Below are 60948 nucleotides of genomic sequence, written 5' to 3' on the forward strand. Positions count from 1 at the left end.
ACTATTAGCAAAAATCCTTCTCCTAGCCGTTCTTTGTCTTCCAAGCTTTCGTGTCGTATCCTCTCAGTTTTCTCGTTGACCTAGGTATCGAGATAATCATAACCACGTCTTAGTCTTTCCACCTCTTTATTTTCCTTCTCAAGAGCCTCTTGGTTTTCGACAAATTTGACATACATTTCTTGAGCTTCCTTTTTCACCTCTCTGAGCTCGTCCACCACTTTGGCTTCTCGGTCCGTTACACTGCAAAAAATTTGCAGAATTGGCAAGGATATGATTTGTATGTCGTCTCTTAGACACTCTTTGTAACCCTTGTCATATCCAACATTGAATCGATCTGGGGCGATGGTGTTTTCATCCAATCGCTTAGCACCTTTCCACTCTTTCAGCATCTCCGAAGCTTCGGGTACTCTATCGTCCCCAATATCATACACATAGGTGCCATAAAATGCATCTCCAGGTATAGTCTGCATCCTTCGAAACTGCCGCATGACTCAAAAAGGCGCACAAGGGCGAATTCCCCGAATACCTATTAAAGGAAGCACAAGTTGTCTCCGACTCTTTATGATGACCTCTTTTGAGATGAAGCGATCTAGCATCCATTGAATATCGTCTTCTCTTATTTATGAGAAAATCTGAGCCCATATTCCTCTAGTTCTCCTATTGTCCATATTTGCCCAATATAGCATATCATTTAAATCTCTGAGGGTGTTCTTATGATCGAGGGTGTGTAACTTCTGAGTCCCAGCTCCCTTTTTCCAGATTGCTTAAAATCCACCACTGAAGAAGTAGATTTCAACCTTGGGAATAGCAGTGTCCCTCTCTACATTCTCCCAGGGCTCGGTACATATTAAACAAGATAACCGGAGTGATGCAGTAGTACCTCACTTGTCCTTGATTCATGTACCCCTTGAATAGAGTGCATGAAAGCATTAAAACTCGAGTGTTGATGCTCAAACTCGGGCCATGTGGGAAGACCATTGTTCCCAACAATACTATGGTAAATGCTAGCGGACGAATTTCGTTCCATTCCCTATAGGAAACCCTGAACTCTTGATTGTATTAGCGAAGTGACTTGCATGCCCAAATCTGACATAAAGGTCACTGAAAAGTATGTGGGAATCTAGACACCAGTAGATAAAAATTTTCCCTAATCCGAGCTAGTTTGCAATATCTTCCACGGAAGGTTTGTTAGGGATGAAAATGTCTTCTTGACTTCTTGCCTTTTTTTTCTATCCCAGTACCTACTATGTCTATGCATTCTCTGATCTCCTCCATAGTCTGGGTAATTTCCACGGTCAAATTGAAATACCATTCTTTGGTTATCCCAAAAGTTGGTGAGCACCTCAAGCAGTTCCGGCCAGCCGTTCATGTTGATCAACTCCATCAATGCACGCACATATTTGTTAAGGGTCCTCCTATGATCCCCGTCGAGATCATTAAATCACATTGTGAGTTGGGGTGGAGCTGTTATGACCATGTCAAACTTTGGGAAACGATCCATATCTACAAAATGAAAACTAGTTTGGCTTACCCATCCCCAAATTGGTTTTCACACGTACATCATTCAAATGTCACATAAAATGATGTGTCGTGAGGTTGGAGACCTTGGACATAATTTTGGAGGTTTTCTACTAAATGGACATAATACGCCTTGGGAATTAAGAAGTCTTAGGCTAATTCTTAATTTTTGTTTTGGTTTCACTCTAGCTTAGGCTTTCTAGGATAGTTTTTAGGTCGATAGTTACCTGATTCAGACAAACATCGGCGTGAAGCTACCAAACAACGTAGGATGACCGCATTCCAACTATTTGTTTGATACTTCCAAATGAATTTCTGTGTATTTCTGAAGAGATCCGTGGAAAGCCACGTAACTTTCGTTTTCCTAATAAATCTATTTGCCGTTTGGCGGAAATATGCCATGAAATGCAACAATTGCAAAACAAGTAAGCAATTATTACAAATATCCAAATAAAGTTAATTTTAAGGTTAGAATCCTCCTACTCCCCAGCGGAGTCGCCATTTCGATTTAATTTAAGCAAACAAAAATTATTTGTTTTAAGAATTTTTGACCTCTTGAGAGTCGCCACTTAATTTTTAAGAACAATCAAGATAACTTGTTTTCAAAAGACTTAATAGAAAAATTATTTGAAAATATTTAGATGGATTCGGGGATTCCTATTAATGCCTTATGAAGGTTTTGAAAGCACCTAAGACGTTCTGATTAATATGGCTTTTCGGCAACTAACTTAATTTCGCTAAAACTTAAAATTGCGATAAAGATATTTTTAGAGTTGTTTGAAAATTAATGTTTAACTTTTACCTAAGTGAAACACCTAACTTGAAGAAATTATTTTGAAAACTACTTAAACTTGATTTACTTTAAGATTGTTAAAATGAGATAGTGTTTGCGGGGTATTGGAAGTTTCTTAAGTTAAAACTAACTAACAAATGCAAGCAAATAAACAAGACATAAGAGAGAGGGGGGAGAGATTTGGGTCCAAATCCGGGTTCTGTTCCCCTTGACCGGTATTTGAACTCACCTGTTTTGGGTTTTTGACCCATTTCCTTTATGGATTTCGACCCACTTTGTACCTGTCCTAAACTAAATAAATAATTACACAAAATAAATACAATAAAATAAAAGACGACAAGGGCTTAGACCCAAAATAACTTAATACAAAATCTCAAAAAAAATAAAACTTGGGTCATCGTGGCCCAATCTCTTTACTTCTTCCACTTCGACTTCAGTGGACTTCAAGATCTACTCGTCTATTCTTATGGACAACCAACTCGAGAGGAAGAATTGAGACTTTACGGCTCTTTTCAAAAACAGAACAATAAGTTCATGATGAACTCGGACCAAGTTCATATGCGACAAAGAATAAAATAAAAATTAATAGACAATAAATAAAATCTTTGATAACATCGATACACGAAAATTTACCGATAACCAAATGATAAAATGCGTTGGAACATAATTTACAAATAAAATGGATATGGCAGTAACTTGAGTTTAAAAAAATTCAAATAGATAAAAAGAAAAACTAGCAGTAGACCATAATTATCGGATATTCACACCATTAAACTTTATTATAACAAATAGATAAATGGATGAAATGAGCAACTAGAAAGAATGCATAAAACCATAATAGATCTTCAAGCTATAAGTCAAAATATGAGGTGAATAGCAAGTTCATAAAGTTATATATAATGACAACAAGAAGGTCATGTTTTACCTGAATTTCCACTTTTAAATCTACTAGAAAGATGCAATAGAAAAAAAATTACATGGTCAAAGCACCATGTTATTTTTTAAGAAACTAAAACTAACAAGTCATCAAAAATTAGACTAGGAATAAACTTTAAATATGTTTTTCAAACAAAAAATAGATGAGAAATACTCCAACTAGCACAGGTATTTTGTAAAGAAAATAAAGGAGAGCCAAGTAACTTTTTTTATTAAAAAATCTAAAAGAAACTCTCATGTATGAGAAACATATAGTACTTATAGGACAACAACAAACAATGCTTAAAAGATGGTAATCACACTACGAATCATCAAATTTAAACTAATTGCAGGGTAACATAATGAACAGAACACTTATACACTTAAAGAGATGGATGGTATGCTTGGACTTACAAGAATACAATAAAATAAAATAAAAAACATTGTGTAGTAAATGGGGATAATCTTAAACAAAGAACCAACACATTGATTAATTTTGAGGTTCTTCCTCATACTCTTGTTTCTTGAAGATTGACAAATTCTAAATCACATACTTAAACTAAAAGAAAAAAAAAAGGAAAAGAAAGATCAAGGCAACTATATTGCATCCAACAAAATAACACAACTACATTAGTTTAAGTTCAAAAACACAAACAAAAAACTAAAGCAGAATACTAAATGCTTAAATAAAACCGTAAGATGAAACTCCGCACTTTATCGAGGATATATTCACAACTCACAAATCAGATTTGTGATATTCGAGCATGAAAATAAAAGTAAGCAGTGATAGACGACACAATTTGAATAAATAACAAGGAGATCCACTAAGAAAGCAAAGTAGAATCATCAGCTAAGGTAACAAATACAACAAATATGCTAAAAGGCATACTATAAAGAGTTTTAGCTATACTAGAGTAAAACAATAGTCGAGATTTCAGCAAGAACAGAGAATTCAATTATACAATGAACCATTATACATAAAAAGTTATAAATTAGGAACATATAAATAGAGAGCTTAAAACAGCTAGAGCAAACAACAAAATCGAGGAAGGAAATTACCTCTTTTCAGGCAGCGTATTGAGACGAGAGAGAGTTTAAATACGACTTCTACCACCAACATAGAGTTTCGAGAGCTTTAGTTAAATGTTCGAATAAACTTCAAATACAAAACCCCTTCAAGAATTTCAAACTAAATGAGTATTCAAACTTTCTTAACGTAGACCTCAATTTCAGTTTCTTTCTCCTTGTACTTTCAATATTTTCTCTGATTTCTGCCTAAAAAATTTCCAACTCAAAATTTCAACTCCCCCCAAAAAAATCTCTTTTTAGAAAAATCCCCTTTAACCCTATATATGCTAAAAAAAAACTAGGGTTTTTTAGAGGGGGAAGGGATGGGTCGAGGGTAAAAAGAAATCCAAGTCCCCTTTAAAAATTCAAAAAAAAACCCCAAGGACAAAGGGGTCAACTGGGTTTCTCGTATGAGATTCAACCAAAATCCCGCAATATCTGGAAAAGGAAAAGAGTGCTGGATGATTTAGATCAAAGCTACCGTCCTACTCGCGCTATGTGTCTCGATTTCACAGAGGCAAGGACGAAAAATGGCAGGCACAGACGCCTGTTGCGAGGAGGACAAAGGAGAATGTAGACGTTGGGGTTCCTTACATCTATCGTTGTCGCGTTTCGTGAACTCGCACTGTGTGAAGCGTAGCGGAGTGCGTAGGGGTCTGGGGTGGCCTTCACGCGTGCTACCATAAGTTGTCATTTGTCTGAAAATGTAGACGTTGGAACGTCGTTTACTGGGAAGTGTTGGATTTTTTATGTGTGTAAAAAGAAGGTGGGTCTCATTAAAAAGGTGTGGGCTGATTGATGGGCTAAAATTAGTTGGGTTGTTGCAAAATGGTTTTGGGTCGATTTGGGAAATAAATGTTTGACATTGGGATGAAATATATAAAAAGAAAAGAGGGCCCAATTTATTTTAAATAGTTTCAAATTCAGGATTTTGAGTCAATGGCTTGGCCAATAATAAAATTTAAAATTCGACCAAAAGGAGTTTATTAGCAAATTCAATATCGATTAATAAACGAGATTCATAATTAACAAGATAAGCTAAATTATATTAATCATAACTAAAGACTCAAAACTATGCGCTACTAATTTAAGTGAAATTTAATTTATTAAAGTAAGTAAAACCAAAATCCTTTTGAGATGATTTTTGAAGATTTATTAAAAAAACTAATTATATACATAAAATTATAAGCATATATGTTACTTAAACAAGATAAAGTAGTAAATTTAACTATACTAAGGATCTGAACTACAAGTCATTAACACTAACTTCAAAAAGTGCTAAATAAAACTAAAAACTTTTTGCGACGATTTTTGAATATTTCATAAAATAAACTAATTGTAAAAAATATATAAAAATATTCATCACTTCCAAAACTATAAAATTCAACAAAAATTACTTGAAAATCATTTTAATCTTATAAAGTCGACTATTTTAACTCGTTAGAAAATTAAGAAACTCGAAAATTATTGTTATCGGAAAGGGTCAAAATTTGGGTGTCAACAGTGTGAAGAATGCAACCTTGTGCTAAATTGGGAAAAATGTCACTTCATGGTGAAAGAGGGTATTGTATTAGGCCATCGCATCTCAGAGAAGGGTATAGAGGTTGATCAAGCTAAAGCCGAGGTGATAGAGAGGCTTCCTCCACCCATCTCTGTAAAAGGTGTGAGGAGTTTCCTTGGGCATGCAGGTTTCTACCGGAGGTTCATCAAGGATTTTTCAAAAAATTGCACATCCTTTGTGCAAGTTACTTGAGAAAGAATGTAAATTTTATTTTGATGAATCCTGTCTGAAAGCATTTGGAGAGTTAAAGGGAAGTTGGTGTCTGCGCCCATTATTATTTCTCCATGTTGGAGCAACCCATTCAAGGTTATGTATGATGCTAAGGGGGTTGCTCTTGGTGTAGTATTGCGACAAATTAGGGATAAAATCCTTCACCCCATTTATTATGCCAGTAAGGCCCTTAATAAAGCTCAGAAGAATTATATTGTGACTAAACAAGAGCTACTTGCGATGGTATTTGCCTTCAAAAGAATTCCGCTCCTATTTGCTTGGCACCAAAGTTATAGTGCATACTGATCATTTTGCCTTAAGATATTAAGTGGCAAAGAAGGATGCGAAACTCAATTTGATTAGATGGGTGTTACTGTTGCAAGAGTTCGACTTTGAAGTGATACACAGAAAAGGAACCGAAAATCAAGTTGTTGATCACTTCTCCAGATTAGAGGATGAATCTATGCGAGAATTAGGTGAAAAGGCTGAAATTGATGATACTTTCCCTAATCATCATGTATTGGCCGCGTCTCAAGATTTGATTCCATGGTTAGCCAATTTAGCAAATTACTTAGCTAGTGATATCGTCCCATCGAACTTGTCCTTTAATCAAAGGAAAAAGTTCATGAATAAAGTGAAAAGGTTCTTTTGGGATGAGGCATATTTATATAATAGTTGTGCCTGATTATTCGTCGGTGTGTGCCGGAAGTTGAGATGTTGAGTATTTTAGAGGCATGTCACTCCTCGCCTGTGGGTGGGCATCATAGTGGTATCCGGACTGCCCTTAAAATCTTGCAATGTGGCTACTATTGGCCAAGCATCCACCGAGATGCTCATGAGTTCGCCAATGCATGTGATACATGTCAAAGAGATAGAGGTATTTCTCGAAGGCAAGATCTCTCTTTAAATCTCATTCTTGTAATTGAGTTGTTTGATGTGTGGGGCATTGACTTTATGGGCCCTTTTGTGGGTTCTCATGGGATGAAGTATATTCTTGTGGCGGTTGATTATATGTTAAAATAGGTGGAGGCCATAGCACTTGCAAATAATAAAGGAAAGAGTGTCACCGCGTTCTTGAAAAAGAACATATTTTCCAGATTTGGCATCCCAAGGGTCGTTATTGGTGATGGGTGATCCCACTTTTGCAACAAGTTGTTCAAAGGGTTATTGGAGAAATATAGGGTTCGCCACAATGTGGTCACTCCTTAACATCCTCAGACTAGTGGAAAAGTTGAGGTGTCAAACAGAGAAATTAAGCAGATTCTGGCGAAAATGGTGAATGTGAGTAGAACGGGTTGGTCAAGAGGCTTGATGATGCTCTTTGGGTCAACCGAACAGCATACAAAACTCCCATAGGTATGTATCCATACCAACTTGTATATGGGAAGGCTTGTCACTTTCCGGTTGAGTTAGAGCATAAGGTCATGTGGGAAATGAAAAAAATGAAGATGGATTGGAATGAAGCAGCGGAGCAGAGCTTGAATGGGTTAAATGATCTTGATGAGTTTATCTTGAAGGCATATGAAAGTTCATCCCTCTTCAAAGATAGGATGAAGAAGTACCATGACCAAAAGATTGAGAAGCTCGACTTTGTGGTTGGGAATTTAGTGCTTTTGTTCAACTCTAGGTTGCGCTTGTTTTCAGGCAAACTCAAGTCTAAATGGACTGGCACACTCTTGATCACTCAAGTATTTCCTAATGGTAAGGTTGAGTTGGAGAACAAGGAGGTTGTAAGGTTCAAGGTGAACGGACAAAAAATCAAAATTTACCTAGGGCATGCGGAAAATATGTGAATGAAGTGGTTGAGGCACACCATCTTGATGAACTCTGAGTAATCAAGAGTCGTGCGTTGTGCCGCGAAGTTAAATTAAGTGTTGATTGGGATGCAACCCAATATGTATTTTCTAGCCAACAATAGATTTTTCTTGATTTTCTAGGAATAGTGCATTAGTTCGATTTTTTACTTAACATTATGTATGCATTTTCTTTAACTTTCTTTTAGAAGTGTTTGCTAGAGAGTATACCAGAGTCCGTGTTTAAACAGTATCCAGAAAACACAAAAAGATTAGCTTATTGGGTGTTCAATGTGCAGGAACCAAATCACCAGAAATCTGCAGAAATTTGGTCTGGTGCACTGATCAACGGACCAACCAATGAACCATCATCTCATCAACGGATCGTCGATGGCATCCGTGGATCCCAGATATTATTTCTAATTTTTCCTAAGTTAGGGCACAATCGACGGAACAGTTGACGGGGAATCGTTAGTTCCCCAAACCCAATTACCCGACCTGACCCGACCAGCTATATATTGAATTTTTAAACTTTTATGTTATCCCACCCTTTCATATCCCCTTCCAAACTATTTCCTTCCCCATTTTCCTTCAACTCCTCCACTCACTCACCCATTTAATCCCCCTCAAACACTCTGATTTCCTTCTTCCCCAAATCCCCATCAATCCCAAAAGATTTTCTCTACCAAACTCCCATCTGCTTCTGTCTACATTCCGATCGGTGTTCAAAGTTTGGCTCGGTGTGGTTTCATATACAAATTCATCTCCCCATTAACTCCCCTACAGTACACAGGTATGTCATTCTGCTCTGCTCAATGAATTCTCGTTCATTTAGATGCTAAATTGATGTAATATACATGTGGGTCTTGACTTTGGGACAAAATTGTATACTTGAAATGTTAAAACTGAGTTCCTAGTCCCTTAGAATAATGGAAAATGAATGGGTTGGAGGTTTATTGTCGAAATGTACTATTTTTTGAGTGTTGTTGTTTCCAACTTAAGGTTTGAAGGTCCTTTAGAATCTTGGTTTGAAATTGCGATAATACATGCCCTCGGAATGACGAAATGGTTTGTTAAATATTAGATGAACTTAATGCATCTTAGTTTGCTTGAACATTGTTCTTTGGGGTACCAACCATGGCTTACAAAAAATCAGTCTGACCAACAATACGAGACCCCATCTACGGACCGTCGATGGGGTCCGTCGATAGCCGCTCCCCATATTTGCCTAACTCTGGAATGACGGATGTGGTTTATGGTCTGTCGGTTGATAGACGGGCCATCCTGCATGTACGTCGTCATTAACAGAACCCTGTTTGCTAAGGGTTCCTAGATTTTAGTCTATGTGTCTCCCTACGAGGGTGGTCGATGGTCCATCATTTAAATGACGAACCGTTCTGCAGGTCCGTCGTCTCGAATAAAACCTTTAATCCTACAATTTTCAAAATATTCGCTAAGTGTTCAACGACGGACCCCACCAACGAACCGTCATTCCATCGAACGGACCGTCTGTAGTGCCCGTCGGTCAAGTTCTGCAGTTCTGCACTACACTGTGTTATGTGTTTTCAATTTTGGTCTTGCTTCTCCTGGGTGTGTCAGATGTTTCCACTGAAGCTAATAACTATCTTTTATAGGTACCAATGGCCCCTAAGCAAGACTTAGTCTACTCCAGAGGACGTTCCAAGTCCGTTGCCCCCCTCACACCGGATGGTGATAGGCTCAAACGATAATCAGGACCCATAATACGTTCCACCAGGAACCTGTACACCTACACGTGCTGCTATGAACACCCGGGAACGCCCAAGAAGATGGCGTCCGGCGTAGTCACTATCTCCCCGTCTGATGAGGAGCCCATACTGACCGACACACGTCTGGGTCTGTTGCAGATTCTGAGAAAGCGACTGGCTTCGAGGAGGCTCCCTGGCCTGAGGGAGCATCTGGCTTTGAGGAGGCTTCTAGGTCTAAGTAAACATCATCTTCACATGGTGCCACTTATCCTTTTGCACCGGTCCACTCTGCCTCGTCTGATGAGGCTGACAGTTCAGATTCTACTCCACCACCCCTGACCGACGTCCTTGCACCAGTTGTTACATCAGCCCAACTGGTGGTGCGTCGAAAGCCGATACTAGGTATACCGGGACGCAAAGCTGCTCAACGATAAGAGGGTCATGACTCGGACTCTTATAGTTGAGTGGTGAGTTCTTACAGGGAGTCTTCACATTGTCCCTGATGTACATGCTCTCTTTACCCGCCATCGCTGAAAGTGGATGGCCAGGAGCGTTGGATGCTACAACGATGAGGTGGTGCGAGAATTCTACGCATCTTATGTAGAGACTATCCGGTCTTTCCTTTATAGGCGGTCTAATCCCGCTAAACAGGCACCATTTGATCATTTTCTAGTTCGTGCCCGCAGGGTAGACATCATCTTACCTACTATTCACCGGTACTTATACGATGCTGACACAGTTGCTACCAGAGAGCTCCTTACCCCCGAGTTTTACTATCGGTGGAAGCTAATTAAGGAGGCCCATTTCAGCATAATCTGGGGCTGAGAGGGACCATCAAGAGGTGGATAGCCCAGCATACTTCTGTGGATGGTGAGGGTGCAGATTGGGTGTTGGATACTAGAGGGGTCATCAAGAAGGCCAACCTTACATTCACGGCCAAATTTATCTAGTTATTGGTCCGTCACTGCTTATCCCCCACTGCTACTAACAACATTGTTACATGGGATAGGGCAGTATTAGTAGTTGCTTTGGTTGTTGGGTTCGACGTGGACATTCCAAGACTATTGTTGGCAGTCTTTCATGAGAGGGACTTTAAGGCCACCACCATGTACCCTTTCCCCTGCTTGATTTTCGAGTTGTGTAGGCTTGTTGTAGTTCCCATATGGCATATTGACGTTCTCAGGACTCCTACTATGACAGTTGATATAGGTCTCATCTGGGATGAGTCAAATGAGGCGGATCCCCATAGAGGGCCCAGAGTAGAGGTGCAGCCTCTAGGTGAGAACTTGGCGGACACGGTAGAGCAAGCCCAAGATGATAATCAGAGTACATCAGAGCCTATCGGCACCACCCCGATTGAGTCTATCCCGGATACTAGCACAGCCTTGAGTTCCTCCCGCTCCACTACATCTGCAACACTAGTCCCGATTGCTAGGATCCCGAAGTTAGAGGCCTATATGGACACACTTCTGCACCATATCCAGCCTTGGATGCAGAAGTCCATTATTGAGGTGTAGAAGAGGATTGATAAGAAGATTGACCAATAGACTGAGCGGCAGAAGATGGCAGTCCATCAGCACCTTGATGCCTTCGAGTTGAGAATTCTCGCTTGGCCAGCCCCGACTATTGACTTGATGACTCTCCAGGTTGCTTGGCGGGTCTGGGGGCTGACATGAATGCCAACCTGGATGTGCAGGTAGATGAGTCTGAGGCCATAGTTACAGAGCCTACTGAGGATACGGTGCTTGTTTCACTGTTCAAAACCACCACTACACCACCACCGCCACCACGTGAGCAAACTAAGAAGCATCGGTCCAGAGAGGGTGATGAGGCTCGTGCTAGGAAGAGAGAGCGTACTAAGTTGGAGACTGCAAGGAGAGCCTCCTTGATGTATGAGGAGGCCCGGCAGATGAGGGCTCATGAGTTGGCTGCTGGGGCTTCTAGCTCTAGGATTGTTGATGTTGAGAGAAAAACTACTGATGGTGATGCTATTGCTGCTGACACTACTGTTGGTGTCCCTACGCCTGAGGGAGCGGGTTCCGAGAAACAAAACCCGCCAGCTTATTAATCGTCGGCGTTATGCGCCTAAGGTTTGCTTTACCTACCACCTTGTTTTATATTTCCTATCCATTGAGGACAATTGCTTGCTTTTTCGTTGGGGTGGAGTAAAGTGAGTGTTAGGTTGAACTCTAAGTAGCTCAACTCATGATCCTCTCTTGGGGTTTCCTTGCCTGTTTTCTTTTCCCCCAACGGACTGATTATTCTATTGTTGAACCGGCATGTTATTACCTTCTAAAAAGTATGTGTGAAATCTGAAGCATGATGGCTAAAATACAATGATATCCCGTCTAAAATAAATGTTTGCATGATTAGGAATAGTGAATATTGAATGTGTTGGCTCTAAGCATGGCATAGAGATACACCATTGCATGACCCTCATCTAACGCTCGAACTAGGTGTCTGATAATCTGGTAGGATAATGAGGTGTTAAGTGAGTGTGACAAAAGTTGAATAGTCCACCGTTTGTACCTAGCTAGAACTTGCCTGGTTAGTCCTGCAAAAAGTAACCTGTGCTAGACAATCAGGTAAGGATCATAGGCCCTTGTTCAACATAGTAAATATTTAGTCTAAATCAAAGAAAACCTAATGAAATTAATCCTTTTTAATCCAAATAATTTGAGCTTATAAGGGACCTTTCTTTTCTACCCCAACTCATCTTTTCTGGGTACAATGTATTGGCCCATGTCCCTCCTTGGACATGTGCACCTCAGCTTATGCCAAAAGCATAAGTTGAGGGTGGATAATAAGGAAATAGAGCTCGTCCTGGACCTCACCCAACCTTGGATATTGTGTACTTTGACTCATGGCAAAGCCATGAGTTGAGGGTGGCCATTATAAAGAATGTCCTGGAAAGCGGGGTTGAAAGAATTATTGAAAGAACAAAAGAAAAATGGATCAATCAAAGCTGAAATCAAGTGAAAAATTTGAAAATGAAAGAAAGGTCATTTGCACAAAAGGAAAAAGACAGGATAAAAGCAAGGCAAAAGATAAGAAGATGAAGATTAGGGCATATAAACAATGAAAAGGTAAGACGCTTAGCAGTTATGACAAGGAGAGTAACAAGTCACTAAAATGCATCCAAATGTACCCTACCTGGACCTGAGCCTACTTTACAAGACAAGAATGTCCTATCGTGATCCTGAGAGTCTAATACGGTGAACTTAAAGCTATGGTGACAAGTATCAACTAGGTGTGAATTGGTTCTAAGAGAGAGTGTTGAAAAGTATTCCTTATACTCAAATTGAAATCATAGTATGAAAAAGGAGGATGTTGTTTTTAAAGTGAGGACACTAGTTGCAATATTCGAAAGTTGGTACCTTGGTAAGGATAAAAGAGGAGAAGTGTCGGTGCGTAGTATGTCTGTATCATGATCTAATCCAGATAATGAGCCTAAGAGTGATAGCATGCATAAAAACAATGAAAGTAATCAGAATTGATAGCTAGATGATTGTGAAAGCTTCAAAGAAGATACTGTTGTACAAAGGTGTTCTAGTGAGTCATAGTGGTCGCTTGAGGACAAACAACGAATTTAAGTTTAGGGTGTTGATGTACCGTGGTTTTACGGTGCTTCCAATGCTTTTTCCTTTAGTTTGGTGTGTGTCGAAGGCCTTTTTTAGTAGTTTTAATGTGTTTTTCTCTATGTTTGCATGAAAACTGTCCAGAATGAAAACGCTGAAAATTGTGCTAAAATCTACAAAAGTGATAACCTACGGAGCCATCGACGATCCGTCGACCCTGTGACGGTCCATAGGTGATTATCGTTGACTGAAGGTACAAGCAGCTAAAATCAAATCGGGGAAATCTGACAAAATGTGGGGATACGCAAGGAGCGACGATCTGTCGATCCATTGACTGACCGTCATGGCTAACCATTGATGGTAACAGAAAGTAGTCCCACTACCTGGCTTGAAGAAACCACTAAGAATGGAGGAACGGAGGCCATCGACGGACCGTAGGTCCACTGACGGACCGCGTTTTTGGTTCGTCGATGGTAACAATAAGTGTTGAAAAGTGGAAGTTGAAAAAGATTGAAGTATGGATCGATGAAAGTTGTCGATGGTCCGTCATTCCATCGACGGACCGTCAGTAGGTTCCGTCAACGGCAGGCGCGTTTTGGACATATTTTTTTCCTTAAATAGAACTCCTTTTTATTTTAGGACTTTATTGTTATAAATAGGACTAAAAACCTCGTTTTGCGGGTTAGACTCTTTATTATTTTTTTTCTGATTTGTGTTATTGGAGGTTAAACTTTGGTTTTTGGGAAACACTTTAATTTTCTGGAATCATTTCTTTCAATATTTTAGTGGATTTAAGTGATATTTCTGGGTTTTGTTCAAACTTGTTAAAGTAAGCACATGATTTCTTGTTTAACAATTATGAAGTGTGTAATTCTTAGCATGGGTAACTAAATCCACAAGTTGTGGGAACCATGGGTAATTAACAAGATAAAACTAGCTAAATAACAATTCTAGAATAGGGTCTTGTATATATTGATAATTCTTTAGTTTAGAAGTCTTTTTAGCGAGTGCACACGTTAGAACCTGCCCTATTTCTACTTGCCGGACCAAGGAGGTAGTTGATAGGAAAAGACATAGATTTAGTATACACTATCTAATAGGCTAGTTTCAATTGGTATAAAGTGGTAATTTTGCCATACATTGAATATGATGCTTAATATGAGGTGATGGTAAGGTTTAGTAAAGTAGACACACGTAGTCGGACCAAGGTACAGAGTGAAATTCTCTAGTTGCTGAACCAAGGAATTAGGGATACATAACTTATCACTTTGCTTGCAAGATACTAGGAAAGGATTGTTTTAGCTAGGATTACCGCGTTATGAACCTATGGGGAACACTTACACCCTAGTTTCTCTTATCACTTGATAAACACTGAAGTTATAAACTTGCTATTTGTCTTACTTAGAAATAATTAAACATTTTTGTTACACAAAACCACCCATTCAATTAATTGTTTTCGGAAAGGACTTTACTAAATAAACGTAATCATAGATTGAAGTTAAGTCTAAACCATTTTCTTCGTGGGATCGACCCCAACCTAACAATTGGGTTCTTTACTTGATACGACCGCTTATACTTCTTTAGGGAAGTATAATTTGAGTGTGTCATCAGACTTGAGGTGTTGGCCTAATTTGGAGCGTACAATAAAGTTGAAATATTTCTGAAACTATGACGAAGAATTTTCTTGTGATTGTGAGGGTATAACTGTTATTCTTTGTATTATCTCGACATTGTATGTGAACAAAATACGAGGGAGTTGCTAGCCAAGGCAGATGAACAGTTCCAAACAGAATGTACTTTCTTATAGGTCTGAGATTAGAATCATATTCATATAAATATCAAGGCTAACATGCAGGCAAATGTTTTGCTAGGAAAATCAAGTTTTTACTACCAAACCACGTTGAAAATCATGATCAAGGCAGCCCAGATTCGGGCTGGAGTTGGCCAAAGTGTGTTAATTGTCCAACTGCTACTTACATAACCAGAACAAACTACTATTAGTTTCTTGAATACACATAAGTATTCCTCATGTTTCCCCATGTATGCATCGGATAGAAAATAAATTATGTCGTAACAAGGATTTTTGACATAACGTTTGATGACCTTGAGACAGATAAGAATTCTAACCTCATATCCACTCATTGTATTAAAAACAAGAACATTGCTCGTATGATTCCGATCTTAGGAGCGTAAAATAAAGTTGGAATATTTTTGAAGAATTTCTTGTGATTTTTTATGGTACAACTACTAGTTTGTGTCTCAACATTGGTCGGCCGAGGTAGATGAAAAGTTTTATGGAGCGGCGCTTTCCCTCTTTATGAGGTAATGATTTGTAAAGTCTTTTCCAAAGTTTTTTTTGTTTGGTTTTATTTTAAAGAAAGAAAAGGACATGGATTTGGAATCGGCCCCACTGTTTGACTAAGAAGATTGAAAAAACTCTTGTATGAACCTCGCGTCAGCACACCCCAATATAAATTACTGTTTCTATTTTAATTTATGTAATTCAAATTAAATTTTGAGAATCAATTAAACTTATGTTTGATTGTAAGTTTATATTATTTTAAAATGATAGTATTGCGATTTTGTAGCATTTTAATGTAATTTTTGAATATATAAATTATTGAAAGTGTCTTTTTAAATTATTGAAATATTTTCACTCCCGTAGTTCCAATTTATGTAGAGCATATTGAATTTAGGGAGTTAACCAACTTTATTTATTGCATTTTTAAAATGTTACAAACTCAAAATATATTATTCTCTCTGTAGTGCCCAAATGCACATGCAAATGTACATGGTTGCACAAGTAGTATAATTTCTTTTAGAAACAATTTATCGTACCCAAGGGACTTACGATCAATTTAAATTAACAACCTAATTCCACAATTTAGAAAAAGTTTCGTCAGAAGAGTTTGGTTGTTGTTTATTACTACTACGACTAATTTAATAAATACTGTAACTATGAGAACAACTTCAATTTGATGTTATAAGTATGTAAGAGACAATTATATGGCTACAACATGCTTTGGATTTCATGTATGGTAATGTAAGTAATGAACTGATTTAGGTTATCAAGTTGTTGATTTATAGGGTAGATTTTATGATTATGGTGACCTCTAATCACCTACTCCAATTATTCGTATAACTACATCGTTGAGCAGGGATAGGCAGTCCTATTTGGCGATTATTTATATTTCATCGTGTTTCGTAACCAAGCTAGGTGTCTGGATAGGCATCACTCCTAAACACAACTCAACTCAATTTATTGCAAGAAAAATCTTCTTGTATCCTTTGGTCTATCTTCCTTAGTGTTTCCCTAGTTTAAGAACAAACAAGAGATTTATCTCTATGATGTCCAGTCAACAAGTACTTAAATAAGAAAACAAAGTAACTTAAAAATATAACCATGATTAATTCAAAAACATCGATGCTTAACAGTTATTTGTGGCTAAATACCTAGAAAACAAGGGCAGTTAGCCACTCATAGTATTCGAAAACTCAAAATAATATTGTTCATGCGATTTGAAATTAAAGAAAGAGTTAGACAATTCAAACCTATTACAATGTGTTAATCCTTTCTGTTGGACAACAAAAAGAAGTTCAACCCTTTACAAAATAACCCTAGGGTTATATTTATAGAATTTAGAAAAAGTATCTCCAATTCTAGTCGAAAAAGGAATCCTATTTTAACCAAATTTGGCACAACATGTTGGTCAGGGCTTTGGGTAGTGCGCCTGAAACGCACCTGGTTGAATGGAGCATCCGCTCTACAAATGCACCTGAAATGACCCTCATTATTATTTGTATGGTGCCTCGCGCCAGTGTCACACCATATGGTCTGGGCACCACGCGAGCTCCTTTTATGGCGTCACTTAGTCTTCATTAATTCCTTTGCTCCCATTACGCAATCACTTCTCTTAGGAACCCTACAAAATTGCTAATTATGTATATTAGTATGCAATCATAAGTCAAAACATGTAATTTATATTAGCGAATGCTCTTAAACTCATGTTAAATAGGGGTCATTCGTAATAATTAACCACCCCACACTTAAATGTTTGTTAATACTCGAACAAACTCTAAATTATGAACTCATACTCTTACCATTTGGACTTATCCACTCGCTTTACAATCGGCCAAACATCTTGCGGCACACACTTTATGCAATAATTCACAATTTTCGTTCATCGTGATAGTCTTCCAATCAACAATTCACAACCTCAATGAATGACTTATTCACAACCTTTTGGGGATAATGCAACTTATACAATACCCTACACAATGATATACCGCAAACATGTTTCATGAATGAACTCACCATTTTTAGTATAGCCTTTTAGTCACACAAACATCATGTTCATACACTATATTTTCATCACAAGGCCTATTTTTTGAAATTCATCTCTCGAACTCCCAAATGATGTTTTCACATATCCTAACATGCCTAAGTTTTCCCTTGGTGTACTTTAACTTTCACAAAGTGTTAATCCTAAAGTCAAGAGGACTTATATTTTGTAAGGTCGACTTAAGGTAAGGGAGGATACATTTAGGACAAAATTTAGTGACTCATCCTCTTTAATATACATGTTTTGCTCTATTTTCGGACATACATTTTGATCTACTTGCAGGCATACATTTTCAACAATTTATCCTTCTCTTTGGTGCACTTCTATAAATATTTTTCCACATGTACTTTACACCTTTGCCCTCTCTTACACTTAGGCCCTTCTTTATGCAAACAATTTTTTTCACATTTAACACTAGCCACCCTCAACTTATGTATTTTGCATCAGTTGAGGTGCACAAAGTCCTTAAAAGGACCAGAGTTGTTATCAAGGTAATTTCTGAATTAGCCACCCTTAGCATAGGATTTCAACATTAGTCGAAGCGCACAATATCACAGAAGGGACCAAGGTCCATCAGATTTAGGAACGCATAGGGTATCATTTTTCCACCTCTTCTCTTTTATTTGTCATAAATCAAGCATTTCCACCCTATCTACCATTGTCTTTGATTTTTCATCTTAACATTATGCATGAAGAATTACTTTAGGATTGAATACTTATGGTATCAATAAAAGGGGTTTGGCTAAATTAAGTGGGTGAAGAAAATATTCAAGGCTAAAAGGCTCAATGGGGGCTATACTATGAATATTTCATTTGGAGGCACACAAAAGGATTCAAACTTGGTTATTCAAAGAAACGCCTCAATCATATTCCATAAATTACACAGGTTACTCACTAGGCACACTCGGGGAAAGTTTTAGACGTTATTCAATGCAAAGAAAAACCAAGTACTCACCACACATGGAATCACTACACATATAAGGAAACATTCACTTGTAGCATGCTCAGATAAATTGCATTACAGTGTTTCCACACAATTAAGCCCATTTTTATTTAGAGACAAAACAAAGAGTCTATGTTTGCTTCAAGGTTACCATTTCAACATTGCAAGTAAAGTGTTTCCACTAATGACGTCGGCCCAACTATTAATACAATGCTTCAAAGAAACAAAAAGGTCTGTTGCATACTTCTCTACTCATAGTGACTAATTTTCCCTTAATATGGTCGTCATCCATTCATCATCAGAAATTGTCGCTCTTATAACGACTCTGAGTAGGTGTTGACCATGTGATACCATATCACGATATGGAATTATGAGATGGAATCATCGTTTGGACAGCTAATTTTACGTTGATTCCATCTCATGATTCCATATCATGATATATGATTCCATATTCTCTAAAAACCATGATATGAGAATTCCATATCATGATTTGTGATTTTTTAATATAAAGTTGATCCACAAGGTTATAGTTTGTTAAAATAACCCCACATTTATGTCTACTAACCATTTATTTTATATGTAAATAAAATATATAATGACGTCATTACTTTTTAAAATTTATTATTCTTACCGATATAAAATATTATTTTGACAACCATATAATCACTTTAACTCACACCAACTAATTGTTGAGTAATATTAAAGATTAATACACTATAATTTATGTTCAATTTTTTTATTGAATTAAAGTTAGATGAAACATTTACTTAATTAAGTGGATAATAAACAATTTTATAATAATTTATCATGCAATTTTGTAAATTTTTGTTTATTTGGTAAGATTGAATAAACAATTAGGGCTATTTTAGTAGTTTTACAACTTATGAGATTCTTGTGTTTATGAGAAAATATACAACACAAAAATTTCATATCGCAAGTCCAAACAAAACTTTAATTTCATTTTGTGATTCCATATCATGATATCATATTGCATGGTCAACGGTCCCTAAGACTCAACAATAATAAGCAAATTATTCCTAGTCGGTTCAATGGGACTATCCTCAGGAAAAGTATCGAAAGCAAAAGCGAAGGAACCCTCCAAAAAATAAAAAGACTCGGTAAAGCAATAAACTATATACAATAAGGTAAGTTCAACTTACACCCCACACTTAGATAAAGCCATGTCCTCGGTGTATAATTTAAAACAAGGTGAAGAGTGAAAGAAATTCCATGTCGGCCTCTAGGCTATATGCTCAAAATCAGCAATTCACCACATTTATACCAAAATCCATAGCCATAAAGGTTGCATCACCATCACCATCGCCTGCATCAATGCTTCATCACTAGGGCCAACAATATTCGACCCATCCTCCTCCTATCCATCCTCCTCATCACTAGTGGCATCATCATCATCTATGGGTTCTTCGAATGTTGAGCCCATCCAACACATGTATATTGCCCTATTCGTTAAAGGGTAATGCTCTAACAATGTTGCATTTTCATCCTCAATCTCTGAATGGCCACCAATCCATAATTGAAGCTCAATCATCACATTACATTTGACCCATCTTGCTATGATCCATGGTTTGCCTATCCACAGTAGACAATACTTTTCCTTGAGACGGATCATGCACTTCAGTTTTTGTGACATCAACCAAGTGGCACACCAAATAAGGGGCACAGGGAGGACAAACATCATGGACTTCTTCCTCAATTTCTAATGCATGGAGATACCTAGTGAGTAGGCTTCCATAACAAAACTCCATCATTTATTTCTGCGAAAATTAAGAATATTCTACCTTAAAATGGCACTTATATTCAATTGCAGTCCTTTCATAAGTCGGTAGACCAACACAACTCTTTTCCTAGTGACCTCAGACATATGTTGGCACGACAATAAGGTACTAGACACAATCTTCAACTAGACTTACACCTCTAGAGTAAAATGCGCATAATGAAGATTCGAATGTCGATTGTATATATAACTCTATCCTACCTAGATTCATATTTTACCCCCACACAAATTATGTTGAATAGATTTATAATGGGGTCATTCAATCATGGTTTGAAATTCAGAATGGTCATAGTTAGGGGCACCCAAAAATTCAATGCTTCTACAAAAAATTGCACACAATTATTACGGATAAGACCTTGGTTCCACCTTAAATGATGTGTATTCCAATTGGCTAAAATTCACACACAAGGATCAAATGACACTCACATTTATCCACAAAGATGTAATGAAGCCCCAAAACATGAACTTGGGCGTGAATATAAGGAAATTCTGCTAGAAATCACCCTTCATTTACATATTCATCACCTATGTATTTAGCTTCGTGTTTACAATCATACCACTCCTCTCCATAATGATTAACCACTTTCTTACCAATTTTTGTGGCGGCAAGTCGATAGGTGCCCGATTTGAACATTCGAAAGTCGCTCCTTTTTCTATCCTTATAGTACCAATGCCACTTGCAACACTCATGCCTTCTGTATCCATCCTTGCCTCAAATATTGAAAAAAAAAAGAAAGAAAAAGAAAAATTTAGGGAAGAAGGGTGGGGCTCGGGTAGGCAGTGGGGATGGGGTTTAATGGTTTTGATTCTTCTTTGGAATTTTATGATTTTTGGTGGTTGTGTTTGATGAAAAATTAACAGAAGAATATTTTAGGAAGAATTAATGGAGGAACTTGGAATTTGGGGAAGAATGTGGGTAGAGAAGAGGAAGAATTTTTTGAAAATTTAGAGAGCATTGGAAGAGAGGGGTCAGATAGAGAGAAAAATAGTGGGAGAAAGTCAGTTAAATTTGGGTAGGTGGAAGATTTAGGGAGTGATTGGTATGAAAGACAATTCTTTTCTGAAACAAGTAAATTTTTGACTTATTTTCTCATGTTTGGTTGGTATTTTTCGAAAAAGTTTTTTAGTGTTTGATTTATGAATGAAAATGTTTTTGAAAAATATATTTTATTTTTAATAGAGTAGGAAATAATTTTTGAAATGGAAAATATTTTTTAAAACAAATTTAAGTTTTTATGGGGGGTAAACTGTGGGGTGAAAAATTAAAATTTGATGTTGGAAATATTTTTTAAAAACAAACTTAAATTTTTTATTTTTTTTGGGGGGGGGGGGGCGAGGGTAGGGGTAAAAAGTGAAATTTTTAAGTTTAAAATATTTTTTAAAAATAATTTATTTTGGGAGGTGGGGGCTGGTAGGGGGTGAGTGGGTCGATGGTAGGAATGAAAAAAAATGAAATTTGAAGATAAAGTAAATATTCTTTTTAAAAAAAAAAACTCAATCTTTTTTGGGGTGGGTGGGTGGGGGGACGGGCAATGGGGGGGGCTGGTCGGGGGGTGGGGTCGAGGATCAGGGTGAAAAAAACAAACTTAATTTATAGTTGGGGGCTGGGGTGGGAAGCTGGGAAGCTGCCGAGGGAGTGTCGAGAGTAAGGGTGAAAATAAAAAATTTGAGTAGAAAATTTAAAACAACTTATTTGTTTAAGTGGGTGGCGGACTGGTAGGGGGTTGATGGGGGATACAAAAATAAAATATTGAAATTAGAAATATCTTTTAAAATAACGTTTAATATTATTTTTGGGGTAGTGGCGGCCTGGGGCTGGGGGGTAAGTTTGGGGCCTAGTTTGAGGATAGGGACAAAATAATTAATTTTTTCAACCAAAAAAAATTGTAATTGTAAAAGAGGCCTCAAATGGTAGAATGGAAAAGGGGTTCTTTAACTTGGAAGTATATGCTGGAAGATAGAGATTTGATTGATCAACATATTTGGTGGGAACCAAAATGTGGACATTCAAGTATTTGGTATGATAATTGTTCACAATTAGAGGCATTTAATTACATTATGCCTATTGAATCTACTAGAAATATACAATTGGCAGAGGTTAAACATTAGATTTTGAATGGAGAGTGGAATTCTGGTTTATTGGAATTAATTTTTGGGGAAGATTTTAGTAGACATGTAAGTCAACTTCTTAGGAATTCTGAGGATGAAGAGCAGTAGGATGGACCTTGGTGAATGTTGAATGGTACTGGAAAGTTCACGGTTGGTTCTGCTTGGGAGTCTCTAAGGGGATAAAATAAAGCATGTTTGAACTACAAACATTTACATGAATTCCTTTTAAGGTTTCATTCCCCACTTGGAGAATATGGAAACACTTCCAATTGGTGAAGTTCTTGTTCGAAATAGAATATGTGATGGGTGGAATGTGAATGTTGTGCAGATGGAGTTTAGGAGATACTGAACATTTATTCATAATGTTCAGATACTAATTCAATATGAACATACTTTACGGGCACAGTAGGAGAGGAGGGTCCTTTTATTCATTTTAAAGACACTGTGTATAAATGGTGGAATGCAAAATGTTCTGCAGAATTTAAACCTTTGATAATGGTTGTTCCAATGCTTATTTTTTGGCAAGTATGGAAAAGAAGAAACATTAAGAAGTTTGGTGGTTGTATGTCTTATATGAGCACGAAGGAGGGATATGCTGTAATTTAATATTATTGGCTAAGTAGAGATATCCATTGATGCATTATATGCCCAATAATTGTCCTGAAACTGTACGATTCTTGACAAAATATAGTCCTACAGTAGGATGGAAAGTGGTTTACTGGAAGTTACCTATGCCACATTATTTTAAGTGCAATACACATGGGGATTCCAAGGGCAACCCTAGACCAAGCTCTGTTGCTTTATGTGTTAGTGATGATCAAGGCAATCCAATATATACTGTAGGAAAAAGGATTGGAGTGTCCAACAGTTAAAAAGCTGAAATAGTAGCTATGAGACTACAACTGGAATATTGTAGGATTCACAATCTCTTTTCTTTGGTTCTGGAAACAAATTCATTAACTATAAAAAAAGATGGTAGAATGAGTGTGGCACGCTGCTTGGCAGGTGTCAGTTGAGATTAATAGCATACGAGTTATTAGGAAGAATTGTACATGGCCATTGAACATAGCTTACGAGAAAGGAACAAGCTGGAAGATTTTATGGCTAACGTTGTCTTTTCATTTGCAGATAAAGATTTCATTAGTTATATTGATTTTCAAGCATTACCTAGGGAAGCTGAGGCATTATTAAACATGGACAAAAGTCAGATTCCTAATCTAAGAATTAATATGCTGCAAAAAGATTTTTTTTTCACATAATGGATGAATTAATATCAGCAGTCTGGTTATAGTGGTACATAATGTCAAAATAAAGACATTGCAAACACATGCTAGAATCGAAGGGTCAAGCTAATCGAGTAAGCAGAATCAAGCAGTAGAGGTTGCACAGAATCGCAATTACCTGAAGGAGATCATTGTAACTTTATCCTGAAGTTGTAGTCAGTGATATTAGCTCATTCGTTGAGCTTAATATGACATAGCTAAGGGACAAAACATACGAGGGTTGAAATCAGGTAGAATTTACAGCGAAAATAGAGTATGAAGTGAGGGAGTGTCGCCACCTGACCTGAACATTCAATTAAATGTTGTTGAGTTGGAGAAGTCTTCGGTTGAGATAATTTCATGATGTTAGTGGTACTTGTGAAAGTCTGATATGAAATACACCCATAGCTTGATATACCAATTTAACTGTTTCAGTTTCATGATGTAACATTTCGCAACTCGAAATAATTAGGAATAAGCTAAGAAATAGAAAATAATCTCTTTTGGAAAGAAAGGGAAAACATCTAGAATTTTTTTTAAGTTTAGGAAGTGAGTTTTGGTCATTTTCAAAGACCATAACTTCTAGGTCAGGATGAGTTAGGGGTGGTTCTTAATATGGTTGGAAATCTCTTAGAGAGATCTTTACAGCATTGCCGAGTTTGCGCATTTTCGATATCGTATGATGGAGATATGCCTATAGGAAGTTGGGTTGTCCAATTGAGGAAGGTCCCAATCTGGATTTAAGGAAGGGCAAAGTAGCCTTTTAACCCATTTATTCCCTATTTCGTTTTAAGGATTTATTTGGGGTAAAAACCATTTTTAGTTCAAATTAGAAAATTAACTTTGCGCTTAGGGCTTGGAGAAAAGAGAAGAGAAGAAGGAAAAGGAAGAAAGATCAAGGTTTCGCCAAGAACACTAATGAATTTCGAGTGAAATTCGTGGGAGTGAACCCTATGAAGGTATGTGAGATTTTTCGTGTTGGATTAATTCATCCACACACCAAAACTTATTTCAGTTTAGTGATTTTAGAATTATTTACATGATTAGAAGTGAATTCTTGATTAATCTTGTTGAATCTCTATTTGGTTGAGTTGATTAAATACTCAATGATGTTGATTCGTAATTTCCAAGTTGTTTCTCGAGTTAGATCTAATGTGTATTGAAGGTATTAGTGATCCTAAGGGTTTGGGAAAAGAACTATGGAAGTTTAAATGATTTAGGATCAGAAAACGAGAGAAGAAAAACATTCAGGCACTTCTGGTAGCACCTAGAGCGGCATGCCCCATCTGTGCCAAATGGCCTGGGGCGGCGCGCCAAGGTACCTCAGACCAACTAGTCTGGCATGGCGCACCCTGAACATGCCTCTATAGGCATTTTTAGCCCAATTTTTGTAGTTTAGCCTAGTAAAGTCCTTCTAAGGTACATTAACACCTTCCAATGATTCTAATTACTTCAGATGATTTCTAAACACCTAGAAATCACCAAAGAACATGAATCATAACCTTGAATCCATAATCTAATTCAAGAAAAGTTAAGATCAAAGTCAAAGAAGTTAAAAAATAAGTCAAAGCAAAGTTCTTAAAGGTTTTCAAGAGTTTTTATTAAACGTTTTAACTTTGTTTTAAGGCTCAAGTTAAAGTTAAAGTGAAGAGTAAAAAGTTAAAGTCTTTTCTTCAAGAAATATTAGGGGACTAAGTATTCCCTAAGAGTTGATTTAAGATCAAAAGTTTTGAGTCAAGCAAAGAGTAAAGAGTTGAGTTCATTTCTCAAAATTTATAAGGAAACTAAGTATTCCCTAAAGGTTCATGAATTTTTTTCACGTTTAAGTTAAGAGGAATCTAAGATTTCCCAAAAAGGTTTTGTACAAGAATAAGTAACATTGATTCCAGTAGAAGTGTTGAGCAATTATCTCAACCCAAAGAAAGGAAGTTTGTTTTTAAAAGCATGAACTAAAGTATATTTTGGGAGTAGTATTGAGCATCGAAATGGAAATGAGAGTTCATATTAACTCAAGTCTCCATGTAAACCATGTAGACAACATGGGTATTAACGAGTCAATACTTTTTAGATGATCACTTAAGTTAAGCTAGTAGATCCACTAAGTTAAGGAGTTCTATGTGACGACAAAGCACAGGACAGTTCCAGCAGTGTGGGCAAGACATTGTATCACCACTTAGGCTCAGAGTGGTAAATGTCGATTATAGAATCTCCCATAGACACTATATTATTTTTATATATACGTAAAGTTGAGTTTGTTATTACATTTTCTTCAACAAACTAAATTGTTTACAATGTTTACCAACTTCATAGTTATTCCATGTATCATTATTGCTTTATATTAAGTCTAGTATTTCATGAGTTAAGTAGACTCAAGGTAAATGTTTTACTTTCGATCTTAAGTTGTTGTTTAGCATTTCAACTCGCATACTCGTACATTCAATGTGCAGTTGTAGGTAACTACGATCAACATCTAGCGCCTCGTTGATCCAGTTTGAGCACACAGAGTCAGTGGTGAGCCTCCTTGCATCCTGGAGAATTCTTTTATTGCATTCCAGTCTTTACTTATAGGATGTTGAGGGTCTATCCCAACATCCATCTTAGTATGATAGAGGCTTCATAGATAGATAGACAGTCAGACAATTTAGTTTTTTAGTCTCTTTATTTACAGATAGTTTATTGTGAGACTTAAATGTCATTTTTGGATAAGTTATTTTAATTCAAGTTACATTATGAAAATGTCTTCTTATAATAAGTTAAGTCTTCCGCTGAGTTAAGTAAGCCAGACCAAGAGTTCGCTTAGGGATAGCAATGGTCATTGGGTGTCAGCCACGTCCATAGTGTAGGCTCGAGGCGTGACACATGGCGATTGGATAAAACTTTTGCAATGGTAGCTGCAACTAGGTCTATTTTGGAGAAGAACATGATAAACAATTATAATCAACAAGAGATTATCAGGAATAAATTGATTTAGCTACTCATGATCTTAAATGAGTATACCTGTTTCTGTAGATTTGTTGCTTCAAGTTTGTTTTCCATATCTTATTTGATTATTATCTAGCTCTAATACCAATGTGGGGGGTGGAAGCGGATATTTATAAAGAAGAGAGAAGAGAAACCCTCTATTTATACAATAATTTTACAAACTTGGCCAATAGAAAATGGCCAACATACTTTACACTTGGCCTTATATTATTTGGCCGATACAAAACGACAAAATACTTTAATAATAATGCCCCTTTTTCTTTATTTATGGCCGACACTACTTTTTACATATGACCACCTTATCTTTGGCCGACACAAGACGACAATGTACTTTAATAATGGCCTAGCAGAAATACTATATGATGAGATCAAGCCTACAATACAAGCTATAAAAATTGGATTAATTAGGGAAATGATAATCCCTGAAAAAATAGATACACAAGAGGAAATACAAAAGGTGGATATTCCAGAGTTTTACGCAAATAAGAGAACATATAAGTCTATGTCAAAATTATTATCATAAAAATCATCTTGTATATCTAATTCAGCCCAACCTTGGGTTGTTATTTCTATTACTTCATATGTTAATAATTTATTATAAATTGTTCTTTTTATATCAGTATTCAAGTTTTTCAATATATAGAGTATTAATATTTTTGGGCTTAGTCATATTTGTATGTTTTTTTTATATCAAATGGGCTTGACCATCCATTTTAACAAAAAAAAAATGTTGACACCAAAATTTGATCGTATAGTTCTAAAGTTAACACTTTTTAAGTACTTTTTGTTTGTTAAATAGTTCAAAATACATGTTTTGTCATTTTAATATAATTTGTTGACAATTATCTTTAGTCTCAAAGTAATAGAATTTTTACTGATTAATTCCATTTATATTATTTTATCACCGCCGATTGAATACGTTCAAATATTTTTTTAGTTTTTTATAAAATTGTTATTTTTGTCGAAAATTATATATAATAGCAAACTATTTATTCAAATTAAATTCTATAAATATATTTTGATTTAATTGTACCCTAGATCAAAATATTGTTATTTTCGCCTCTCTCCCTGGTGGAATCTCGCTCGCCACTCTCGTTTGGTGGTAGTCTCGCTCGCCTCTTTTGCTTTTATACAAACACACAAATGTATAAAATGTGTTTGTGTTTGTATAAAGCGAGAGGAAATCATATATATACATATATTTTTTTTCCTCTCTTTCCCTCTTCTGGATCTCGCTCGCCAATCTCCCAAATCTCACTCGCCACCCTCGCCTCTCTAGCTTATACAAACATAAACGAAATGTATAAATTGTGTTTTTATTTGTTATAAGTGAGAGAAAATTGTATATACACATGCAAACACATATATCATCGTCCTATACACTTATAATTCTACAATATAAATATTTTCCTACCCAGTTTCCTTGTCTTTCTCTATTTCTCGTTTTATACATACATTGATTATACAATTGATCTTTTGTATATAACTGCTTTCTTTTGTACATGTATGTTGAATTATATAACTGTTTTTTATATGCATAGCAAAATATACATATTTACGTTTAATATGAAGCGTAATTATGCAAAATTATAACTAGAACATACACATATAATTTTTATATTTGTCGTATGAGAATGTTCCTCGTATTATTATGAATATGAAAAACATGACCCATCAGACTGGAAATACTATTTTGATTACAAGAAAAAACAAATAGGTACGAATTAATAACTTATACCTTGGTAAATTAAATTAACCGTAATAGATTTTTAATTACTAGACTAATCACTAAGAGCAGTCATAATTATAAGCCTGTTTGGTTTAATTCTTACATCCCGGTTGAATTACTTCCAAAATGATCAGAGGATACATTTCTCTCTCTTATCTCCTTTAAAAAGAAAAAAGGAAAATACTTTCTCTTTCATCAATCCAACAATCTTCACAGTTGATTTCGAGGAAAAATTGCACCTAAAGGGACCGTCGTCGCCCGCTCCGGCCACCGACGATTAGTTGCCGATTAATCTCCGATGGACATTGAATCAGTAAGAACCTTTGTTTTCTTCTTTTCGTTTGCTTCATTCGCCATTATTGTAACAAATTCTTTTTTTAAATTATTCTTTTCGTGTTCATTAGGTTTTGGAGCTAAAATGAAAGACCATTTTTTTGAACCCTAACGCGTTTTTTCTGCTTCATAGGTGTTTTCTCATGATTCGCCTTGTTAGGGTTTTGAACAATTGGAGAGCTGGTATTTTGCAATCGAAAAATTTGGGGAAAAGGGGAACTTTCTGAGGTAGAGGGTTTCATTTGATTATTGGAGCTGTGGGTTATTGTTGTTGTGACAGAAGGGAAATTTGAGAGTTTCTTTTATTTTGATAGTATTTTCGTGAGTCAAGAAATTTATTTTTGATTTGATTGCCCTTTCCAGACAAGGAAGAAGATACGTGTCTGTTGAAAGATAATGTGTATACTGTGTTCGATCCAGAAGTGGTCGCGGGGAGTTGCAACCATGTTACCCTGGTTAGTGATTCCCTTGATTGGGTTATGGGCTTTATCACAGTTATTTCCACCAGCATTTCGCTTTGAAATCACATCACCAAGGCTTGCGTGTGTGATTGTGCTTGTGGTTACTCTTGGCTGGTATGAGGTTTTGATGCCTAAGTTGTCAGCTTGGCGAGCGAGAAGAAATGCTTCACTTAGGGAAAGGAAGAGATTTGAGGCTATTGAAATGCAGAAATTAAGGAAAACAGCAACACGAAGGTGTAGAAATTGTTTGACTCCATATAGAGATCAGAATCCTGGTGGTGGCAAGTTCATGTGTTCATATTGTGGGCATATTTCTAAGAGACCCATTTTAGACTTGCCTGTGCCACCAGGGTTGGGGCTTTCAAATTCAGGGATTTTGAGAGATTTGGTTGGGAAAGGTGGGAAGATGTTAAATGGAAAGGCTTGGTCTGATAACAGGTGGATGTGTGGGCAGGATTGGTTAGAGAATGGGAATTGGGTTGGTGGCTCATTTGTTAGCAAGTCAGATTCTTGGAGCAAGACTGGCGGTGGATTCCTTGGGGTGGATCACTGTATAGCAGAGAAGTCATATTCTCGTGTTTTTGCTTTTGCCTGCAAGGCACTGACTGCTTTTTTCTTAAGCATCAGGTGGCTATGTAGTAAGGTTTTTAGGTTAAGTTCCTCTAGAAGTGATGCATCAATGGACGCAGAACGAAGAGCAATGATGGATAAAAGAGGTGAGAATGGAGGAAATTGTCAGGAGAGTAGAGGTGAGAAAGCTAGGAGAAAAGCTGAGGAAAAGAGGCTGGCTAGGTTGGAGAAAGAGTTAGCCGAGGAGGAGGAGCGAAAGCAAAGAGAGGAGGTTGCTCGACTGGTGGAAGAACGCAGGAAATTGCGCGATGAAAAGATGGAGGCGGAGAAAGAGCGGGGGAAGGGGTCTCCTTCTGCTAAATTACGGGATGGTAAAAGGGAAGCAGAAAAGAAGCGGCAGGAGAAGAAGAAAGAAAGGGACAGAGGATCTAGCAAAAGTAACTCTGATGTGGAAGAGCTGGATAAAAGGCAAGGCAAGGAGAGTGTGCGAAATAGACAGAGTGATGGTGATAGAAGGCATCAACACAAAAACGGGCCTGAAAGTATTAAGACACATAATTCAGAAGTTATACATGGTTTTAAAGGCGGTTCTTCTAGCAGCCTTAACCATGGAAATGTAGGTACTAGGTACTTGGATCGTATGAGGGGTACTTTCTTATCATCTTCTAGAGCATTTACTGGAGGTGGTTTCTTTGGCAAGAGTAATGCTACTAATATCCCAAGAGAGCAGAAATCTAATACTCCTATAGATCCTGTTCATAATGCCTCCAGGAGGGAACTATCGCAGTCAGATCGCATACCTGGAAAGCTGAATCCAAGTGGAGACGACAGGAGTATCAATCGGCCTGTAAGTTTCTTGTCATCTTCTATTTCAATTGCTTATATCGAAGTGCTCCCCTTCATCAAGTGTCTAGTTTGGTATTTCTGGAGTGTCAAATTCTCAACAACTCTGAATTTAATTTAGACTTGCAGCCTGATAGCTTCATTACCATTTATGTTTTCAATTTTTGGAATGTTCATCTTGTTGATTTGACCTGAACTTACAGATAGATTTATATCATACCGTGAGAAATGTAAGCCTTTTAGAAGATGATTTTGGCTGGCTAATTAGATTCTGGACTCTTGTTAAGCTGTCAGGCTAATTCTGTTCTTTACAGGTGCTTATTGAATCTCAACCATTTACAGCTCCTAAAAAGTCTTGGCAACAACTATTCACTCGATCATCTACTGTTTCTCCCCCCTCTTCAAATGTAATCAGCAGACCAAGTGTTAAGCCTCAAACAGAAATTCTGAGTCCTTCCTGTCAGACCCCAGCTGTACAATCTTTTGACAACCCCATTAGCTTTGGTCTCCCATCGCCTTTCACTTTAACTTCTTTTCCTTGTGGGCCTGCCAGTTGTACTACAACTATTCCGTCATCCCCAAGAGCAATACATCCTCGAATTGGAGATGGGACAGGTCAGTTATTGGCAGAAGAGTTGGAGAACTTTGAAGATCCTTGTTATGTTCCAGACCCTGTGTCATTGCTTGGACCAGTTTGTGAGTCCCTTGATGACTTCCAACTGGACCTTGGCTTTGTGTCAGATACAGGATTGGATAGCCCATGTGTGGTAAAAAATCTGAATGCATCTTCTGAAGTGACCAGGCCTTCACCAATTGAGTCTCCAATATCACGAATGCGTGTTCCAGAGGAAAGACATGCTGGGTCTTTTCTTTTCCCCAACACTCCTAATGCTCAGGACATGCACACTGTGCCAATGAATGTTTCAAATAGTGTAAATGATGTAGGAACGTGGCAAATGTGGAACAGCTCTCCGCTTGGTCAAGCTGGTCTTAGTTTGATAAGTTCTTCAACCAACTGGCGTTTTAGTTCAGATCTCAATACATCAACTGTGGCTCCTACACCTCCAAGGACAATGGCTTCACTGTTTAAGAATGATGAACAACTCCACTCCATCTGTCATCCTCCCCAAACAGTTTATACGGGAAGTTGCCAGAATGGTGGGACACAGAGTACTGTTTTGCCTGGTAGTGCTGAAAGTAGGTATCCAAAAGCTCCTTTTGGTACATATGCAGGAGGTGAAAGTCAATTTTCTCTCAAGTCTGAAGATGCTGCTCAAAGTGAAATGACGTACGGGAGTCCTAATGCTACTGCTGCTAATCATCCATTTGCGTCGTCTCCACCTAATTGGGCCAAGTAAGCAAAAGAAAACTACTAATTTCTCTTGCCAAGTGGGCAAAAGTAAAGTAGAATGTTTTTGCCTCTTTTTGAAAGTTTAAAGCACTTTGAGGTACCTTATTTGCTGTACTTTGTGCATCAATATTATCTGGATCTTCTCAGTGTTTACTGTAAAAAAATTATTATATGAATCTTGTCTTTCTGTTGTCATTGCCGAGTGTTCCTTTTATGTTTCCATAAGTGTTGGCCATTTGTGTGCTTCACCAATTGCTCAAAAATGTGCTGGTATGTATTTGAAAAAGACTCCTAATTCCCTGAGTATGTAGGGATTACAGAATTTAGCAAAAGTACTACATGATTGCCTGTTATTTACTCAGCAAAACTCAACAAAAGTATTTACATCAAGTTGTAGATGCTTGATTACATGCTTGTGGCCATTCATATGCATGTGATTAGCCATATGTACGTGTTATCTTTCTTTGAGGGTGGATAGTACAATCAATTTTACCGAGGCCGTACATGCTTGTAACTATGGAAATTTGTGCACAAGGGAGAGTACTTGCGTGCTTATGCGAAAGTTGCAATAATTTGAAGTTAGATAGAACCAAACTAGATACATTTCGGCTTTTATGTATTGAACAGCAACAGCTTGGCCTCTACCAAAATCAATTGGGGTCGGCCTATGAATCCTTAATATTCATGCTGCACCATTTTGGCTGTGTTTACACGTAAATAGCATCACAAGGCTGCTAGCTTACAGTTGGGTTCTTAAGGAATTCCTTTTTTCTGTTTTTGAAGTATGAAAGGTCATTTTTCTTCTTTCAAGTTTTAGAAGTGAAGTCCTGCTGAAAGAGCACCCTAAATTATACCTTGCATTCTATTCGCACGTCTTTCTTTTTCTAAGAATCAATGAGTAACCAGGAAATTTTGTGATGTTCTCTTTTGTCATCCTCTGGTCCTTCGGGTCTATGGATAAGTTCATCACCAAATTTCTTTATAATTCATGACACTTCTAAATTTTGAATCTGGAACTTCATGTAAATTGCTTCAAGCAGACTCTCACATTAGGCTAAAACTTGAATCTACTTTTATACAGTCCTGATCATATAGTAGAGGCAGCCTATTGGCTTTCAGATGAAATGCTTTTGCATAGAAGTGTCAGTTATCTTGAACGTCTTCTCCATCCAGTCTTCTTGTAGCTAAAAGTCCTGCAAGCAACACTCCTTGGGGATTCAGATTGTTAAAATCAGAATGGAACCTGACCAGGTTGGGGACACCTTCACCAGAACTTAGATGTTGACTAATCCTAATAAGTTGGAGATCAAGCTTTTCAGATGTTGCAATGCATGTGATTGGCCCATGTCAAAGATGGGCCTAAAGCCAAATCTCTAATTTAACCAAAACAAAAAGGTATAAAACATGAGCTCCCAGGACTAAGGCCAGTGTTTTGGACGGCGAAAAGCGACAAGGGTCTGCCTCGCCACAAGGAGGCGAGTGGCGAGGCCCTCACCTTTTTCAAGTCCGGCTCCAAGTTATGCCAAAAAATTAAAATATTTAATTGCATATTAATCAAAATCTCTAAAGCAATAACGTATTAACAAATAGGTCAATTCAAAAACTGAAAATAGGTTGGAGATACTAAAAGTCTAGAACTTGCATAAGAAAAATAACAAAAGAAAAGTCTGAGAAAAATAGAGGTAGAAGTAACTCTGAACTCCAAAGAAGAAGGAAAAAGAAACAGAGGAAGAAGAAATTAGAAGAAAAGAAGAAACGTATTGGTTGGACTTTGGAGCTGCTGGAAAGTCTAGCTGGTCGCCGGAGAAGTTGGTTGTAGTCACAGTCGTAGTCTACGCAAATTTGAAAAGAAAACCCTAAAATTACATTTGAACTTTTAAGACCCTAAAATTGGTTGCCTTTTCTTTTCTTAAGAAAATACCGAAGGCGACCCCCTTTCTCGCCTCTCACCTTTGTCGCAATTGTCGCCATGGTGTCACCTTTTGAAGATCGCCTTTGCCACAAAACTAAAAGGTGATGAAGGGTTGCCTTTCCTCTCGCCTCTCACCTTCCACAGCACTGACTAAGGCTTTGGTGTAGTGGTCAGAACCACATGAAAGCCTATGCAAGCCTGGTGTTTACGAGGAGAGGTGTATATGAGCAGACCCATGTTTCAAACCATGTGCCACTAGACTTGGAGATTTCGGTTATCCAAAAATAAGTATAGAAGATGCGAGGGCCCTCTTGTTCCATAAAACAACACTAGATTTGGGCTACTCAACTTTTTATTAGTAGAAGTCTTACTTACAAATAGGAAGTACTAAAGATGTGAAATAATCATCTAAGGTATCAACACTTTTTGTCATGAAATATAGACTGTGACATCAAATTGGAGAATTGATTGTAAGTTTGTAACTATTATTGCTTTCCTTGAATCCTTGTCTAATTGCTTTTCGACCTTAAATGTTAGAGAAGATAGGTTGGGGCGTTGAGGTGCTTTGACTTTGTATGCCAATTTATGTGAGGTTATGGTGTCATTTTGGTTATAAAAGTACACGCTGAAGACATGATAGGTTAGACATTTAAAAGATAATGATCTATATTGAATTTATGTGCACTATTTTTTTGTTTGTTTCAAAAAAAAGAGTGCACTTTTGCTCCATCCAATGATATAATGCTTTCTATCCTCTGTAGATTGTGAAAGTTTATCACATGTTACGTAACCTAAATAGTTCTGTAGGCCTTGCTTTTACAGTTTCCGGATGCAACTTCTTTTCTCATCTATTCCTCAAACCGAAAACCCTCCAAAAATGCGTGTGAGCCTGAAGAGTCCCAACATTTGATTCGAAGAACTGCACATTTACATCCTTTTCTTGATAGTCGCGCCATGTGAGTCGCATACATTCTCTTTAAGAAGAAAGAGAACATCTTTGCAGGGTGGAAATAGTATTGATATCTTATATGGTTGTGAATGTGAAAAAAGAGAACATCTTTGCGCGGTGGAAGTATATTGATATCTTATATGTGTGTGTGAGAAAATTAGTTGTTTGATAAGCAAATGTTGTAAGTACATGTATCTGCTATGTTCTCTGTCCTTTTTTTTTTCAAAAAAAAATTCACTGATTTTTTTTTGAGTTTTCAATATTCATTGGCAATGGATATTGGTGCATTTTGAAGGCTTTGCTGGAAATCGCTTCCTTGTCTACTGGTCTGCTAAAGAAAAGGAAAACAATAAGCAAAGTGGAGGGGGCACCTATTGACCTTTTGATAGTCATTATAACTTAGGAGTACTATCAAAAACTTCCCGCCTGTGCCATGTGCAGTTGTTTGATTAATCAATTCCAAGAAGTGACGAGTCATTTGGGTGAAAGTCTAATGGGGCTAACTTAAGGAATAAAATGATTAAAAGTTCATGGGAACTTGGTACTGTATGATGAAGACATATTTATGGATGTTTTTACCATAAATTTTATTTGTTTCAGTTACATTGTGCATTATGTTGAGCAAAATTAGATTAAAGAGTGACCAATTTCAATTATAAAACTTAAAAGGTATCACTGAATAAAATAATATTTGATGGTCTTACATTTGAGTTTGTCAAAACTCAAAAGTTTGTGCAGATAAAAGTATCAGTTCAAAAATAAAAAGTTTGTGCAGATATGTGAAAAAAATTGTTTTATGCTGCTCTGAATTTGTAATATGTTGAATCACGTAAACTGCATTTTACTTTTAGTTTTTTGGCGTAATCAGTTATACTCTAATGACACTGTCTCTATTGTTGACTCAATTTAGACTTTAAGAGAAGTGAAACCAGGAGTACACTTGTATATAAGGTTACAGTACTATCCATGTACTGTTTTATGATATAATACAAAGTTAGAAAAGAAAAAGGCGAACAACTACACCTGAATTCTAAGCAAGTTGGGGTTGGCTATATGAATCCCCACTGCCCATGCCACTCCATTTAAGCTCCTCTCTGCTAATACTTAACATATTAGTAAATGAAGTGTCACGACCCAAAATTTGTAAGGGTCATGAAAGCACCTAAACTGTACCCCCGTAGGTAAGCCACACCACCAACCAAACAACTTTGAATAAAGAGTAATTAAATGCGAAAATAAGATAAGTATAAGTTCAAACTAAAAGAATCCTTATATAAATACACACACACACAAAAACACTCAAGTGAGGAAAAATAACACAATACAACCCCAAAACTAGGTATCATGCGTAGAAGAGTATCTGAGATTATGCAAAGCTGTCTTAACATCAGAACATTGATGCAATAATGAAAAGACAAAAATAAAGGGTAGGTGGAGTCTGGTGCTGCGAATCAACCAAAGACAGCTCACTGATAGATGTCCGAAATAAAACCTCAGACTCATCTAGTCACATTGAAACAAGTCACAACAATTCGTTACTGATGATTTGCTGATTCTCAATCTAGATTTCACCATAGAAAGTCATTTCTCTAATAATTGTAATAATAAAGTACCCTCACCAGCACTCCTACATGGTTAAATCTAGTAATGCCTCTTTTATTGCTCAAGTCCCTAAGTAGCAAGGAGCTTTAGAACTCACAGACTTGGGTCCTATAAGTCTCATTGTCAGTGTCTACAGAATAGTATCCAAGCTCCTAGCAAAAAAGATTAAATTTGTAATTGGGAAGTTGGTCTCAGGGGAGCACAATGCTTTCCTCAAAGATAGACAATTAACAAATGCAACACTGGTGGCTAATGAAATGGTTGATGGGAGGCTAAAATGTGGTATTCCTGGTATACTTTGCAAGCTTGATATTGAGAAAGCCTTTTGACCAAGTTGGTGGTCTACCTACTGTCTATGCTAAAAGATATGGTTTTGGCATAGATGGATCAAATCCAGCCTCATCACTGTGAAGTACTCTATTCTTGTTAACAGATCTCCAGTTGGCTATTTCTCACCACAAAAAGGGATTAGAGGTGACCCCTTGTTCCCTTTTCTGTTTAGTTCTTGCCATGGAAGGCCGAAGCAAGACAATTGCAGTGGATACAAGGCTTTAGAGTGGGGCACCAATGATTATGACTCAGTCTCAGTCTCACATTTACTCGATGCTGAGGATACCTTTTTTTTTTGTGAGGTTAAGAAACTAGAAATGCAATATGGCAACGTCACGGTGCTCCTCTTTGAAGCACTCTCAGGTGTGCATATCAGCATATCAAGAAGTGTTAATGAGGTGGCAATTGTGGACAAATTGGCTGGAATTTTGGATTATGGTATATGCTTCTTCCCTCAATCCATTAGATCTACCCATGGAAGCAAAGTACAAGGTTGCTGAAGTATGGAATAGAGTGATAGAAAAGGTAGAGAAGAAATTAGCTATCTGACAAATGCAATACCTTTCGATTGGTGGTAGTTTGGTTTTAATCAACAATCTTCGTGACGTATACCTACCTACATCAAGTCCTTCTTTACTATGCCATCTAAGGTCCTGAAGTAGCCTGATAAAGGAGAATATTCATACGTATTCCGACATAAAGACAACAGTGAAGGTCATTAAATTCATCTGTTGGACTAGTTAATGGTTATCCAACCAAAGAACCTAGGGGGTTTGGGAATCAAAGACACATCCAAACACAATAACAGCCCGCTTGAAATGATGGTGGAGATCTGGCCAAGGGTGGTGACTGGCAAGTAACAAAGTCATTGGAGCACCAACACAAGCTGAGTTCCCCATGGTCTTGGGCCCAGGAAACACATAAGCAAGCTCAGACTCTCCAAAGTTATTGCTGCACCCATGTCAGATTCTCCAAAATGTGCTACTTTTGGAGTATCCGACATTTACTGGTCGACATTTATCAAGATCCGAACCACAGCTTGTAGGCAGATAGTAAGTTGTGCCTGGTAAATTGATTGTGACATAATGAGAATAGTTCTTACCAATTCTATGTGTTGTTTTCCTCGCAATATGTTGGAATGTGCTCACCTAAGCATGCATTGCTCTGGTTAAGATGAGTCCAAGTGGAGCGGATTGGATATTAAGGATTCATATAGCCGAACCCAGCTATCTTGTGAATGAGGCATAGTTGTAGACGTACAATGAAAGCAAGCATTATGTTTTGAGGTTTTTCATAACAAGAATCATGAAATTGACTTGGATTGCAAAAGTAGGTCATAAATGTGCATGGTCTGATCCTTCCTATTCTGGCTTATTTTTATGTTTCTGTTAAGCGTATTTAGACTTTGATTATGGATTTGTAACTTGGTGATGCTAGTTTTATGTTTTGAGGTGATAGGTTGCTTCCTCGACATCTTCCTCTTATTTTGCATGTATTATGTGATTGTCTTAGAAATAGATTCCTTCTGGTGATCTTGGCACGTCGTTCATTTTATTTTCCAAAGATTTTCTTTTCATTTTCCTCTTTTTTTCAACACCATCTTACTCTTGGAATTTGCATAATTTTTTCTTTTAGGAAGGACTGGATTTCACAGCGTCCGGATGAAGCTTTTGGCAACTCACCAATGGCTAGTGCCTCAGTTGGTGGTTTATATTCCACGCCAAATGTACAGTCTTTTTGGTCTTTTGAATAAATAAAGAAAAAGGGAAAAATTGGGGATAGAGTACAAGGAACTCGAATACACCCTCTTGTTACTGAAGAGAAAGTAGCCTCTTTTGGGGAGGAGAGTTTAGAATGCTGCACTTGTTGCATCTTCCTTCTTTTCTTTTGAAAGGAAGAGTTACATTAGCATGATAGGGATACATGTTTCGACACATGGCTCTTAATCAGGTGACAATTAATTATGATACGGCTGAGTACTTCTCTTTTCATCTTTTTGACAGAGAAGGACAAACACTGATATAGATGACCATAGCTGTTTCAACTACATATTACCTCATTTTGGATACCAACTTAGATAGATATTAAAAGATAGACAGTACTTCAATTTGTACTTGCACTTCTTCTGTAAGTTCAGCAAAGTTTTTGAAGGACTAAGCAGTGAAGGAAGCCTTTCATTTTCATTTTTGGTTGAGGGTGTGCTGATGCAATGTTCAAGTGAGAAAGAGGATATATGAGGGCTCTGCAGCAACACAGGTTTTAACCTGTTGTCCTTAGAGTAAGCAGGGAACTACTTAGTGTATATAGTTCTTACTCAGCTGTTTGACATCTAACTTACCTTCTCCTCTATCTATTACTTTTTCCCTCTCTTTCTTCCTGGGTTATCTTTTTCATGTACTTTCGTGATGTTGCATTTTGCATTTTCGGGTCAAGTTCTATTTTTCCAATAATGGTTTGGTATCACTATAAGGTGAAATCTAGTGGGAGGACTTGTAAATTAGAAGTTGGGATTGTAGGTTATAATAGCAAGAAGTAGACTTTTTGGTAAGACCCTCAGTTATGAAGGGAAGAAAACGCCAAATGTTATTGTTTTCAAATTTAGCTTATGGTATAATGGAGTATATGGGAAAGTCTATTAGTTGTTTCTGGGAGGACACATTTCATCTGCTTTTTTGTCATGGTAACCCTTGTCTTTATATCTGATTCTGTTGCTTTTATAGAATACCATCTTTAAAAAATATTGTTGGTAACAAGTCTGAACATATATCCAGAAATTCACAATTAGTTTTCGTACGTTTATTATCCTTTTGCTTTCTGCTCGTTCTAAGCTGCTAACAGTTCGGCAAAACCTTAGATTAATCTTCAGTGTGACAATCCAGGATGAGAAGTTGGGTGCACGGAAAATGGTTCGTCAGTGAAATGTTCTATCATCAAAAAACTATAGTATATATCAAGGATAAATAGTGCTACAGAGTCTGTCTATTTTTTTGGTACACAGTTATATTTATTTGCATATTTTTTGGTGCACCATAAAGGCTTTATATAAAGCTATAAATCATCACCCCGCAGAAGTTTGCTTGTACTTGTGTGTTTGTACAACATATAAGTTTATCATTATTGAGTGACATATTAATGTGAGATTGTCTTAATTAATTGTGAATGAATGATAAACCATATTTGCAATTACGTATCATGTATTTGACATATTAATGCGAGAATGAGTGTGAGTTAATTGTGAATGAATGATAAACCATATTTGCAAAATTGCATATTATGTATTTACGTAGTGTGGGTCAAGACCAAGAGCGAACCATACTCTATAGCTTATGAAAAATTTAAAAATATCAAACATAATAAACTAGGTCTTTAGAAATCAATTTGCAGCCATAATAGATTATATTAGTGTAGTGGTCCGCGCTTCATGCGTCTATTAACAAAAAAAAAAACAAAATATAATTGGATGGTAATGTTATTTGGAAAAATTACATGAATTAGTATATTTTAATAAATAATTACTGATTATAGTGATACTTTTTATTTATTATCATTTATAGCAATACTATGTTAGATTTGTAATATGTATTAAAAGTGAATTATGTATGCAATATATATGAATTATAATTGCCTTTTGAAATATATTATGTTTGTTTGCTAAAAAGTTGAACATTGTATTATAAGTGTATTAAAATATGTGATAAATGTATCATCCATCACTAAAAATTGTATTGTATATGAATAGTAAATTATTTTTTGTAATATATAATTCTTCCGTTTTAAAAAAATGACTTTCTTTCCTTTTTAGTTTGTTTAAAAAAGAATGTCCTTTTTTTTTTAACATTTTAATTTCAGCTTTTCACGTGACATGTTTAAGGCCACAACATCAAAGGATACTTTTGTACATTTGACCTAATTTAAATTTAGGACCACTAGATTTACAAGTTTCTCTTTCATTATTAAACTCCGTGTCAACTTAAATCAAGTTATTCTTTGTGAAACGGAGAGAGTATTAGACTTGTATTATAAATGAATTAAAAGTGATCAAGGAAAAAATGTTATTGCTATAAATGATATATATATTTTTATTATAATATATCTATGAAAGTTTTTCTTATTATTATTATGTGTGAATATGAATGAAAAAGAAAGGAATTAAAAAAATAATAAAAAAGTAAAATGAAAATTTAGCAGAAGTTTCATATTCATATCCATTTTATTACGATGAAAACACTAATTTTATGAAGAAATTGTGTGGGTTCTATTTTTCATCTAGCAAAACAGAAACATCATTTTGAGATCGTATCGTAATGATGGTGATGGTGACATTGAATTCTTTGGCAAACATCAAAAAAAATTTCTGTTGTTTAAAGTTGAGAACATGAAAATAATAACATAAACCAATTAGCAAAGAGTACTGTAGACGCTTAATAATCAAACTTAGAAATCAAAAAATACTCTAAGCTTAATTTCAACATAGTCAGATACTTGCATGACTTCAACTGCTTCCATAAATCCACTTATATGTGTTGCCAACTAAGAATCCATTTGGATTGGTTCAAACAATGTAGCTATTAAGTCAAAAAAAAATAATCAAATTTAAAAGACTTTTAAGTTTTTTTTTTTTATAAAACAAGGATAGACCTATTTTTTGTTTTTAACCCTTTTAAAGTCACTTTAAACTTATTTTAAGTTATTTCTACTTTGACAAACACACACTAGCTTATCTAGGTCATTTTTTTGACTTACTTAGAAGAGAAACTTTCACATATAGCCACTTAAAAATAGTTTATTACTTTTCATAGCTATAGTTTGATAATTACAGTTTGTAGTTACATGTTATAGGGAGGAGAGAGGAGACGGGCGAGCTAGAGAGGGCAAAGAGTGAGAGAGAGGTAATTGTATATGTATATCAGTTAGATAATTGTATATTATACATATGTATTTGTATATATGACAAGCGAGATTGAGAGATTGAGAGATGGAGAGAGGCGAGCGAGAGAGGGCAGAGAGTGGGATAGAGGTGAATTGTATATGTATATCGGTTAGATAATTGTATATTATTCATATGTATTTGTATATTCAAGCGAATTATACATATACAAACATGACTAATTATACAAACTCGAAGTCAATCCACGTAATTAATGTATAATGTTAGTCGCCAGTGATAATAACAAACTGTAACTATAATAATTAATTAAGTAATATAAATTTGTTTAACCGCGTAATTTTACTAATTTTAAAAGTTAAAATCCAAAATCTAACCACATTTTAACTCAATCCTTTAACCCAGTCTCAGCCCAATAATCTCAATTAAGCCCACTTGAATTCCTAGCAACCCAACAATCTCAATTAAGCCCAACCCATTGCTTGTCTGTAACATTCAATATCAACAATTTTAATGTTCACAAACAATATAACAGACAATATCAACGTTCATATTCCTAATTCCATCCGTTCCCAATCTAAACTTGAATTTCAAATTCCCAATTCAAGAGGAATTTGGACCATGGATTCTTCATCGACAAATAGGGGCAGTTGGTTCATTGCCTTTCTGAGACTGAGAAGTCTTCTTCATCAAGTTCGTTATTTCGGTAAATCCCTTCTTTCTTCAGTATTTCAATTTACAGATTTGTAGAATTTTATTTAAGAGTTTTTTCTTTATTAGAAGTGTCTGTTCTTCCTTTTAAGTGTTATTAATATAGGTTGAACAAATGTATTTCTTATGTTGCTAATCGTTAGTTGCTATGCTTATAAGTTTGAAAAATGTTAAATATCTTCTCGTGTGTATTTTTGCTTGAAATGTTGAAGATTTGAACTTCTTTGATCTCACTGTTGGTTCCTTCCCGATTAGTATTTTTTTCTTTTTCGTTTTAATGTTTTGTTTGCATCATGTTCCCTCACAATTAAATATTTGTTCAGAGTTTTGATTTATTATCTAATTATTTGGTATAATTTTGAGTCTGTTTCAAGCTCCCATTCCCATAAAGTTTCTGCCAGTATTGTTTCAAGCGCTCATTCCCATAATGTTTCTGCCATTATCTCTTTCATTGGAAATTCTTTATGTTGGACATGTCGATCTAATATTGGGTAAAATACAAGATTTGTGATCCTTTCTTCTTGATTATTTTTGCCTCGCTACAACTAATTTCAATTTCCTAGATGGCATTGACTCCTTCCTTAGCATGATTTTTAGTTGGTATTGTTGGTGTGACATTTTAATATTAATGTTTGTATGGTATGCCAGTTAATTACATCTCTAAATATGTTTTGTTTAGCTAAATTTCATTCTTCTATAGTTATTTTAGATATATTTAATTGCATGTTTTCTGGAAATGTAAATGTTAAATTTTTGCGTCTAGTGAAGTTGATTTGTCTTTCTGCTGTAGTGTAGTGATAGCGATTTGTGTATGGTTATTAAAATAAATGGATCATTGCTCAGCTTTAAGACTACCCTTCCGTTCACTGTGTTGGCTCAATTATTTCAATGAGAACTTTTATATTTTGATGTTACTGTTGGAATTTTACCTTATTTGTTTCAAGTACATGTTTTATCGAAAAATTATTTCGAAAAGAGTTTGTTTTATTTTGAAGATATTTTCGATTTTTAGGAGTCGCCACTTAATTTTTTAAGAAAAATCAAGAAAACTTCGTTTCTAAACAACTTAAACAGAAAAAATTGTTTTGAAACATTTCAAGGGTTCGGGATTCCTATTAGTATCTTAGGAAGGTGTTTAAGGCACCTAAGATACTCCGCTAAATACGGTTTTCCGACGATTAACTTATTTGACTATTTTTGTTTTAACTTTTGCAATCTTGAAGTTGAACTTTTATTAGAGTTTCATTTAGACAAATTTACAAGTTGAAATATTTGTTTTTTTTAAGACTTAATTTTAGTTTTAAAGTTTGATAAAATAGCGAGGCAATTCGATGGGGTTGGAGTTATTCTAACCCTATGCTAACGATATTTAAACTAAAACACACAAGCAAGTAGTAGTAGAGAGAGAGAGAGATTTGGGTCCAAGTTTCGGGTTCTGTTCGCCTTGACCGAAATTGGACCCACCTGCTTTCGGGTTTTGACCCATTTTCCACCTGTCCTAATCTAAACATACAAAGTAAAATACCAAAAAATAAAACAACGAGGGCTTATGCCCTTTATAAGTAAAAATACAATATATGAAAAAGGAAAAGTCTTCTGATCCAACGCCTCCGAATATCTTCCACTCTTCTCGCAGCATGAAGGTTGACACAAGAAAATTGAATGCGAGGGGGTAGGGAGTCCGAATGGACTCAACATGGGATAGTGTTCATGCAAAGAAGATAAAGGCAATGATTTAGCACAAGTGAATTATACAAGTAGGAGCTGATATTTATAAAATAACGCAACTCATATCGCACATTTGTCATAAATTATAGAATAGCAGATGCATAGTTTGGAAAAATACACTTGGATTTTAATATAAATAAAGTTTTGCATTCACAAATGATCAAGTGTGGGTGTCCACCAAATTTAATTCCCAGAGATGGAGGACAACAAAATAACCTATTGACGTCTAGATTATAAAGTTGACGACAATTCCAATTATAATGAGAGGATATGCTTAAAGAGAACAAGAAGAGAAAGATAAGCAAAATGAATAAATACATAAATAGGTAAATTAGCCAACCAAACCTAAAATAATATTAAAGCTCCAAATTTTGAACAAATGTGCTTATAACTTCTGTAACTTTCAAGATGAGTTATTTCAAAAATTTATATAAGCATACGATGTTGTTGTGGCGTGTTTATCAGTGAGTAATCAAAGAAGCAAAATAATCACATCCTCAATTCCTAAGTACAACACACACAAGATGGAAGTTACCCAAAATCAACTTGAACATGGAGAAGTGAAAACAATCAAACCGGATAATTTTTATGAGCCTTACAACAACATACGGCTGAACCATGTCAATGCATATCATCTCTCATTGGATATCGAAACAGAACGCGATTTACTAAATGACAACTAGACAAACTTAACATGAGCAGAAACCAAAGACGAAAACATAGGCATAGCATTTGATGAAACAGCAACGCATACGAACGCCTAAACTACAACCAAACAACGTATTCATTCAAGTAAATTAGACAAGAACACTTGAAGTTGTAGAAACGAATAAAGCAAACAAGTAAACTCCAGCACACATACGCAGTGAGATCAACCCAACAATAACGAACAAAATAAAGTCATACAACATACGTTCTCCACCCTCGAACCATCCAATCGAAACCAAGAACAGAAGAAAATCACGTAAAGAGATGTTTACCTGTTGACGAGCGGCGAACAGGGACGGAGGAGCAGCGAGCGACTTCACCACCGGAATGAGCTCCGAACTGTTTCGGAGACGAACCAACAAGCGGAGGAGACGGAATCGGGATTTCAGTTTCCTTAGTCACGTGACTCTCTCCCTTTTTGTTCTTAATATAATGGAACGAAACAGATTTCTCCGATTTCTCAAGAAAATGCTCGACTATTCTTCTATATTAAAGAACCAGAAAGTTTTTCAACCTAAAAATCGCCCCCCTCAAATCTGAAGAGGGAGGGGGGTTTAAATAGAAAGAGAATTTAGGGTATCGATTCGGGGGGGGGGGGTTTCAGGCCCATTTCGATTTTTGAAATTTGAAAACCTCAATCTTACCCAAAAAGCAATTCAAACGGGAAGAGAGATGGAGGGTCGGGATGATTTTGACGTCCTTGGGAGGCGACGTGGCGCAATCTTGGCGTGGAAAGGACAAGAGTTTGTCGCTTTGCTCACTGCGAGGTTGCGTACGAGACAGCAGCTGCAGGTGTCTGTTGCGGATTCTTGTTCCTCCACGCGCTGGAGAGGAGAAGAGAGAGAGAGGGACGCGTTGTCGCGAGAGGGTGAGAGAGGAGCGTACGCGGGAGAGGGAATCGCGTGGTGTTGTCGCGTGCTGGTGTTTTGTTCTCGTCCTCGCGTCTGGGGAAAAATTGTTGGATTCGCGTGGGGAAGGGAGAGACCGTGAGGGGGAAGGGGAGATGAAAGAGGGGGGTCATGCGAAAGGGGGGAGAGACGCGTGAGGGAGACGAGGGAGAGAGAGGAAGGAGAGAGCGTGGGGAGGGGAATTAGATTTTCTGGGTTTTTGTTTTTTCTGAAGAACGCGTCTGGGGGAAGGGGAAGAAGGAGGGGAAACGGGTTTGGGTCTGGGTCGGTCGGGTCAAAGAGGGAATTGGGTTGGATTAAAAAATTAAAAGGGGGATGGATGAGGGAGAATTGGGTCAAGATGGGGTTTGGGCTGAAGGAGACTTGGGCCTGGGGATTGTTTGGGAATTAGAAGGGGAGGCTTGAAGTGGGCTGATGGAAGGAATAAAGGGATTGGGCTTGAGAATTGGGTTGGTTTCGAATATACACAAGATATACCGGCTGTATACACAACTATGTAAACATTATATCGTTATATTTTTGCAAAATTATAAAACTAATTAATTTAAATTATTTGGAAGATTTAGGAAGCTAGATAATTAATTTATACCGACGTGGGTCAAAATTTTTACTCGGGTTGAAGCAAGCAGCTCGAGGAAAATGAAATTGACCAGACCAATTATGACCAACTCGACTCATCTTTTAAAGGAAGGAGTCGACAAAGGGTTTAGGAATTATGGCCGAACCCTTGCGAACGGGTCTCCTACATATCTCAGGCTATATGAGAATTCAGGCCACTTGTAGTTCGATAAGCTTGATTTACCGCACGATTTTGAAAGAATCAAAAGCCACCTCGATACCGAATTATGAAGGTATCAAAATGCTTGAGAATAGAATTCGAGAGCGAATATTGGAATACAGCCGAGTTTTAACATTGAATCTGCCTACATACCCTTAAACCTTTGGGATCAGGCTGTGTGTAGTTCAACTCGATCGGTGGAAAAGGAAATCTATTATGCTAGATAACCTTTGGTTTTGGACAAGTGACAAATTAACGAGTATGAAAAGGAGGCTCGTAACCTCTTTAGCCAAGAATGTGGCGCGCTTCACACCCGTAATTAAGAACTTACACGAACATATTTCCAAAGTTCTTGGCGTATTGTCACTCGGATTGGAAACTTGCTTCCGATAAATCGAAACCTTCGGATGCGAGACTGAAACTGACAGGACTAAAGAAAAATCCGCATGCCTCGAGAGGGGTGGTTCGATTGTGGTGGAAGTCGCTCCTCTGCTCGCGTCCTAAGAGTTTGACATTCCTCTTTGGACTGTGTCCCAGTTCGCTGCTAAGCAAATGTTCCACGTTGTGCTGCATCCTTTTTGATGTCATCCGCACCTGTGGTTTTTGGAGAATTCATCCTTTTGGATGCTCTCGACAAAGACTGAGATAAAACTCGTCAGTTTTAAAAAATGCAATTAGGATGGAAGACAGTGTCTTTTTACCGTGTCGATACTTCATTGTTCTCCTCAAATCGACGTCGACTCGATCGGTCTGACGTCCAGCAAATAAATCTTATGCCTTGTGCTTTGTAGTAAAATCTTCAATGTACTCTATACTTGATGTCGAAATAAATAAATAAACGCTGATGCGATATTGGTGTCTCTTTTGTCGTCATCTTCGATGCTCTTCTTGATGTTTATTTTTATCAAAAATAAAAGATGCAGTTGAGGCCGATGGATAAATATTGCTCTTTCTTTATCCGTGTATGTCCTCTTGCGGGGCATGAATATCTTCCCCCGATACGTAAATTCCCGCGATATATGAATCTTCTCGCGATGCATAACTTTCAGCGAGGCATGAAATCTTCTCGCGATGTGAAAATTCAACGCGGCATGGATTCTTCTCGTGATGCATAAACTTCGGTGAGGTAAAAATTCTTCTCGCGATGTCTAAATTTCGGTGAGGTATGAAATCTTCTCGCGATGTATAAATTTCAAATTCGCGATGCATGATTTTCAACAAGGCATGGATTCTTCTCGTGATGCATTAACTCCAGCGAGGTATAAAGCCTTCTCGCGATATATAAATTTGACGGGGCATGAAATCTTCTCGTCGTGCATAAGTTCAAGCGAGATATAAAGTCTTCTCGCGATATATAAATTAGACGAGGCATGAAGTCTTCTTGTCGAGCATAAATTCAAGCGAGGTATAAAGTCTTCTCGCGATATATAAATTTGACGAGGCATGTAGTTTTCTCGTCGAGCATAAATTCAAGCGAGGTATAAAGTCTTCTCGCGATATATAAATTTGACGAGGCATGAAGTCTTCTCGTCGTGCATAAATTCAAACGAGATATAAAGTCTTCTCGCGATATATAAATTTGACGAGGCATGAAATCTTCTCGTCGTGCATAAATTCAAGCGAGGTATAAAGTCTTCTCGCGATGTATAAATTTCAAATTCGTGATGCATGATTTTCGCAATGCATGATTTTCCGCAATGCATGATTTCCGCGATGCATGATTTTTGCGATGCATGTTTTTCCGCAATGCATGATTTCCGGGATGCATGATTTTCCGCAATGCATGATTTTCGCGATGCATGATTTTTGCGATGCATCTTTTTCCGCAATGCATGATTTTCCGCAATACATGATTTTAGCGATGCATGATTTTCCGCGATGCATGATTTTTAACGAGGCCTGGATGGCTCGATAATGTTCCAACTGTAACGAGGTGGATGACTCGATAATGTTCCAACTGTAATGAGGTGGATGGCTCGATAATGTCCCACTGTAACGAGGTGGATGGCTCGATAATGTTCCAACTGTAACGAGGTGGATGACTCGATAATGTTCCAACTGTAACGAGGTGGATGGCTCGATAATGTTCCAACTGTAACGAGGTGGATGGCTCGATAATATTCCAACTGTAACGAGGTGGATGGCTCGATTATATTCCAACTGTAACGAGGTAGATGGCTCGATAATATTCCAACTGTAACGAGGTGGATGACTCGATAATATTCCAATTGTAACGAGGTGGATGCTCGATAATATTCCAACTGTAACGAGGTGGATGGCTCGATATTAGTCCAACTGTAACGAGGTGGATGACTCGATAATATTCTAACTGTAACGAGGTGGATGCTCGATAATATTCCAACTGTAACGAGGTGGATGCTCGACAATATTCCAATTGTAACGAGGTGGACGGCTCGATAATATTCTAACTGTAACGAGGTGGATGCTCGATAACATTCCATATGATTCAAGAATAGAAACCTGAAATGGAAAAGCATACATATGAACCACTTATGGGGTGGATCGCCCAACAAACCATATGATAAAGTCTTTGATTGGCCAATCAAAACGTATAATCCACTTATGGGGTGGATACCCAACAAATAAGAATTATGACTCTAACACATTCAAGAAACAAAGTACGCCGAAATTACTACGCGATAGACATACTAAAACTGAATTGACGTTTATGCACGTCGCGACTATGATTCTGTTCTTTAAAAGAAAGAATTATCGAGGTGAATGACTTGATTCATTCACATGAAAAAATAAAGACACTCTCGTCTTCCTTGACAAACTCAGCAAAATTTGAGTTTGTTGCAGTCATTTTAATCATTTATCGAAAACTTGTAACAATTTGATAATTTTGACTTTCAAGGAGATATTGATCATCATCATCTTTCTGATGTGATGGACTCGGCAAATTCTCTTGCAACACTTCTAAGTTAGTGTCACTTTGATCATCTTCAAAATTAATGTCGCTTTAATATACGACTTGATCAATACTATCACCTGCAAATCTCGACACCAAACATTAGTATCGATGATGAAGTAAAGAATAAAAGTAAAATTGAGGAACTAGATTGAGTCGTTTGGCTTATCCAGATTAGGCTATGATGAGTCCGACAATAACTTTGATCATGACTCATAACTAGCAATCCTCCTGCACTTTGTTTCTTGCAACTTTGAGAGACTTTATCAGTGTTCGGCCTCAATATTCCTGCAAGATAAAAAGAAACTTGTTTATAAATAACCTGAGGCAATATAAAGAAATAGATATAAAATGAGATGGAAGATTTTCAAGGTTTTGTTGATGAGTCCACGATGGGTGCAGTGACGCCTTTTATCATTCTTGACAACTTTATATAGCCATTTTTGTGACTTCAATGTTCATGCATCCAAAGAAAAATTCTTAGTTTGAAGGACTGATCTGTGTTGGTCTTGTCTCTATGCTCCTCCTTGCAGTTGGCTTACACGCTCACCCGTCCTTTATGTGACATATTTGATGGAATTTTTGAGGACCCTCCTCAAAATTTGTCTCGGTCTACAATATATAAGAACTCTCATAACTTGCTCTGTTAACTTGGAGGTTGCTCATTCTGGAATTTTGAGGCCCCTCCTCAAAATTTGTCCCAATTTACCTCAATAAGTAGCAAATGACATTTGTGGAATTTTTGAGATCATCTCAAAAATTCTGTCCCAGTTGCAAACTAGATTGTCGTAATTTTGAGATCCATCCAAGGCTAACTCCGTCGAATTTTGGTCTTCTGTTATGACTTGTTAAAGAAGTCCAACTTCAAATGAATTTTTAAGATCCTCTCAAAAATTCTGTCCCAGTTTCCATTATGAAGAGAAATGGAAATCCTTACTGGGTATATGACCGAGCCGTTGTGGCACCTACGTATCCCATTGGAGCAGGAATCAGGTCAAACGTAGTTCCCCTCTCAGGGGTTGACCAAAATAGGAAGTTTTGATAAAGAAACGACCGAGGCCGACATAGGCCGCCTACGTATCTCATTCTTGAGAATTCAGGTCGAACGTAGTTCCAACAAAGAAAAGTGCGATACATTTTCAAAAGAAAGGTAACAAAACTTCATATGCAAAGTTTGGCAAATGTTGGACGTTCTTCTTCTCGAATGAATATCTTCAAATGACTCAGTTCAGAAATGTCTTGAACTCACTCTTGAGCATCCAATATGTCATCCACTCAGGTGGTTTTCCTCAATATTGATCAAGTTGTTGTTGATCATGTTTTGTATTTTGTGCTTCAGAGTTGAACAATTCTCCGTGTCGTGTCCAACGACTCCTGAATGATAAGCACATCTGTGGTCAGCTCTGTAAAATTTTCCCAAAGGATTGGCTGGTCTTCCTTCTATAGGATAGAGCATACTCATTGCTTTCAACCTTTCATAAAGTTGAGTTTGAGACTCCCTTAATGGCGTAAATACTTTAGGAGCCTTTCTGAACTTTGGGCGAGGAAATTTTTCCTGATTGACATTATAGTTTTGGTATTTCTTTTGAGAAGCTGACTTCATATGAGTAGCCGTGATCATACTTACCTCCTCCACTTTTCCTTTTGATTTATCCATATCACTAATTGTAGTGAATTTTCCATTAGATCGCAATGCGGTAAATTTGGTGAGCTTTCCAGTCTTGAAACCATCTTCCAGAGCTTCTCCCACTTTGACAATCTCGACAAACTTTTGTCCCATCATACACAACATTCTTTCATAGTACTCAGGCTCTTGAGTACGAAAGAACATTTCAGTGATCTCACGTTCGGACATTGGAGGTTGAACTCTCGCGGCCACTTTTCTCCAACGAAAAGCGTACTCTCGATAATTTTCTGTAGACTTTTGTTTGATCTTCTCCAAGTAGTAGCGATCTGGGGCATCTTCTATGTTATGTCCAAATCTTTCCGTGAAATCCTTTGCGAGCGCATTCCAACTTTTCCATTGTTTCAGCTCCTGTGATGTAAGCCACTCCAGAGCTTCTCCACTTATACTTCGACCGAAGAGACGCATCAATAATGCTTCATTTTGGCCAACTCCCACAAGTTGATCACAATAAACTTTCAGATGTGCTAGAGGATTTCCTGTTCTATTAAAAGTGACAAACTTTGGCACTTTGAACCCTTCTGGAAGGTCGAGATTCGGATGGATGCATAAGTCCTTATAGCTCAATCCATCAACTTCGGAAATATAGTGCAACTCCTTCATGGCTTTCCTGATCTCTTCTTTCATATTCAGCTTGACTACCTCTTCTTTTGACCTCCACTCTCTCTCCTGTTCCTTATAGTGATCAAGCTCGGAACAATTGGCATAAGGTTCATTTGGAATTTGGATTTGGAAAGTAGTCTTCTGAGGTATGGGTGGAACAATGGAAGGATCCTGGGTATTTTGAGTGGCTTGATAATTTTGGGGGAAAGTTTGAGGATTGGCATTTTGGTTTTGAAGATGGGGGAAGGTTTGAGCATTGTTCGTATTTTGGTTTTGAGGGAGATGGAGGATTTGAAGGTTAGTATTTTGTGGATGTTGTGGTGCTTGACATGATGTGGTGGCGTGACGGGGATTGGGGATAGTTGAGTCAATGGTAGGAGGATTTTGAGTGGGATTAGAGAGAAGATTCTGAACCTGTTCCGCGTTCGAGGGAGGAAAGTGGAGTGGAGGTCTTTCGTCTCTTGGAGGGTTGAAGGACAAAATTGGATTGGGCAAATCTCGCATCCTTTGCATTTCGACCCTCATTTCGGCGATTTGTTGCATCAACTGCATAATCAATTCATTTTTATCAGCGGCGGCGGGTTGAACCACGACAACATCATCAATCTCAATCTCCTCATTGTTATCCCCCATTGCTGTCTTTTCCTTTCGCGAATTTGCAGGGAAGGAATCTTTGGAGCCTTAGATCTCGGATGATAAACCAACTTACCAACACAGATCAGTTTTAAATACCTGTCAATGAAAAAACTCAAAAGACCAGTATGTTAGTGCCTGAAGGTGGTAAATAATACAAGATATCACATATAGCGTAAACACATAAGAGTTGCTTTATTCGGAGATAAACTTGCTTACCAATATAAAGAAATGGTTAAATAGACAGGAATTTGTCCACTTGACTTTGGGATTTAGTAAATAAAAATGTCGACTTGAGTCGAGACAAAATTGACGATATCTTTCATTACCGTACTTTGATTTTTGATTGAGATGTACCTCCAATTTCCTGGTAAGAGTCGAAAAGACAAAATTTCTCAAAATTCTTTTGATTTGAAATGCTGAATCTTTTCGGGTATTAGAGTAGTATTAAAAAAATGAAGTATTTGGACGCCCTTTTTTTTTGGAAACTAAAGACTCGATGAGTATTTGGACGCACTTTTGATAGTGACTTGATATTTATGCTTATGGGTTCTAAAAGTATTTGAAGAAGAGTGAGCTAGAATATCTCCGGATGAACAACATATTCACATAAGCAGTTATAACACATAAACAAATATTACGCGTTCTAAACAGATATGTGACCCTTTTGTGCCAAGGGTGGGCCTAGCGATTTAAGGGATGTATACTTCATTTTGAAATATTTCTCGAACACCGTATACATCCTTCAAATTTTAACATATAAGCATGAACGTCCAATTAGGCCGTGGGCCGTTTTAGACTCAAGGTGGTCTTCTAATGGGCCCGACACTCCTTGGGTGTCAAGTCGTCTTAGGGCAATGCGCTATTTTTGGTTTTGGTTTCGCTCTATCCTAGGTTTACTAGAATTGTTTTCAAATCGACGGTTACCCGAGTCGAACAAACATCGGGGTGGAGTTATCAAACAACGCCAGATGACCGCATTCCGACTATTTATTCGATACTCCCAAAAGACTTCTTGGGTATATCTGAGAGAAGTCGCGGTAAGCCGCGTAACTTCCGTTTCCTAATGCAAACTATTTGCCGTTTGGCGGAATTTATGCCATGAAAGAATGCAATTTTCGAAAACTAAAATATTTAAACAATTTAAACAAGTAAACAATTATCGCAAATAGTCAAACAAGTTAACCTTAAGGTTAGAATCCTCCAAATAGTCCCCAGCGGAGTCGCCATTTCTGTTTTATCGAAAAATTATTTCGAAAAGAGTTTGTTTATTTTGAAGATATTTTCGACTTTTGGGAGTCGCCACTTAATTTTTTAAGAAAAATTAAGAAAACTTCGTTTCTAAACAACTTAAACAGAAAAAATTGTTTTGAAACATTTCAAGGGTTCGGGATTCCTATTAGTATCTTAGGAAGGTGTTTAAGGCACCTAAGATACTCCGCTAAATACGGTTTTCCGACGATTAACTTATTTGACTATTTTTGTTTTAACTTTTGCAATCTTGAAGTTGAACTTTTATTAGAGTTTCATTTAGACAAATTTACAAGTTGAAATATTTGTTTTTTTTAAGACTTAATTTTAGTTTTAAAGTTTGATAAAATAGCGAGGCAATTCGATGGGGTTGGAGTTATTCTAACCCTATGCTAACGATATTTAAACTAAAACACACAAGCAAGTAGTAGTAGAGAGAGAGAGAGATTTGAGTCCAAGTTTCGGGTTCTGTTCGCCTTGACCGAAATTGGACCCACCTGCTTTCGGGTTTTGACCCATTTTCCACCTGTCCTAATCTAAACATACAAAGTAAAATACCAAAAAAATAAAACAACGAGGGCTTATGCCCTTTATAAGTAAAAATACAATATATGAAAAAGGAAAAGTCTTCTGATCCAACGCCTCCGAATATCTTCCACTCTTCTCGCAGCATGAAGGTTGACACAAGAAAATTGAATGCGAGGGGGTAGGGAGTCTATTTTTCATCTAGCAAAACAGAAACATCATTTTGAGATCGTATTGTAATGATGGTGATGGTGACATTGAATTCTTTGGCAAACATCAAAAAAAATTTCTGTTGTTTAAAGTTGAGAACATGAAAATAATAACATAAACCAATTAGCAAAGAGTATTGTAGACGCTTAATAATCAAACTTAGAAATCAAAAAATACTCTAAGCTTAATTTCAACATAGTCAGATACTTACATGACTTCAACTGCTTCCATAAATCCACTTATATGTGTTGCCAACTAAGAATCCATTTGGATTGGTTTAAACAATGTAGCTATTAAGTCAAAAAAAAATAATCAAATTTAAAAGACTTTTAAGTTTTTTTTTTTATAAAACAAGGATAGACCTATTTTTTGTTTTTAACCCTTTTAAAGTCACTTTAAACTTATTTTAAGTTATTTCTACTTTGACAAACACACACTAGCTTATCTAGGTCATTTTTTTGACTTACTTAGAAGAGAAACTTTCACATATAGCCACTTAAAAATAGTTTATTACTTTTCATAGCTATAGTTTGATAATTACAGTTTGTAGTTACATGTTATAGGGAGGAGAGAGGAGACGGGCGAGCTAGAGAGGGCAAAGAGTGAGAGAGAGGTAATTGTATATGTATATCAGTTAGATAATTGTATATTATACATATGTATTTGTATATATGACAAGCGAGATTGAGAGATTGAGAGATGGAGAGAGGCGAGCGAGAGAGGGCAGAGAGTGGGAGAGAGGTGAATTATATATGTATATCGGTTAGATAATTGTATATTATTCATATGTATTTGTATATTCAAGCGAATTATACATATACAAACATGACTAATTATACAAACTCGAAGTCAATCCACGTAATTAATGTATAATGTTAGTCGCCAGTGATAATAACAAACTGTAACTATAATAATTAATTAAGTAATATAAATTTGTTTAACCGCGTAATTTTACTAATTTTAAAAGTTAAAATCCAAAATCTAACCACATTTTAACTCAATCCTTTAACCCAGTCTCAGCCCAACAATCTCAATTAAGCCCACTTGAATTCCTAGCAACCCAACAATCTCAATTAAGCCCAACCCATTGCTTGTCTGTAACATTCAACATCAACAATTTCAATGTTCACAAATAATATAACAGACAATATCAACGTTCATATTCCTAATTCCATCCGTTCCCAATCTAAACTTGAATTTCAAATTCCCAATTCAAGAGGAATTTGGACCATGGATTCTTCATCGACAAATAGGGGCAGTTGGTTCATTGCCTTTCTGAGACTGAGAAGTCTTCTTCATCAAGTTCGTTATTTCGATAAATCCCTTCTTTCTTCAGTATTTCAATTTACAGATTTGTAGAATTTTATTTAAGAGTTTTTTTCTTTATTAGAAGTGTCTGTTCTTCCTTTTAAGTGTTATTAATATAGGTTGAACAAATGTATTTCTTATGTTGCTAATCGTTAGTTGCTATGCTTATAAGTTTGAAAAATGTTAAATACCTTCTCGTGTGTATTTTTGCTTGAAATGTTGAAGATTTGAACTTCTTTGATCTCACTGTTGGTTCCTTCCCGATTAGTATTTTTTTCTTTTTCGTTTTGATGTTTTGTTTGCATCATGTTCCCTCACAATTAAATATTTGTTCAGAGTTTTGATTTATTATCTAATTATTTGGTATAATTTTGAGTCTGTTTCAAGCTCGCATTCCCATAAAGTTTCTGCCAGTATTGTTTCAAGCGCTCATTCCCATAATGTTTCTGCATACAAAGTTTCGGGTTCTGTTCGCCTTGACCGAAATTGGACCCACCTGCTTTCGGGTTTTGACCCATTTTCCACCTGTCCTAATCTAAACATACAAAGTAAAATACCAAAAAATAAAACAACGAGGGCTTATGCCCTTTATAAGTAAAAATACAATATATGAAAAAGGAAAAGTCTTCTGATCCAACGCCTCCGAATATCTTCCACTCTTCTCGCAGCATGAAGGTTGACACAAGAAAATTGAATGCGAGGGGGTAGGGAGTCCGAATGGACTCAACATGGGATAGTGTTCATGCAAAGAAGATAAAGGCAATGATTTAGCACAAGTGAATTATACAAGTAGGAGCTGATATTTATAAAATAACGCAACTCATATCGCACATTTGTCATAAATTATAGAATAGCAGATGCATAGTTTGGAAAAATACACTTGGATTTTAATATAAATAAAGTTTTGCATTCACAAATGATCAAGTGTGGGTGTCCACCAAATTTAATTCCCAGAGATGGAGGACAACAAAATAACCTATTGACGTCTAGATTATAAAGTTGACGACAATTCCAATTATAATGAGAGGATATGCTTAAAGAGAACAAGAAGAGAAAGATAAGCAAAATGAATAAATACATAAATAGGTAAATTAGCCAACCAAACCTAAAATAATATTAAAGCTCCAAATTTTGAACAAATGTGCTTATAACTTCTGTAACTTTCAAGATGAGTTATTTCAAAAATTTATATAAGCATACGATGTTGTTGTGGCGTGTTTATCAGTGAGTAATCAAAGAAGCAAAATAATCACATCCTCAATTCCTAAGTACAACACACACAAGATGGAAGTTACCCAAAATCAACTTGAACATGGAGAAGTGAAAACAATCAAACCGGATAATTTTTATGAGCCTTACAACAACATACGGCTGAACCATGTCAATGCATATCATCTCTCATTGGATATCGAAACAGAGCGCGATTTACTAAATGACAACTAGACAAACTTAACATGAGCAGAAACCAAAGACGAAAACATAGGCATAGCATTTGATGAAACAGCAACGCATACGAACGCCTAAACTACAACCAAACAACGTATTCATTCAAGTAAATTAGACAAGAACACTTGAAGTTGTAGAAACGAATAAAGCAAACAAGTAAACTCCAGCACACATACGCAGTGAGATCAACCCAACAATAACGAACAAAATAAAGTCATACAACATACGTTCTCCACCCTCGAACCATCCAATCGAAACCAAGAACAGAAGAAAATCACGTAAAGAGATGTTTACCTGTTGACGAGCGGCGAACAGGGACGGAGGAGCAGCGAGCGACTTCACCACCGGAATGAGCTCCGAACTGTTTCGGAGACGAACCAACAAGCGGAGGAGACGGAATCGGGATTTCAGTTTCCTTAGTCACGTGACTCTCTCCCTTTTTGTTCTTACTATAATGGAACGAAACAGATTTCTCCGATTTCTCAAGAAAATGCTCGACTATTCTTCTATATTAAAGAACCAGAAAGTTTTTCAACCTAAAAATCGCCCCCCTCAAATCTGAAGAGGGAGGGGGGTTTAAATAGAAAGAGAATTTAGGGTATCGATTCGGGGGGGGGGGGGTTTCATGCCCATTTCGATTTTTGAAATTTGAAAACCTCAATCTTACCCAAAAAGCAATTCAAACGGGAAGAGAGATGGAGGGTCGGGATGATTTTGACGTCCTTGGGAGGCGACGTGGCGCAATCTTGGCGTGGAAAGGACAGGAGTTTATCGCTTTGCTCACTGCGAGGCTGCGTACGAGACAGCAGCTGCAGGTGTTCGTTGCGGATTCTTGTTCCTCCACGCGCTGGAGAGGAGAAGAGAGAGAGAGGGACGCGTTGTCGCGAGAGGGTGAGAGAGGAGCGTATGCGTGAGGGAGACGCGGGAGAGGGAATCGCGTGGTGTTGTCGCGTGCTGGTGTTTTGTTCTCGTCCTCGCGTCTAGGGAAAAATTATTGGAGTCGCGTGGGGAAGGGAGAGACCGTGAGGGGGAAGGGGAGATGAAAGAGGGGGGTCATGCGAAAGGGGGGAGAGACGCGTGAGGGAGACGAGGGAGAGAGAGGAAGGAGAGAGCGTGGGGAGGGGAATTGGATTTTCTGGGTTTTTGTTTTTTCTGAAGAACGAGTCTGGGGGAAGGGGAAGAAGGAGGGGAAACGGGTTTGGGTCTGGGTCGGTCGGGTCAAAGAGGGAATTGGGTTGGATTAAAAAATTAAAAGGGGGATGGATGAGGGAGAATTGGGTCAAGAGGGGGTTTGGGCTGAAGGAGACTTGGGCCTAGGGATTGTTTGGGAATTAGAAGGGGAGGCTTGAAGTGGGCTGATGGAAGGAATAAAGGGATTGGGCTTGAGAATTGGGTTGGTTTCGAATATACACAAGATATACCGGCTATATACACAACTATGTAAACATTATATCGTTATATTTTTGCAAAATTATAAAACTAATTAATTTAAATTATTTGGAAAATTTAGGAAGCTAGATAATTAATTTATACCGATGTGGGTCAAAATTGGGTGTCAACAGTACAATGACATTTTTTTGCTAGAAATAGAATCAGAATATCTGTCTCGTCAAATTTCTTTCCTAACTATTTAAATACTGCTTATCAATTTGGAGTCTACTCTTCTTTAAGATAAATGTATGATCTTGTGCTTACTGCTTCATATGTTGTCTCATATGCTAAAAATACAATTAATTTCTTATATATATAAGTGGCTAGGAAGCAGTTGTTGGACGACATGGCTGCTTACCAGATGATAATTTAGTACTTCTGCTGCAATACCTAAGCGGTGTAGTCCAGATGATTCTCTTTCTCGTAATTTTGCTTAGTTTCCTAAAGGTTCTTTATCGCCGACAAATCTCTCTTCCTTCGACCTTTGTAAGTTGCTTTCATCACTACTCTACTTTTGGATTGTAGGTTTTGATTTAAATGCTTTTTTAGTTTTTGATTTCATACTTTCTCCTTTTTGTCGTTCACTCTCTATGTATTTTGTGTTCCTACTGATAGAGATTTGTTTTGGTGTTGTGTGTCATGTGATTGCATGTGTGAACTTAATTGTCAAAACTAATTTGGCCTTATAAACAAATTTCTCTGTATAAACGAATTTTGATCTTACATGTGGGAGGGGTTACAGTCTACAAATTTAAAATAGTCTTTGGGTTTTATGCTCTTTTTAATTGATTCGTATAATTTTCCATTTTTTTCTACGGTTAATTAGCCTAATATATAGGCAGTGTAAATTTTCAACTAAAACACATATGAATAATTACATCATGTTTGAAATATAATTCAAATTGATTCAATAACTGATGTTTTCACTAATTTTATATGATTTATTTGATATGTACAAATGATTACTCTTTCAAAAATATTAGCTAAATACACTTTTTAGTTAAATGAAATACACTTTGGAACTGAAATGGGGGGGGGACACAGGTCGACTTTGAAGTTATACTATGGTATATTTGATGTGAAATAGCCATGAGATATAACATGTATCCAATGAGGATTCATATAGCCGATACAAAACACTAACACTTTTTTCCTTTTACGGTATTGTACTTGCCATGAAAATTTTGTATAAGGCACCATTTTAAAGTATCTTTGTAAATTATCTCGTGATTATGTACATGTGACATTTTGGGGTGTATATTACCTGCATAGTTCATTTATAGTAATCCTTACCCTCAGATTTTTGAGTGAGTTTTCATCGTTGTATCCGATTCATTCTGTCTAGAGAGTTGGGAGAAGTTTAACTAATCAACGAGAAGTTATATAGTTTTGTTAACTACTTATTTAGACAACGTGTTAGGTAATGGATGAGTTCATCTTTCACTTGATGTGTACGTTTTAGTTGACTTCCTCAAACAGTTGGGTAGCTCTACATGTTTGGCTACATTGTCCCTTAACCCGCGAGTTTCAACTACTTTTTTCACTGTTGTGAGTTTAAGCTACTCGCGAGTTTCAACTACTAATAAGATATTGTCTCATTATGTGGTAGACAACTTCTCTTATTTACCCATTACATGATGACTTTTTTACACGACTCAATATTTTGTGTAAGTTATTCACAACACTTAACAGAAAATAAGTCTTTGTGCTCTTAGAAAAAAACAAAAAATTGAGTTCACAATTTGGCTAATTCTCACTGTTATTTTCTTTGGTAGGAAGATAGATTTGGTCTATTTTTACCAGCAGGTATGTCTAAGGACAAAAAGGTCATCACTGCACTTTCATCCAAACAGGAAGAAAGCAATTAGTATTTAATAGATAAAGCTTTGGTGGTTAAACAAAGGCGACATGATATGCATAAACAACTTTCAACTAACTCAAAACCTTTTAAATCGCTTCCATGCTCCTGCCAATAATGACAAATCACGACGATTGTCTTATTATTCTCAACTTCAATTAACTAGACAGAGACCCAATTGATCTTTTATGCTTCTTTGTTAGATTCAACTATACAAGACACTAACTTCCCATGTCTCTTCTGAATTTCACTTGCTTCAATTGCCAGAGTTGGAGAAGTTTCTGGTTTTCCTTTCAATGATATTAATTAAAACAAGTCATGTTACATTCATGTTTTGGAGATTTGATAATCATGTAGTTTATCTTCGAAGTGTTGTGGATTTCATCCATATAAGTTCTAAAAAAATTAAATAAATGCATATGAGTAGCAACAACTCAATGGAAATGAGAATATGTATATGTAGTTTCTACAATAGTGTAATGCCAAGCATTTATTATTAATAGGGTCCTCGCGGCACAATTCCTCAAAGAAGGGTGGGGTCCTCGGGGCACGGCGCCTCGAGGAGGGGTAGCATCATCGTGGAACAGCTCGTCGAAAATGGGGTAGGTTCCTCGGGGGCACGGTGCCTCGAGAACAAAGGGTAGGTGGTGACCGGTGCACAGCGCGTTGAAT

At 36.9% G+C, this 60948-nt stretch overlaps 1 protein-coding gene across 1 annotated transcript; it reads left to right on the forward strand.

Moving 5' to 3' along the window:
• Nucleotides 1-28415: 28415 nt before the first annotated feature.
• On the forward strand, nucleotides 28416-39049 carry LOC101254514 (uncharacterized). The gene is made up of 5 exons (XM_010327448.4): nucleotides 28416-28639; nucleotides 28793-28887; nucleotides 29023-30537; nucleotides 30848-31887; nucleotides 38313-39049. The coding sequence occupies exons 3-5, from the start codon at nucleotides 29056-29058 to the stop codon at nucleotides 38428-38430; spliced, it is 2640 nt and encodes an 879-aa protein (XP_010325750.1). The 5' UTR covers nucleotides 28416-28639; nucleotides 28793-28887; nucleotides 29023-29055; the 3' UTR covers nucleotides 38431-39049.
• The last annotated feature ends 21899 nt before the right edge of the window (nucleotides 39050-60948 follow it).

Source organism: Solanum lycopersicum, chromosome 9 (assembly GCF_036512215.1).
Source record: "Solanum lycopersicum chromosome 9, SLM_r2.1".
Lineage (NCBI taxonomy): Eukaryota > Viridiplantae > Streptophyta > Magnoliopsida > Solanales > Solanaceae > Solanum > Solanum lycopersicum.

What these genes read in the sequence shown, in the direction of transcription:
- LOC101254514 (XM_010327448.4), top strand. Translation starts at nt 29,056, where the DNA reads ATGTGTATACTGTGTTCGATCCAGAAGTGGTCGCGGGGAGTTGCAACC. An exon ending in ACAGGAGTATCAATCGGCCT is followed by an intron (nt 30,538 to 30,847) that starts GTAAGTTTCTTG and finishes TGTTCTTTACAG; the next exon opens with GTGCTTATTGAATCTCAACC. An exon ending in TCTCCACCTAATTGGGCCAA is followed by an intron (nt 31,888 to 38,312) that starts GTAAGCAAAAGA and finishes TTTTTCTTTTAG; the next exon opens with GAAGGACTGGATTTCACAGC.